The 58,496-nt window shown below is 41.9% G+C and overlaps 3 protein-coding genes across 3 annotated transcripts; 1 reads left to right on the top strand and 2 right to left on the bottom strand.

The window, feature by feature from the left end:
• The first annotated feature begins 3,237 nt into the window (after positions 1 to 3,237).
• Positions 3,238 to 4,824, top strand: LOC308315688 (uncharacterized protein). The gene is made up of 4 exons (XM_080763800.1): positions 3,238 to 3,323; positions 3,931 to 3,977; positions 4,199 to 4,336; positions 4,570 to 4,824. Exons 1-4 carry the CDS (start codon positions 3,260 to 3,262, stop codon positions 4,696 to 4,698), a joined length of 378 nt encoding a protein of 125 aa, XP_080619926.1. The 5' UTR covers positions 3,238 to 3,259; the 3' UTR covers positions 4,699 to 4,824.
• A 16,226-nt stretch (positions 4,825 to 21,050) lies between these two features.
• On the bottom strand, positions 21,051 to 45,053 carry cables2b (Cdk5 and Abl enzyme substrate 2b). The gene is made up of 10 exons (XM_080763746.1): positions 44,101 to 45,053; positions 34,637 to 34,729; positions 33,027 to 33,104; positions 31,970 to 32,081; positions 30,804 to 30,957; positions 29,921 to 30,018; positions 28,843 to 28,949; positions 27,098 to 27,217; positions 26,567 to 26,651; positions 21,051 to 25,533 (listed from the first exon to the last, which is right to left on the bottom strand). Exons 1-10 carry the CDS (start codon positions 44,787 to 44,789, stop codon positions 25,387 to 25,389), a joined length of 1,683 nt encoding a protein of 560 aa, XP_080619872.1. The 5' UTR covers positions 44,790 to 45,053; the 3' UTR covers positions 21,051 to 25,386.
• Positions 45,054 to 46,847: 1,794 nt separating this feature from the next.
• On the bottom strand, positions 46,848 to 55,276 carry ccm2l (CCM2 like scaffold protein). Its single transcript, XM_080763305.1, has 11 exons — positions 55,006 to 55,276; positions 54,324 to 54,494; positions 53,501 to 53,584; positions 52,555 to 52,738; positions 51,604 to 52,346; positions 50,877 to 51,006; positions 50,652 to 50,715; positions 49,791 to 49,941; positions 49,488 to 49,629; positions 48,179 to 48,326; positions 46,848 to 47,861 (listed from the first exon to the last, which is right to left on the bottom strand). Exons 1-11 carry the CDS (start codon positions 55,033 to 55,035, stop codon positions 47,729 to 47,731), a joined length of 1,980 nt encoding a protein of 659 aa, XP_080619431.1. The 5' UTR covers positions 55,036 to 55,276; the 3' UTR covers positions 46,848 to 47,728.
• Between the last annotated feature and the right edge of the window lie 3,220 nt (positions 55,277 to 58,496).

Below are 58,496 nucleotides of genomic sequence, written 5' to 3'. Positions count from 1 at the left end.
GAACTTTAGACAAATTAATTCATACGGGTGAAAATTGTATTATATAGACCTTATTTGTGTGTGTGCCGGCACTGAGTAACACTGGTATTTTACAGCACAGCTTAAGGACAAGCCATCTAGAACCGGGTTCTTATGTACAGTACTGTATACTGTATGTATGTAGTCTGTACACAAAACAGAACCACACAAAACAGAACCACTTCTGCATGGCAGTAAACAAATGCAGCATGCCATGAACTAGTACATAGCCATCTATGTATGAAAGTGGTTACGTTTACGCTTTGCACAGGCATTGAGGAGACATGACATTAATAATGTCCCATTTCAAGAATGATAAAATAGGCTGATGTTTTCATAATAATCCTTCAGTAGTAGACAACCGTCTAGAAATATGATTTTTTTTTTATCTAAGTTTGATTACAATTATTCTAAGAGAACAAGATAGGGACTTTAGTGAAAATCGTGTGAGAGAGAGAGAGAGAGAGAGAGAGAGAGAGAGAGAGAGAGAGAGAGAGAGAGGAAGAGGAAGTTTGTGTGTGAGAGAGAGGAAGAGGAAGTTTGTGCGATAGAGAGTGACGGGTAGATACATTTATCTCACAGGAAGAAATGACAGTTTAAGGAACTTCAAATACTTTCTATATACGGTAGACACATTTACGTCACAAAAATATTGTAGGTGATTTAAAATGAATATCAGACATGTTCTGCCCTGCTGCTTCATCCTTGGTAAGTGTATTATAATCTGTCCATATGTGTAAACATATTTATGCCTCTGACTCATTTGTTAGTCTCTGTCTACAGTATCTGTCTTTCTGTCTGTCTCTGTTTGTCTGCCGTGGCTCTGTGCGACAAGACTAGCCATCTATAAGAGGGTCTGTGCGTGTCCCAGTGTGTGTGTGTGTGTGTGTGTGTGTGTGTGTGTGTCCAGAGTTAATGAAAATGGCTTTCTTACTGTAGTATGTTTTATAATTAAAAATAGTCTATTTAAACTAATATTTAACTTAATTCTGTCTAGAGTCTAGACACTAGGGTCGGTCTATAGACACTAGGGTCTAGACTGAATAGGACCTACTTTCTACCACTTGATCATCAACTGTTCATGTTTGTTCCACAGCTCTGTGTGGAGTCACTCTACAACTACGTGTCTTTGAAGAAACTGAAGGAGAAGACATTACAATTACATGCAGGTTCTCATTAGCTGGTAATAATTTCAAGTCCTTCTGCAGAGGAACATGCACTACAAATCTAATTGGAACAGCTGACTCTCATGCTGAGATTGGTAGATACAGTATTAGAAATGAACAAGGTGGAAGATTTAGTGAGGGCGTGTTCCATGTAACCATCAGACAGCTGAGAATGTCTGACACAGGGACATACTGGTGTGGTGTGGACAGAATATTCATAAAGGATTCAGCGGAGGAGATTCGGATCAAAGTCCTAGATGGTGAGTATAAACGTAGATTATAGCAATCTGAAAACAAATAATTCAGCTGCTCTGTTTTCCCAGAGCGCAGCAAACCCGGTGGCTAGGCTAACTATAGTTTCTTGGGACATTTGTGGTCGTAGTGACTACATCTGTCATTAAAGAAATATGTTTTCAGCGATTTTCATAGTTTTAAGGGTAACTGTCAATTTCAGTGATGCTTGCGGAACTCGACTACGTCTCGTTCCTGACCGCATCACTGTCGTGGCAATAATCACGTTAAACCACACCCTCTCGTGTAATATTGCTTAAATATAATTGAATGCTCAGATAAAGGTTGTCAGGTGCACAACCATCATGTTGTAGGAGAGAAAGCAAAAGGACTGTTAAAAAATATCAGAAATATTAGAAATGAACAAGGTGGCCCAGGCAGCTGGTGTGTGCCGCAGGTTCGACTCCCGATCCCGACGGCCTTCACTGCGTGTCACCCCCCCCCCCCACCACTAACTATGTATGTTCATCTAGAAAAGGATGTGCATGACTAACACATTTGAGTTTCAAAGTTATAGGGAGCTTAAAATATAACTTAAAAAGTCCAGTTATGTTGAAAGAATTATAAAAAAGCCTGAAAAAGCCTTTTGTTTTTTGGGGATTCTTTCAAAACAGTCAACAAGTTGGAACATTTTAAAATTCCGAGTTCATAAGCCTTTTTCAGAATGGCAAAAATGATTGTATTTTTGAATGAGATCATATCGACATCGGTTATCGGCCATAACAGCAATTAATTATATCGGATAACGATATCGGCCAAAATGTCTCATCGGCACATCCCTACCGATTATATTAGAGTGGAAAACCATCCAACAAGGAGTATTTGATCCAAAATACCTGAAGCAGCAGGCAATTTAATATTTGAACCTATTCCAGATCGACTTGACACCTGTTACCAGAAAGACAATCAGGAGGTCATCATGTTGGACTCGGAAAGAGCAAACAAAATAACTTGTCTTTTACTAAATTAATTGGTCAAAGGGACAAGAAATTGAGTCTCAGAAGGAAGAGGGATTTTTTTCCCATTGGTGTAAGTTTTATTTTAAATGTTTGTTTATGGGTTTCATCTTTATTTATTATATTTTATTGAGGGAGGGATAGTAATTTGACAAGAGTCAGAGATAGCTGAACGCTCTGCTCGCGCCAACTTGTGTTCGAAGTGCAAGTTTCTACTTATAGTTGCATTTACTTAATATTATGATGATATTCACAGCTCCAATCCCCATCCCTCGTCCTCCATCGGTTCCGACTCCAGATGGAACAGTCTCTACTACTACAGTCACAGCAAGACCAGATGGTTCTGTAACTGTAACGGTCTCATCAGCTGCCTCTGAACCCTCTTCACCTTCTGTACAAGAAAAACAAAACTCCTCTACAGACACAGGTAAGAACATGTCCGTCCGTCTGTTGGGCTTTTTGTTTGGCTGTCTTTGTGTCTGGTTGGCTGCTATAGTCTGCCTGCCTGTTTCTCTGCCTACATAGTGAGCTATATTAACTAGGCTAGTTAGTCTTTCTACCTGGCTAGTTGGCTGATAGCTTGTCTACCTATACCTATTAGTTAGTTGTGTATATAGCTAGACATATATATTCTGTACACACCTGTCTGTCTATCTAGATTGGGTTGTTTATCTGCTAATGTACAGTACGGTACCTGTCTAGTAGTCTGTCTGTGTCTCATTTAGTAGATACATGATAACTTCCTCTAAACTATCATAACTGTTGCAATGTGATGATGTAATCCCAGCCCAAGGAACCATCGTCTATGTTACTGTGGGACTGGTTGTCATGGTCACCATTCTGACATTGGCTATCGTAATCTACTTCAGGACACAAACCACCAAACCACCTGGTAACGCACAAACACACACAAAAAACCAAACCACCTGGTAACGCACAAACACACACAAAACACCAAACCACCTGGTAACGCACAAACACACACAAAACACCAAACCACCTGGTAACGCACAAACACACACAAAACACCAAACCACCTGGTAACGCACAAACACACGAAACCACCTGGTAACGCACAAATACACACGTACTTGTGCATGCGTGCACAGACTCACTCACTCATGCACATAAAAGGCAGGTTGCAGAGATATAGAGGCAGAAATAACTATAACTAGGGCTGCGATATTAGTAATTTCATATGCCATTGTTGTTATTATAATAAAATGTATATACTCTAGGCCATGGCAATATTATTGCCAAGAACAATACCTACAGATGCATACAGATAACCAACATCCACTTTGCTTGAAATCACTCTATTTGGCAAGATAGGAGATAGCTCTGAAAAAGAACCTTTATTATGCCAGGGATGATCTAAGTAAGCAAAACAAGTGATCAGCTAATTAAAGGTTCTACTGTGAATCAATGAAAGTAAAGAAGTCATACACTGTACAGGATGTACTTTGGCTGAATTAAAACGCTAAATCTGTGTTTTGCAGAACCTTCCAACTCTTCCATAGAGGCAGTTTATGCCAATGTCAGAAAGGTGAGTTTGAGGTGTCTGAACAATTGTGTACAAAGCAAAATCCCTACTATAAATGAACCCATATACAGTGTGTGTGTGTGTGTGTGTGTGTGTGTGTGTGTGTGTGTGTGTGTGTGTGTGTGTGTGTGTGTGTGTGCGTGCCTGTGTGTTGGAAATTAACTTACAAAATATCCAATGGCAACTAGTTGAGACTGAAACACATCACTGTTCTTTGCTCCTAGCCAGAAGATGGCCCGGCCAACATGACTTACTCTGAAGTTCAGTTCCACAAAAAGACAAATGCCCATCCAAACCCTCCACCTGCCCAATCCACTGACTCTACTGTGTACTCTGCTTCAGTTTATGCCATTGTCAGAAAGGTGAGTTTGAGGTGTCTGAACAATTGTGTACAAAGCTAAATCCTGAGTGTAAATGTATCCTACTATAAATTAACCCTTATACAGTGTGTGTGTGTGTGTGTGTGTGTGTGTGTGTGTGTGTGTGTGTGTGCGTGTGTGTGCACGCCTGTGTGTTGGAAATTAACTTACAAAATATCCTATGGCAACTACTACTGTAGTTGAGACTGAAACACATCACTGTTCTTTGCTCCTAGCCAGAAGATGGCCCGGCCAACATGACTTACTCTGAAGTTCAGTTCCACAAAAAGACAAAGGCCCATCCAAACTCTCCACCTGCCGAATCCACTGACTCTACTGTGTACTCTACTGTCAAGTTAGATTAAGATGAGCTAAAACAACAGCATGGATATCTCAGACCTAAAACTAGAAAGGGGCGCGCAGCAGAGTGCAGATCTCTGCCGGGAAGCCTTTTTACATTTCCATTAGATCAAAGTACCTGGAAAAAGTCATGGTAGGACTGCACTGATTAGAATATGTACTATGAATGAATGAATGAATTATTATTTCCGTGTCTCGTCGTAAAGACCCATCCTTTGCGGAATTTATAAGACACCAAAAACAAACATCACATTCACTTCCCCCACAGAAACCGCACAAAAGAAAATATTTGGTCAAAACAAAAATAAATGTACATCACATATGTTATCTTTGTCAGTTTGTCCCATGCTTTTTCTAAATATTCTGCAAGTGTGAATATCTTATGTTCAAACATCCATCCAAGTCGCTCTGTGTCGTTTAACCACATCAGATCTGTTTTAACACCTGTTAAATAACCTTTGATGTAGCTCATGGTACAATGGTACTACGTATGTGTATATGTTTTGATAATGTGTAATTAGATGAGGAATAAACAGACAAACCGACATGAGTGTCTGTGTCTCTACTCTGTTTCCTAAAGCAAATATAAACAAAGATAACATTTTTGTGACACCCTGCTTTGATTTATAGAGGAATATTAAGTATTGTATTAAGTTTTCTTTTACTTGGCTGCTACTCTACAGTATGTGTGTTTAAAGTGCTCTAAACAAACATTAAAAGAGTCCATAGACTTGGCTGCCATGATATGACGTAATTCAGAAAGGCAGACTCCAACGTCTGGTGGTTCCCCGACGCCGCCCAGGGGAAGGAGAATGAAACATGTTAACTTCTGGGTCTCATCTGAACATGTCTGGGATCCAATGAGCCAGGCCTGCTGCGTGTGGCTCCACCTGGACGGACACCACGTGGGGTCCAGGGACTATGACCAGGCCCAGGACCCTGGACTCTGTCTGGGAGGAAGAGAGGGACTCTGTGGATGAGGAGGACCCCTCTGTGGATGAGGAGGACCCCTCTGTTGAGGAGAGGAATCGGGCCGAGCCCAGGATGACGTTGCGGTCGCGGTCTGTGCAGAGGAACACGCCCTCCAACGTCCGACCGTCACTCATCCTGATCCTCATGGCTTTGTTCAGTAGACCCTGCAGCTTCAGTCTGCCCTGGGAGGACCAGGAGAATGAAGAGGACGATGGTGATGAAGAGGACAGTGACACTTCAGGCTCCTCCTCCTGGACCGATGCAGTGTTTCCCTCGGTCGTCGGCGATGCCGTTTCCATCTCCCGTCTATTCGGCTGTAACTTTCCGGCTGACCACTTCGTCTGACGGACTAGCTTCCGTGTGACGGACTAGCTTCCGTGTAAGTTTGTTTGGCAGCTTGTATGGATGTGGAGAAGGCTTTGACGGGCATCAGGTTATTGGACGTGTCTTCGGATCCTGCCGTATAAAGAGTCACGGCTGGTTCTTGGTGTTGTTAAACTTGCCACGGAGGGGGTTAGATTTATAGAAGCATCTGTCAGTATGTGCTCTATATTATATATAAAGAATGTATTATGTGTGTCCAAATAGATAATATGGCCAAATATGGAGTTGCCGCCCAAATATGGATGAACATTTCTGACAATATATGGGAGATTTTGGACATACAGTATCTAGTTTCTGCCAGGCACTTTTTGTTCAAAGTGGGAAATTTGGTTTTGTCGTTTTTTTATTGGCGTAGAATATTCTCAACACACGCACGCACGCATCCACCTTCTGACCGGCTGTCAACATAGAGCTTTTTTATTTATTGGGTTAATATATGACCATAACCTCTCTCAGCATTAGAAAAATAAATTTCTTATTGAAATGGTAAATGGTGCATTTATATAGTGCCTTTATCCAAGGTGCTTTACATAGATTGTGCATTACATTCACCCATCCACACACACATTCATACACCGATAGCGACGGAAACCATGCAAGGCACCAACCAGCACATCAGGAGCAAAATAATTCTAAAAAGAATTTATGATATTTAATGGTTTGGTGATGTATGCCCCTTCTGGAGATTCATGAATGACATTCATGAATCTCCAGAAGGAGATACATTCATTGAATGTATATACAATATTTTAGGGCATTAAAAAAAAACGATATACCAAATGTTCCACCCCACTTGACTTCCGGACTACGTCTCCTGTAGCTGTGATGACAGACCAGGCACTTCCAGTTCTATCAACACAACTTCTGCATTCTAAATAGAGAACCTTTTACAGTATGTCCTTCTGTCAAGGACATGAAAGTAAATGATATCTTAACGTTAAATGTTGATGTCACCGGAGTGACCGGAGTGAAGCTTGTGGAAGTTGTGTGAGGGACATGTGAAGGTCACTGGACACCGCGGATGTCCAGTGTATGTACAGGGCCAGTGGGACAGGGGTAGAGTGTCCAGTAAAAAAGCCGGATGTGAACCACAAGGTTCCCAGTTCGATCACAGGCTCCCCCAGAGTTCGTTTCGACTTTCGAAGTGTTCTTGAGCAAGACACTGAACCCCTAATTGCTCCCGTTGTGCAGGTTGGTGCCTTGCACAGCACAGGAAATGCACAGGAAGATGTGACCAGTTAACTACTAGTAAATTTGCTAGTTAAGAGTGAGGAGTGGAGAAAGGAGGAAAAGGAGAGATGAGACAACCTCAAGAATGCACCACTCTAAAGAAGGAGCAACGCTGAACCAAATCTAACAAGTTCCTTTTTACCATTCATGACCACTGAATCCAGTCTGGAAGGAGGCAATCTGAACGGGGCAGGCTCAGACTTTGAACTCAATAGTTGACGGCAGGCCGTTGTGATTAGACTGAATGTCCTGTAACCAAAAGTTCACAGGTTTGATTTCTTCGGCCATAGCTAACATGCCCTCCTTACCGGTCCTTGAGCAAGGCACTAACCTGCCCTACCTTTCCTAACAGACAGTGCTTCATACAGAATGATGTGAAGGAACTACTTTCTAATGACTCTGTGTGGAGGTTCTTCTGAAGAGTGTCCAGAGAATAGAAAAAGGTTGAAAGATCTCAGTGAAATATTGTAACACTGAATCTCCTCCTTGGTGCTTCTTTGTTTTCATCTACACACCTGAAAGATAATACAATGAAATGGGAAATATAGTTGTTTGTGTTCTCTCAGAGTTCAGTTAACACTGATATTTTACAGCACAGCTTAAGGCCAAGCCATCTAGAACAGGGTTCTTATGCATGTACAGTACTGTATACTGTATGTATCTAGTCTGTAGAGTAGACCAATGACAGACCACATAAAACAGAACCACTTCTGCAGGGCAGGAAACAAATGCAGCATGCCATGAACTAGTTAGAGCCATCTACTGTATGTATGAAAGTAGTTACGTTTACGCTTTGCACAGGCTTGACCATAGAGATAGAAAAAACATTGAGGCGACATGACATTTATAATGTCCTATTTCAAGAATGATAAAATAGGCTAATGTTTTCATAATAATCCTTCAGTAGTAGACAACCGTCTAGAAATATGAACAAAAATGGAAGAGGAAGAGGAAGTTTGTGTGTGATAGAGAGGCTAATATGGTTTCCTCTGCGGGTTTGCTGTGACTGGACAGTCCTACACCTAAACCTAACGCTAACCTTAAAGGAGAATTCCATGCTAGAATGCTTTCTTATCTTTCTTACCTTTCTTTGACGTCCCCACCAAAGAGGTCCAGGTGTTTTTTTGTGCAAAAACTCCTTATTGGCTATTTCCCCTACCATAAGCCCTCAATGAATTGCATTGCATTGAATGGGGCTATGGGGTGTTATGCTAATTTGCTTATTTCCATCGAAAGAAGTAGTAAAGTGTGCCTCTTGGGATATTATTTACATTATGAAGAGAGGATATATACAAAGAAATTATAATTTTGAGCGATGGAAATAAGCAAATTAGCGCAACACCCCATAGCCCCATTCAATTCAATGCAATTAATTTAGGGCTTATAGGGGAAATAGCCAATAAGGAGCTTTTGCACAAAATAACACCTGGACCTTTTTGGTGGGGACGTAACAACTACAAAGAAAGGTAAGAAAGCCTTTTAGTATGGAATTCTCCTTTAAACCCCGGGAAAACTACCTAACCCTAACCTTAACCTCAGTAAAAACTATACCTAAACCTAACCCTAACCTTAACCTCAGTAAAACTATACCTAAACCTAACCTCAGTAAACTATACTTAAACCTAACCTCAGTAAAACTAACGCAGTGGCTGGGGGGCGTTTCCAAGAACCCGAATCTGCAGAGGAAACCCTTTTAGCGATAGAGAGAGACGAGTAGATACATTTACGTATCTCCTAGGAAGAAAAGACAGTTTAAGGAACTTCAAATACTTTCTATATACGGTAGACACATTTACCGTACTTCACATAACAAATATTTTAGGCACAGTGATTTAAAATGTTTATCAGACATGTTCTGCCCTTCTGCTTCATCCTTGGTAAGTGTATTATAATATTTCCATTATGTGTAAACATTTTTATGCCTCCGACTCATTTGTTAGTATATTTGTGTCTTTTATTTTTCTGTCTGTCTCCGTTTTTCTGCCGTGGCTCTGTGCGACAAGACTAGCCATCTACAGTATAAGAGGGGTCTGTGCGTGTCCCAGTGTGTGTGTGTGTGTGTGTGTGCGTGTGTGCGCGTGTGCGGCTGCACGTGTATCCAGAGTTAATGTTGAAAATGGCTTTTATACTGTAGTATGTTTTATAATTAAAAATAGTCTATTTAAACAAATATTTAACTTAATTCTGTCTAGAGTCTAGACACTAGGGTCGGTCTATAGACACTAGGGTCTAGACTGAATAGGACCTACTTTCTACCACTTGATCATCAACTGTTCATGTTTGTTCCACAGCTCTGTGTGGAGTCACTCTACAACTACGTGTCTTTGAAGAAACTGAAGGAGAAGACATTACAATTACATGCAGGTTCTCAATAGCTGGTGATCTGTTAAAGTTCTTCTGCAGAGGAACATGCACTACAGATCTCATTAGAACAGCTGTCTCCTATTCTGAGAATGATAGATACATTATTAGAAATGAACAAGGTGGATTCTTTAGTGAGGGCGTGTTCCATGTAACCATCAGACAGCTGAGAATGTCTGACACAGGGACATACTGGTGTGGTGTGGACAGAATATTCATAAAGGATTCAGCGGAGGAGATTCGGATCAAAGTCCTAGATGGTGAGTATAAACGTAGATTATACAACAGGTCGTTTCGAGGAAGCAATCTGATTGGTTCAAACAGCCTTCTAGCCGTGGTTCAAATGACTTTCTAAGTTTTAAGTTGGAGGAGAGAAAGCAAAAGGAGAGTTAAAAAATAAAAATAAAAATAAATCCTGTCAGCCTACTGTAACTCTAACCCTCTATAAAAATAAAAATAAAGGCGAAAGCCACAAAAATCCAATGCAATCAGGGATTGTGCGTTTTTGGTGGCGTTGATCGGCCAATCAGAGTGTAAGTTGGCAGCTTGCTGCGTATGTCGGTGGCCCCTCAACCGATTGGATTGGTGGCGTCGCTCGGCCAATCAGGGATTGGGTGATGACGTAACCAACTATGTATGTTTATCTAGAAACCGATGTGCATGACGTAACAAATTTCAGTTTCAAATATAAATATAACTTAAAAAGTCCATGCAGGATGCCGATAGTGTCCGTTTCTATTTACCCATTTGCCAAAGAAGCTTCTATACAGTATGTACACATTTGCCAAAAAAGCTTGCATTGGGAAAGAGATAGTGATGACCGAATATTCGGCAGAAAATGGCTAAAAATGCATTTTCGGCCTATTCGGCTTCGGCCCGAATAGGCAGAAAATATATCACCGAATAGTGTATGCAATTAATGCATTCAAAAGAGCTAAATAAATGTTTTATGGACCCATAATAGTGAATATTTTTTAAGTTAAGTTTTGCCATAACCATTTATTTTGCCATAAATCAGGTAGCTTTAAGGTACGGCCATGACAGCAATGGTAGTAAAAAAGATATATAATATTAATCATATTCGGTATTACGTTTCGGCCAAGAATTTCCACTTATAATTGCATTTACTTAATATTATGATGATATTCACAGCTCCAACCATCAACCCTCGTTCTCCACCGGTTCCGACTCCAGATGGAACAGTCTCTACTACTACAGTCACAGCAACGGTCTCATCAGCTGCCTCTACAGACACAGGTAAGAACAACATGTCCGTCCGTCTGTTGGGCTTTTTGTTTGGCTGTCTTTGTGTCTGGTTGGCTGCTAGAGTCTGCCTGCCTGTTTGTCTGCCTACATAGTGAGCTATATTAACTAGGCTAGTTAGTCTTTCTACCTGCCTAGTTGGCTGTTAGCTTGTCTGTCTACCTATACCTATTAGTTGTGTATATAGCTAGACATATATATTCTGTATACACCCGTCTGTCTGTCTGTCTATCTAGAGTAGTGGGTTTATTATCTACCTGTCTAGTAGTCCGTCCGTCTCTCATTCAGTAAATACATGATAACTTCCTCTAAACTATCATAACTGTTGCAATGTGATGATGTAATCTCAGCCCAAGGAACCATCGTCTATTTTACTGTGGGACTCGTCGTCAAACTTGTCATGGTCACCATGCTGACATTGGCTATCGTGATCTACTTCAGGACACAATGCACCAAACCACCTGGCAACGCACAAACACACACAAACAACCAAAACACCTGGTAACGTACAAATACATGAATGCGTGCACAGACTCACTCAGTTGCACAACATGTACACAAAAGGCAGGTTGCAGAGATATAGAGGGAGAAATAACTATAAATAGCGCTGCGATATTAGTAATTTAATATGCCATTGTTGTTATTATAATAAAATGTATGTATAAAGGCCTTGGCAATATTATTGCCAAGAACAATACCTACAGATGCCAACAGATAACAAACATCCACTTTGCTTGATATCACTCTAATTGGCAAGATAGGAGTCCTGAAAAATTACCTTTATTATGCCAGGGATGATCTAAGTAAGCAAAACAAGTGATCAGCTAATTATTTCTAAAGGTTCTACTGTGAATCAATGAAAGTAAAGAAGTCATACACTGTACAGGATGTACTTTGGCTGAATTATAAAGCTAAATCTGTGTTTTGCAGAACCTTCCAACTCTTCCATAGTGGCAGTTTATGCCAATGTCAGAAAGGTGAGTTTGAGGTGTCTGAACTATTGTGTACAAAGCAAAATGTAAATGTATCCCTACTATAAAATAACCCATATACAGTGTGTGTGTGTGTGTGTGTGTGTGTGTGTGTGTGTGTGTGTGCGTGTGTGTGCGTTGGAAATTAACTTACAAAATATCCTATGGCAACTACTAGTTGAGACTGAAACACATCACTGTTCTTTGCTCCTAGCCAGAAGATGGCCCGGCCAACATGACTTACTCTGAAGTTCAGTTCCACAAAAAGACAAATGCCCATCCAAACCCTCCACCTGCCGAATCCACTGACTCTACTGTGTACTCTGCTGTCAAGTTAGATGATTAAGATGAGTTATAAACTTATAACAGAATGGATATATCAGACCTAAAACTAGAAAGGGGAGTGCAGATCTCTGCCGGGAAGACTATTACAGGGTGTAATTTTGTTTTCCACTGCATAGTATCTACAGTAGCTCTACCATCCTATTTTACATTTCCATTAGATCAAAGTACCTGGAAAAAGTCATGGTAGGACTGAGTAATGCTACACACCTGAAATGGGAAATTGTTTAAAAAATAGGCTGTTCTAGATGGCTTGGCCTTAAGCTGTGCTGTAAAATATCAGTGTTAACTGAACTCTGCGTAAGCGTTCCTTTTTGGTGTGTGCCAATAAAGAAATGGAAATGTGAGTACTTTGTCCGCCGTTAGTTTAATTTTTGGATGTGCTACCTTTTTGGATTTTTTTTAATTCCGGGTTCTTATGTATGCACAGTACTGTATACTGTATGTATCTAGTCTGTAGAGTAGACCAATGACAGACCACATAAAACAGAACCACTTCTGCAGGGCAGGAAACAAATGCAGCATGCCATGAACTAGTATTAAAAAGAGTCATCTACTGTATGTATGAAAGTGGTTACGTTTACGCTTTGCACAGGCTTGACCATAGAGATAGAAAAAACATTGAGGCGACATGACATTAATAATGTCCCATTTCAAGAATGATAACATAGGCTGATGTTTTCATAATAATCCTTCAGTAGTAGACAACAGTCTACAAATATGAAGAAAAAATGATCTAAGTTTGATTACAATTATTCCAAGAGAACAAGATAGGGACTTTAGTGAAAATCGTGAAAAGACACAGTAACTAATTACATTACTCAACTAAAAGGTTGAGCAGGATTCAAGATTGCTAATTTGGGGTTACGGTGTGAGAGAGAGAGAGAGAGAGAGAGAGAGAGAGAGAGAGAGAGAGAGAGAGAGAGAGAGAGAGAGGAAGAGGAAGAGGAAGTTTGTGTGTGATAGAGAGAGACGGGTATAGATACATTCATCTCCCAGGAAGAAAAGAATAGAATAGAATAGAATAGAATAGAATAGAATAGAAGAGAAATATACTTTATATATACGGTAGACACATTTACGTCACAAAAAGATTTTAGGAACAGTGATTTAAAATGAATATCAGACATGTTCTGCCCTGCTGCTTCATCCTTGGTAAGTGGATTATAATCTGTTATCTGTCCATATGTGTAAACATAATTATGCCTCTGACTCATTTGTTAGTCTCCGTCTACAATATATTATGTCTTTCTCTCTATATTTGTGTCTTTTATTTTTCTGTCTGTCTTTCTGTGTGTCTGTTTTTCTGCCGTGGCTCTGTGCGACAAGACTAGCCATCTATAAGAGGGGTCTGTGCATGTCCCAGTGTGTGTGTGTGTGTGTGTGTGTGTGTGTGTGTGTGTGTGTGTGTGTGTGTGTGTCCAGAGTTAATGTTGAAAAATGGCTTTCATACTGTAGTATGTTTTATAATTAAAAATAGTCTATTTAAACAAATATTTAACTTAATTCTGTCTAGAGTCTAGACACTAGGGTCGGTCTATAGACACTAGGGTCTAGACTGAATAGGACCTACTTTCTACCACTTGATCATCAACTGTTCATGTTTGTTCCACAGCTCTGTGTGGAGTCACTCTACAACTACGTGACTTTGAAGAAACTGAAGGAGAAGACATTACAATTAGATGCAGGTTCCCAATAGCTGGTAATAATTTCAAGTCCTTCTGCAGAAGAACATGCACTACAAATCTAATTGGAACAGCTGACTCCTATGCTGAGATTGGTAGATACAGTATTAGAAATGAACAAGGTGGAAGATTTAGTGAGGGAGTGTTCCATGTAACCATCAGACAGCTGAAAATGTCTGACACAGGGACATACTGGTGTGGTGTGGACAGAATATTCATATTTCAGGATTCAGCGGAGGAGATTCGGATCAAAGTCCTAGATGGTGAGTATAAACGTAGATTATAGCAATCTGAAAACAAATAATTCAGCTGCTCTGTTTTCCCAGAGCGCAGCAAACTTGGTGGCTAGGCTAACTATAGTTTCTTGGGACATTTGTGGTCGTAGTGACTACATCTGTGATTAAAGAAATAATATGTTTTCAGCGATTTTCTTAGTTTTAAGGGTAACTGTCAATTTCAGTGATGCTTGCGGAACTTGACTACGTCTCGTTCCTGACCGCATCACTGTCGTGGCAATAATCACGTTAAACCACACCCTCTTGTGTAATATTGCTTAAATATAATTGAATGCTCAGATAAAGGTTGTCAGGTGCACAACCATCATGTTGGAGGAGAGAAAGCAAAAGGACAGTTAAAAAATAAATAAAGTAAATATCAGTATTAGAAATGAACAAGGTGGCCCAGGCAGCTGGTGTGTGCCGCAGGTTCGACTCCCGATCCCGACGGCCTTCACTGCGTGTCACCCCCCCCCCCCACCACTAACTATGTATGTTCATCTAGAAAAGGATGTGCATGACCTAACAAATTTGAGTTTCAAAGTTATAGGGAGCTTAAAATATAACTTAAAAAGACCAGTTATGTTGAAAAAATTATAAAAAAGCCCGAAAAAGCCTTTTGTTTTTTGGGGATTCTTTTAAAACAGTCAACAAGTTGGAACATTTTAAAATTCCGAGTTCATAAGCCTTTTTCAGAATGGCAAAAATGATTGTATTTTTGAATGAGATCATATCGACATCGGTTATCGGCCATAACAGCAATTCATTATATCGGATAACGATATCGGCCAAAATGTCTCATCGGCACATCCCTACCGATTATATTAGAGTGGAAAACCATCCAACAAAGAGTATTTGATCCAAAATACCTGAAGCAGCAGGCAATTTAATATTTGAACCTATTCCAGATCGACTTGACACCTGTTACCAGAAAGACAATCAGGAGGTCATCATGTTGGACTCGGAAAGAGCAAACAAGAGATAGATGAACGCTCTGCTCGCGCCAACTTGTGTTCGAAGTGCAAGTTTATACTTATAGTTGCATTTACTTAATATTATGATGATATTCACAGCTCCAATCACCATCCCTCATCCTCCATCGGTTCCGACTCCAGATAAAACAGTCTCTACTACTACAGTCACAGCAAGACCAGATGGTTCTGTAACTGTAACGGTCTCATCAGCTGCCTCTGAACCCTCTTCACCTTCTGTACAAGAGGAAAACTCCTCTACAGACACAGGTAAGAACAACATGTCCGTCCGTCTGTTGGGCTTTTTGTTTGGCTGTCTTTGTGTCTGGTTGGCTGCTAGAGTCTGCCTGCCTGTTTGTCTGCCTACATACTGAGCTATATTAACTAGGCTAGTTAGTCTTTCTACCTGCCTAGTTGGCTGATAGCTTGTCTGTCTAACTATACCTATTAGTTAGTTGTGTATATAGCTAGACATATATATTCTGTATACACCTGTCTGTCTGTCTGTCTGTCTGTCTGTCTGTCTATCTAGAGTAGTGGGTTTATTATCTACCTGTCTAGTAGTCCGTCCGTCTCTCATTCAGTAAATACATGATAACTTCCTCTAAACTATCATAACTGTTGCAATGTGATGATGTAATCCCAGCCCAAGGAACCATCGTCTATTTTACTGTGGGACTGGTCGTCAAACTTTTCATGGTCACCATGCTGACATTGGCTATCGTGATCTACTTCAGGACACAATGCACCAAACCACCTGGTAACGCACAAACACACACAAACCACCAAAACACCTGGTAACGCACAAATACACACGTACTTGTGAATGCGTGCGCAGACTCACTCACTCTGCACACGTACACAAAAGGCAGGTTGCAGAGATATAGAGGGAGAAATAACTATAAATAGCGCTGCGATATTAGTAATTTAATATGCCATTGTTGTTATTATAACCAGTAAGACGCGCAAACGCGGGAAGCGAACGCAGCTCGTACATATTTGGGGTTTTTTAAGATTTATTTTTAAGTTAATATTTTTTTAAGTTAAGTTATTTTTAAGTTAAGTTTTTAACTTAGCCATAACCATATAAGGAGTCCCCAAAGCAGCTATACGTCCAAATATGGAGTGTGTTGCATCAATCACAAACAAATCACTCAGCTCCATATATGGGCACAAAGGTGGGACACACACACAGACACACACACACACACACACACACACACACACACACACACACACACACACACACACACACACACAGACAGACATGATCTGCTATGTCTCATAGTAAATGCTCACTGCGTTCGCAATAAAATGTACGTATAAAGGCCATGGCAATATTATTGCCAAGAACAATACCTACAGATGCCAACAGATAACCAACATCCACTTTGCTTGATATCACTCTAATTGGCAAGATAGGAGTCCTAGCTCTGAAAAAGAACCTTTATTATGCCAGGGATGATCTAAGTAAGCAAAACAAGTGATCAGCTAATTATTTCTAAAGGTTCTACTGTGAATCAATGAAAGTAAAGATCTCATACACTGTACAGGATGTACTTTGGCTGAATTATAAAGCTAAATCTGTGTTTTGCAGAACCATCCAACTCATCCATAGAGGCAGTTTATGCCAATGTCAGAAAGGTGAGTTTGAGGTGTCTGAACTATTGTGTACAAAGCAAAATGTAAATGTATCCCTACTATAAAATAACCCATATACAGAGTGTGTGTGTGTGTGTGTGTGTGTGTGTGTGTGTGTGTGTGTGTGTGTGTGTGTGTGTGTGTGTGAGTGTGTGTGCGTGCGTTGGAAATTAAAATATCCTATGGCAACTAGTTGAGACTGAAACACATCACTGTTCTTTGCTCCTAGCCAGAAGATGGCCCGGCCAATGACTTACTCTGAAGTTCAGTTCCACAAAAAGACAAAGGCCCATCCAAACCCTCCACCTGCCCAATCCACTGACTCTACTGTGTACTCTACTGTCAAGTTAGATGATTAAGATGAGTTATAAACTTATAACAGCATGGATATATCAGACCTAAAACTAGAAAGGGGAGTGCAGATCTCTGCCGGGAAGACTATTACAGGGTGTAATTTTGTTTTCCACTGCATAGTATCTACAGTAGCTCTACCATCCTATTTTACATTTCCATTAGATCAAAGTACCTGGAAAAAGTCATGGTAGTGACAATGAATGATTATTTCCGTGTCTCGTCGTAAAGACCCATCCCTTGCGGGATTATAAGACACCAAAAACAAACAACATCACATTCACTTCCCCCACAGAAACCGCACAAAAGAAAATATTTGGTTAAAACAAAAATCTAAACAAAAATAAATGTACATCACATATGTTTTCTTTGTCAGTTTGTCCCATGCTTTTTCTAAATATTCTGCAAGTGCGTTCAAAAATCCATCCAAGATGCTCTGTGTCGTTTAACCACATCAGATCTGTTTTAACACCTGTTAAATAACCTTTGATGTAGCTCATGGTACAATGGTACTACGTATGTGTATATGTTTTGATAATGTGTAATTAGATGAGGACTAAACAGACAAACCGACATGAGTGTTTGTGTCTCTACTCTGTTTCCTAAAGCAATTTTTGTGCATTTTTGTGACACCCTGATTTGATTTATAGAGGAATATTAAGTATTACGTTTTTTACTTGGCTGCTACTCTACAGTATGTGTGTTTAAAGTGCTCTAAACAAACATTAAAAGAGTCCATAGACTTGGCTGCCATGATATGACGTAATTCAGAAAGGCAGACTCCAACGTCTGGTGGTTCCCCGTATAAAGAGTCACGGCTGGTTCTTAGTGTTGTTAAAACTTGCCACGTAGGGGGTTAGATTTATAGCAGCATCTGTCAGTATGTGCTCCATATTATATATACAGAATGTATATGTGTGTCCAAATAGATAATATGGCCAAATATGGAGTTGCCGCCCAAATATGGATGAACATTTCTGACAACATATGTTCAAAGTGGGAAATTTGCTTATGTCGTTTTTTTATTGGCCTAAAATATTGTCTACACACGCACGCACGCATCCACCTTCTGACCGGCTGTCAACATCGAGCTTTTTTATTTATTGGGTTATTATATGACCATAACCTCTCTCAGCATTACAAAAATACATTTCTTATTGAAATGGTAAATGGTAAATGGTGCATTTATATAGTGCCTTTATCCAAGGTGCTTAGATACATAGATTGTGCATTACATTCACCCATTCACACACACATTCATACACCGATAGCGACGGAAACCATGCAAGGCACCAACCAGCACATCAGGAGCAAAATAATTCTTAAAAGAATTTGTGATATTTAATGGTTTGGTGATGTATGCCCCTTCTGGAGATTCATGAATGTATATATACAATATTTTAGGACAAAAAAAACAAAAACGATATACCAAATGTTCCACCCCACTTGACTTCCGGACTACGTCTCCTGTAGCTGTGATGACAGAACAGGCACTTCCAGTTATATCACCACAACTTCTGCATTCTAAAAAGAGAACCTTTTACAGTATGTCCTTCTGTCAAGGACATGAAAGTAAATTATATCTTAACGTTAAATGTTGATGTCACCGGAGTGACCGGAGTGAGGCTTGTGGAAGTTGTGTGAGGGACATGTGAAGGTCACTGGACACCGCGGATGTCCAGTGTATGTACAGGGCCAGTGGGACAGGGGTAGAGTGTCCGGTAAAAAAGCCGGATGTGAACCATATGGTTCCCAGTTCGATCACAGGCTCCCCTAATTGCTCCCGTTGTACAGGTTGGTGCCTTGCATGGTTTCTTCTGCCATCGGTGTATGAAAGTGCTTGTGAATGGATAGATGTAATGCACAATCTATGTAAAGCTCCTTGGATAAAGGCACTTTATAAATGCACCATTTACCATTTAACAGCCAAACAGTACATCAAGTGATGTGAAGTACTGTACCATGTTTACAAGTTCTGACTGAAGCCTAATTATCTCCATGCAAGCTGGGAGGCGAGATTATGCTTTCACCTCTGTCTATGTGTGTAGTCTCGTGTATAGCCAGATACTATTATTCCACAATCTTCGAATGCTACAGAGTCTGGAATTACACCATTTCTGTTCACAAAAACATAGTTCAGATTATCTGGTAGCACCGTCCTAGACCAAGAACAATGGGAAGGAACAATACACTTGATGCAAACAACCTGTACTAATCCCCAGAGGTATGTTTCATGTGCTGTACATGATTTTGGTTTAGTTTTAGTTGTACTACTTTTATTGCTTGTTTATTTCTTATCGTTATTTAGCATATAGATAGTGATTGTAAAGTTGATTAAATTAATGCTTTTGTTAAAATATTTCTCTTTGTTGGACCCCACAAAGATTAGCCTTTGACATGGAAAAACCTAATGGGGATCTTAATAAGCAATAAATAAAGCAATAATAAAGAGGGTCTATTGAAATATCGAAATACCAAATAACGATTGCACATAAAATGATTGGCGAAATGGTAATAATAGCACAAGCATCTACTTCCTGCAGCTTGTCTTTGATTACAAAACATCACTGTTGTAATAAAGGCGACAAGTGATGGTTTAAGGAAGTTAAAATCGCTTGTAGATGATAGAGATGCATTTACATCAGTGACAGTTTAAGAACAGTGTTTTTAAATGATTTTGAGACATTATTTGTCCTGATGCCTGATCCTTGGTGAGAACGATCTATCTCTCTGCCTGTCTCATTTCCCTTTCTACAGTATTGTCACCTCTCTGTCTTACCGTATTAATACTGTCTCTTTGAATAGGACCTACTTTCTACCATCAACTGTGCATGTTTGTTCCACAGCTCTGTGTGGACTCTGTGGAGTCACTTATACAACCTGTCTTTACATTATCTGAAGGAGAATTACAATTACATGCAGGTTCTCAACAGCACCTCATATCTCATTAGAACAGCTGACTCCTACGTATGCTGCGAATGCTACATACAGTATTAGAAATGAACAAGGTGGATTCTTTAGTGAGGGAGTGTTCCATGTAACCATCAGACAGCTGAGAAAGTCTGACACAGGGACATACTGGTGTGGTGTGGACGGAATATTCAGAAAATATTCAGCGGAGGCGATTCGGATGAGAGTCCTAGATGGTGTAGATGTAGAATATAATCGAATGCTCAGAGAAAGGTTGCCAGGCACACACGCATCATGTTTTGCATGAGAAAGGAGAGATTGTGAGCTCATTCTTAAAAAATAAAATAAATTAGATATCAGCGTAACTTAACAAAACATGATTTAATTAAGCGTATTGTATGTTTTCTACATGTTGCCCTAATATTGAATTACTCTTAACCATTTATTTGTATTCATGTCCATATTACTTTACTTGTGTATACCACTGGTTCCGAAACACTGCAGGGTCCCTTTATTTTTTGTTTCCTACATTTTGTTTTTCATTACTTTTTCAAAACTGCCCAAAAAAGGCCAACTCTTTCATGAATAAAACAAAAATCAATGATTTAGTTTTTTCAGTCATTTCATGAAGAAATCAACATTTTTTAAAAGAAATTCCCTAAATTAGAAAACAAATGTTTCAGAAGTCTTTTGAGTCACAGGCTAAAAGGTTTAGGAACCACTGGTGGATACTGATAACAGACGTATTAGCAGACAGGGACAAAGTGCTATAGTGTTAGACTCTCACTGTGTGCTCTCCGTCTTCAACATGGTGCTATGTCCATAACCATGCACATGCAACCACTCTCTCTCCTCTCCACACATTCCATGGCAATCCTCTTTTAAGCCTAATCATAATGTAATGAATCAACAGTAATTATCAACGCATGTCGGTAAATAGCCAGAGAGAAACCTGACAAGAAAACAGTATCATTATATCAAAAGTGGACACGTGAGTTTTTATTTTCATGTTTCCCAAACTGGGTTGTAGTTTCCTGGCCGTATCCTGATTACTGATTGGTTAGGATGAAAATAGTTTGAATATTATTTCTTTCAATGCTGATTTTCACATACCAGCTGTGTGCAGCGGTCAACATACAACCTGATCAACGATTAATGTGTTAACACATTAATAGTTTCAACACAATAAAACAAACATCAAATGGAATAATTTCTTGACTATAATTCTATCAGAGCTGGAATGCTAGCAGCTGCATAGCAGAGTAAACAACAAACAATAAACTACAGTACCAAATGGTATGGAATTACTGGAATAGTCATTTCTTCATGTTTGGCTAAAATAAATGTTTAAATGTTACTTGAGTTTTGCTGTGTTAAAACTGTGTATAAACAGCTGCACAGAGTGATGATTCACATGTGAAATTCAATGCATTTCTTTTTATTATCATCATAGTACAACAATAATAATAATAAAGAAATAACTGGTACTAAGACATGTATTTTGTGTTAGCCATGAATCCATGAATCCATGAATCAAAGACCCAGAGTTTCCAAAGTTAAGTAGCTTGCCAAAAGGAATATTTGAACTGTCAACATCATCTGTATTGTGCATTCTGCATTGGTATACAGTTACACTGCTGTGGAACTTGCCTATGTTGTCACTCGAGAACAGTAACACAAAACAGAAAATGAATAAAACCTACGTTACACATGAAAACAAATAATATAAATGACTTACAGTGCTCACGATTATGCCGATGTGACAAAATACGACATCAAAAAAATTCTATACAAAACACGATTAAATGTAAAATGTTCTAAATTATGGTTAAGGTGAAGACACTGTGGCACAACATTAAACATGCAACAAGTATACACAAAGTACAGAGGACAGAGAGTAAGGAAGGTAATCTCTGACGCAGAATAAAGCTGCATAGGATCCATTTCACCAATCTCTAATATAGAGAACATTACAGGAGAAGGTGCATTGTTTTGACTGTGAAGCAGACCCTCTTCTGTCACTGAGGGAGTCAGAAAAGGGAAAGAACAGCTGCCACTAAAGCTACGGCCGCCCCAGAGGTACCATACCTCTACAGTGATTAAATGTTTACGTTTATAAAGCCTCAGTTACAGTATATGTTGGCACACAAAGTGTGCTTGTCAAAACTAGGGATCTTTAAGCTACTGTAGCAATGCAATGCAACTCACCAGGAGGATATTTTTCAACTCTGACACAGGTGACTCACTCTGAAATCATGCTGATCTTGTTCCTTTTTAAACCTCGCTGATAGGGTGTCAACCTACAGTAGTACATACAAACTTCCAAACTACATTTCTCATGCAAATTGCCCAACAACATTATACAAATGATGAATGCCAATGCCAAAGCTTTGATTTTGGAACAGCACTTCACATCAATTCTGTCCAGACTGTCATTATTGCCATAAAGTGTTTTACACCTAATATTCTCAAATAGATTGATTCAGCCACAAGTACAAAGACAATGAGGATCAGACAATTTATCGCTTAGTATTTCCTGCAACAAACCAGTTTAAAATATAGGATATGCTCTCAGGTAACTCCTGGAGTGTGGGTTGTCAGTCACAGAATCTTAGAGCAACAACAAATTACTAATAGATCACGACTGATTTGTAGAATATGGCCTACCCTCTAGACACAATGCTCAGTGTTAACTTTAAAAAATATATAAACAATGGACCTACTGGTAAAGGAAACCCTGGGAATTTTTCTGATTGAGAAATAAGATTCTAATTAATCATTTGCTATAATGTCAGCAATCTAAGTGCATTATTTATTTATTTACGTTTTAATTACTTTCATTACTAGAAACTGGTATTCTCTTAGCTGAATACTTGTGTAAAACCCTGTTTTAGCTTCCGTATATCTCCGTGAATTCGAACCATACAGACATGTGAAAGCAGGGTTTCTTTGACTTGGAGAGAGAGAACATAAACCAGTGTTGTTCTTAGTCCCTTTGATATGGTCTCTCAACTGGCTTGTAACATCACCACAAACAGGCCTGTGTGTCATTTGGAATCAAATAGGCTACTTTAATTACAGAGGAACAACTAACAGTGGGCCATCCTCTCCTGATCTAACATTCAGGTGATTAATCCAGGTTGGAAGCTACAATATATCCCTTTAATCAATGAGATTTAGTTGATGAATAAAGCCAGTGGAAGAACATGGATGTAATCCCTTCAGAGCAAGAGCCAGATACTGGAAGTCAGCTTCAAAATGAACAAAACAACCACCAACATACAGACACAATTCTTTGGAGACAGAAACATATGTGCTGTACTGTAAAAAGGGACATTCACACACAGGCCTAAAACACATAACATCGCAAATTGCATTTGGCTCCATCAGCATTGAAGCCTCCAAGATGGTAATTCATTCCAGTCTGCAGTTTATTAGATATCTGGTGCTTAGTTTTAAATCACTGTGCCGCTTGAACTTATAAATTATGTTCTGAAGAAGTCGCTCTGGATTACGAGCGTCTGCTAAATGTCTAAATTGTAAATTGAAGAGGGTTCTCTCAGTGATGTTAAAATGCTCTATTTAACTTTATTTGTTACCTTGCCCCAGGCCTCGTTCCAAGCATTTATTTATTTAGGAATTTCACTAGAGAATAAGCCCCTTGAGATGCAGCATCTGGTTTTCGAGGGGGTCCTCAACTTGACCTTTACTCATGCATCTCAGAGGAGAAAAGCCTGGTCTCAACCTAATGCAGAAGAGTGTCTATAGGGGCAAGACTTCCTTTGTAATTATTTATCCTGTAAACTATCTTTTTCGACAAATCACAACACTCGTTTCATTCAAGGAGAATGTAAAACACATTCATTTCCTTGGGCAGTGCTTCCGCCAAATGACGAAATGTTCCTTTAAGTATGAGAGCACATCCCTGATATACCTTACAATGTTTAAAATAAAGGGAGTGCACTCCGTGCAGGTGTTCATCCACCCCTGGTGGACAGATTTGCAGACGGAATGAAATACACATACATGACACAAACTAATTGTATCGCCTTGTGGCTCAACTAATAATGGAGTTTGCAAAACAAAAGAAAGTTTGCAAACTTTAAATGATTCTTCCTCTGAAGGATTAACTTACATTAGTCACTTATCTCAATCTGCAGCACATGTACAGTATAAACACTGTAAAAAATATAATATTCTCCTCAAAAGGAGTGCTAGAATAAGATATAGGATTGTGAAGCATAAAAGCAAAAGTGCAAAAATAAAATGTCATGATTATCCATCTGCAGTGGAATATAAGAGAATAAATAACATTTGAATGAAAAGGACAGTATACTATATGGATATATGGACGTTTATGTTAATAGAAAAGTATTTGTGGTAAGTCTATTTCACAGTGGTACAAGGTTAAATAAAAAAAGGAGGTCAACACAGTGTATTCCCACCATTAAACGTTCAGGAAGCGATTCGTCAGTTTGTTACAGGCAAGTGCTGTCGTAAGTTCATCATGACATATGCAAGCTGATGTCAGTGTGATTTCACAGTTCTCTTCCCTGTCTCTAGTAAACGTGCGATTTAAATGATCGACAATGCAAAAACAAACACAAAAATAGTCAGTTATGAAATGGAAGTTTTGGTTTGACTTTCCCCGACAGATCATTTCCTAGGGAAACAGTGGCACGAAGAGGCCACTAGAGGGAGGCAAACTGTAGAATATCAGTATGCTAGAATTATATTCTGTCATACTGTAGGAGGAATGAAGGATGGCACCAGGATAAGATACAAAAAAACAATAAACTACTGGTGAAGGAGGCCGCCAGGGGAACAGAGATCTTTGTGAAATGACGAGGAGAGGGTGAGTCCAAAGGAAACAACAGAAAAGCAACAGCAGGTGTTGCCATGAAGAGGGAGATGAGTCCCGTATCGCCACTGGGCCCATTGAGCCACGGTGCCAATACAGGTTTGTGCAAGTCGATCAATCACAGTGTTGCTGAACTTTGTTGTCTGGGGGAGGAAAGAGGATGGAAGGATTCCTGCAATGCCATTGTGCTATACAGAGCCAGACGCCACCATGGACTGATGATGTTGTAGAAGATATTCCTGTGATGCATGCCGCTGTGTCTTTGAGCTGCATATCTATGCTGAAATGAGTCGTGATCAGAGAGTCGTAAGGTGCTAGAGGTGCCCACCGAGGAAGCAGAAGGATCAGTGTGCGGTTGTGTCAGTGAGCCAGACAGACGCTGCTATAATGGTCAGTGTGCGGTTGTGTCAGTGAGCCAGACAGACGCTGCTATAATGGTCAGTGTGCGGTTGTGTCAGTGAGCCAGACAGACGCTGCTATAATGGCTTCTGTTGTACCAGGCGTCGGTAGTGTGGCAAGACTTTGCTGTCGGGGAGGTAGAGCGCCATCTCCAGGGCGACCAAGATGGTGAACTCAAACGGTATCAAGTCTCTTCTACTGATTCTAAAACGCTCCTCTAGTTTCTACATAGATACAGACAGACAGATGCAGAGACAGACAGAGACAGAATAGGACAGACAGACGGAGAGCGGAAAAAAAAAAGAGTTAAAAACTGTAAAAAGGCATATGTAGGAAAGAAAATAAGAAAGAAAGAAAGATGGGTATGTGGAGACCTGCTTTATGTTATTCATAATCTTTATCAATATAATTACTAATTCTAGAGATTGCGTCAAAATGTGTCATCAAAATGCGTCATCAGACATTGCACAATACTGTACTGTATTACCAGATTGGTATTACCAGATTGGCCGCTTCTCCTCAGTGGCTGGAGCAATTTATCTGAATTTGCACACGGGCATATTGTGGCGTCACCCTACCTACAGTATATTGTCCAATCATATGAAGGAAATTATAGGCAGGGGCGTGTAATCGTCGTCCAATCAGAGGAGAGGACAAAAACAACACATTGGGTATGTCATAACCCTGCACGGGTATGGCACGAGTATAGATAAATTAAGATAAATCAGTGGTACTCTGAAATATTTAAAACAATCCGTGTATTGTATCTGAAATGATGAGAAACAACATCATCATCATCATCGTTCATGGCCTCCGCTTCAGTTCAGGGAGTGAGATAAGAATACACACTACACTACACAGCTTGGCACTTCTCCACCTGTGAATCGTTCAGTCTTAATTTAGTTCCTTCCATCACACTCGGCGTGTATAATTTGATCTGTACTGCACTATCGAGCCTGGTGGATCTGTGTGTTAAATGCTTCCTGCTGGCATGTCTGCTTCGTGTCAGCTCTCTCTCTGTCTGTGTGTGTGTGTGTGTGTGTGTGTGTGTGTGTGTGTGTGTGTGTGTGTGTGTGTGTGTGTGTGTGTGTGACTGTGGAGGAATTGAACAGTACTCTTCAGTGCCATCCCTGATACTTTTACTTTATGGGCTCATCGTGATCTGGGAATTGTGCCTAGGGCTATGGGTGACTTGAAGTTTTAACTACAGCAACATGCAGAATATGTGTGATGTATGCATGAGTGAGTGTGACTTACATCAATGAGGTGTTTGACCTCCTGTTTCCTGAGGTCACTGCTGATCTTGGCAGCCAATAGGACACATGCAGCTGACACCAGCTTCCTGTCAAGGACAACACCATCACAACACCACTGATGACATTTAGGAGGATCAGGTGCGCAGACATCATGGCTAGGCCTGTCACATTATTACATAATCGCAATTTTTTAGATAATCACGGTTATATTTGCATAATCGTCAATCGTTTCCATGTTGAAAAATGTTCATACATTTTCAAACACAAAAAATAAATTGCAGTCACTCTGTGACGTGTTGTTATTTCCACTATTTTGTAATTTCTTTAGAAGAAATTATAAAAAAATGATTAAATGTGTCAGTGATTTCTTTGTATATTTAAGTTATGTGTCATATCTGCCCTGTGCAATTTGTGATTATGAAGCCTAAAAGGCAAACAGAATACAGGCAAAACACAATTAAATTGTTAATCGCAATTATGCCCGGGACAGCCAAACGGTACATTGAGGTTTCTGCAATGTATAGATAGTTACCTGTTGTGTTTGTTGAGCCTTCCCTGCAGCACAAGTTTCTCAAAGTACACAAACGCCATCGCTATGGTAACAGGCTGGAGGCCACAGTCCTCCCTGACCTGACACATCTCTCTCTTCAGACTGTAGACAGAAAAAGAGAGAGACACAATGACTGAATGAGTGTGAGAGAGGTAAACTAATACTTTTGTCTTTGCCTTTCTCTCAAGACAACGTAAGAAAGACCGAGAGGATAAGAGTTATAAGAAATTAATTACACACACATCTATATAGATAGATATACCGGTATAGATATATATTATAAACTTCACTTTGTCTGTGGTGGTGTGTTATTCTGTGTGCCCGGATTCCAAAAATTGACATTAGTGCAGATTGGTATTTTTTGGCAATGGATTTGTCGTTGCAACAGTTTTTTCTTTTCAATGTGTGTGAGATCAGACCAGAGCTCAATCAATGAGAGAGAGAGAGAGAGACAGACAGAGAGGTGGAGGGGAAATGGAAACAGGGATAGGGAGATGGCAAGGAGGGAGCGGGGGAGACAGAGTAACGGGAGAGGGAGGGAACGTATTTCACCCACCCAATAACCAAACTGAAACCTGAACACTTTGTGTTGCAAAGTGCCATAACCCTGGCAATGCCGGACTAATTTATATTACACAATACAATTTCTTTACATCTACACACACAGGACTTTTTCAATAACTGAACCCGTGAAGTCTTGAATTCATGGGGAGCTTTAGTTTTTCTCAAATCCCTTCACAGTGAATCAAATGAAAGATCCAAAAACTAAGAATTTATGAAATGAAGAAAATAGTGGTCCAAGAAATTAACGGTAGCAAAACAACACTCGCAGTACAATCCACGTGTCTTATATCCTCAGTACTTCAACAACACTGCTTTCTCATTCAAATGCTTTCTCATTCAAATACTGTAAGACCAGAGCAGCAGTTGGAAGGTCCGTGCTGCCTTTAATTCGTTATTAAAGGCATTATTCGCTACAACCATAGCATGTTTGTGTTTCTCCTTTGCACCTGGATAAGCTCCACTGTCTCCACAGTAGTGTTGATTTTATCGACTAAAACTATGACAAGAAATGTTCGTCGACTACCGTTTTTCACTGACAAAAACTAAGTAAAAACTAAATGAAAACTAAGCTATGATGACAAAAACTGTATGACTAAATAATATACTGTAAATTTGGTCAACAAATAAAAACTTGACTAAAATGGTAGGGAGGGACTATTGGAGAAGAGACCCAGTAGAACTAAAAGACAACTCATTTTATGCTTGGTTTCATGCTGAAAATAGCAGATATGTACACATTGTGAGCTTGTAGTTCAGCTATTTTCAGTATGCAACCAAGTGTAAAGTCTGCCATCAAGGCCCGCCAAAATAAAAAATTGAAGACTAAATCAACTGTGCTCCACAGTCCACAGCCATGAATTCCACCAAACCATCTGCAACAGGATGATTTCAGTGCAGTGGGGAATGGGGATGATGTAACCACATTTGCTCACGGTGAAAATTCAGCACACAGTGGCACTTTTTCTTGCTTGTATTGCCTGAGGGTTTATCTGCCGTCTCCCTCTCTGTGGAGTCTGTCCTTTTATCACACCCAGGGCTAATAAAGGCTGCATGCACTGTGCGTTTTAACGATTGAACACAAGATGATAACTGCACACCGTTTCCAGATGCCATGTACACTTTGTGGACTAATATTTCAGTCTAAAAAAAAGGTGTGAGGTTACCTGCGTATCTTGCTGAGCGTCAGTTTGATGTGAGGATACTTTTCTTTGAACGTCTCATTCATGTCCCTCTTTAAGTCAGATGGCTTTACATACTCTATTACTGTGGTCTAGAGAGAGAGAGAGAGAGAGAGAGAGAGAGAGAGAGATGTGAGAGGATGTAAATGTTATAATTAATATACAATTAACATATCTACTGCTTTACTCTATCAAGAAAAGCGCCCCAACGACCAGTGTATTTACATGTACAGCTAAAGCATTTGGCCCAGTGGTTCTCCACTCAGACTACTAGTACTGTATCTTTCTGTTCTACCAGTTCTTTGCCTCCAGGACGAGTACAGAACCAGTTAACTAAATGTAGAATATTAAACTGCAGTATAGTGTGTCTCCAGTACCAAGTAGAGATTCACAGACTAGTCAATGGCACTTAGAGAATTTACGGTACTCTATGTGTATGGTTTTAGAGGGTGTGCGTGTTAATTCAGGGATAAGCTTAAACCTTCAGCCTATAGAATAATATTCCTCTGATGTCAAAAAGGCACATTTGTGTGTGTGTGTGTGTGTGTGTCTACCCTTTTCATTTCTACTTCCTATATACCTCTAATCCCCCCCCCTCCCCCTCTCTATGCTTTATTTTGCTCCCCTGTTCTGTGTCGTTCCATCCGTCTCTCACTCTCCTGACATTTATGTGAATTGTGAGTTATGGCATAAGAAAGGCTGAATGGTTGCGTCATTGGAAGGTCACCTGGATCACCTGGGCTTAAAGAATGGAATGAAGAAATGATCATAATATATGTTGGGCAGGGTAGATGCAGAAAGCAAAATGAAAGAGACATGGGATGAGTTCTGGATGTACTGTACATTCATTCATTTCCTTGCCGTTATTATTTTTCTTCTTTTTTTTTTTTTTTTAACCGTGTTTCTTGGACTGGCTATTTGTAAGGTTTGTAATGTTGATGCTGCTTTGCACTGAACTTGGATCTTGTACGATTTTGAAAAACAAAATTTGAATTATAAAAAAGAAAGGCTGAATGGTACAACTCTCTGTTCTGACAGAAAACATGCAGTGAGACACACACACCATGTAAGAGGCGAAGATGAGAACTCTCTTGTGTTTTCCGCACGGCCACTGAGGGTCACTGAGGATGTTGGGGTCGTAGTCCGACACATCGTCTACACCTGTGCGACACACACACACACACACACAATTCACATTACATGTAGTCATGCACATACATTGTTCTAATCTATTCAACCCCCCACCCCCGATTGCAGCTGGTGTGTGTATGCATGTGTATGCGCGCGCGCGCGTGCGTGTGTGTGTGTGGTCCAGTGTATTTTTAGTGCATGACCATCTGTGCATGTATGTAAGTGGTTAGTGAATTGCATTGCACTGTACTACAGTGAGTCAACACAGGATCAGTGACATCACTGGAATGTTTGTGCACAAACACACAGACAGAACCAGATGCGGAAAGTTCTTATAACGGCAGGGGGTTCAAGCAGCCACGCCCCCCCCCCCCCAGCGGTGGAAAAAAAACGAGTTTTGTTTTTTCGAACAAAAGCCACCTTATTAGCATTTGAATGCGGCATGCGCGGCGGCCCAACACCTATCTTGTAACCCCTCGTAAAGGTATGTGCACTACGTGCATGACAACATGACCACTGGGGAGGGGAAATTTCAGTGGACAGTCAGTGGGTGCATAATTTACTGCAGTGCATATATATATAGCTATTTTGCCAAAATGCAGTGGGTTCAGTCGCGCCTTTGCCAAAATGCCAGGGGGTTCAATCGCGCCTCTGAACCCACGGAGTTTCCGCCACTGGACAGAACTCTCACCAAAGCAGCTCTCTGCGTGTGTGTGTGTGTGTGTGTGTGTGTGTGTGTGTGTGTGTGTGTGTGTGTGTGTGTGTGTGTGTGTGTGTGTGAACAAAACTGTCGTGCGTGTGTGTCCATGCGTTACCTAGGTCCAGTCCTACAGTGTGTGTGTGCGAGCGTCCAGGGCCAGGCATGCTGTGTGTGCTTCTGGACACAGCCAGAGTGAGGTCTCCTGCTGAGGACTGCTTCTGTCTCACCAGAGCATTGGTGGGGTACAGAAACCGGGCGTACGACACCGTCTTGATAGATAGAGACAGAGAGAGAGACAGAGGGAGAAGAAAGGAGAATGAGATGCACAGATTTATTACACGGCTTGGTTGAATGCTTGATTCTGATTGGTCAGTCGCTGAACTCAGTGGTGTGTTATTTCTGAATAATGAGCGATCAGCTCTATAACAGACTGTCTAATCAAAGCCCCACTGCGCTGTGTGAATTTGATGCCATATCCAACACGACAGCCATGTAAACACTCAATTACAACTAAACGTTGTTCTCAAGAATGTTTATTTTAAAACATTTGAAGCGAGAAATTGACAATGCAATAACCGAAAATGTAATCTATTCACTTCCTTGTTTTCCGGGGCGACCGTGTTGCGCTGGAGGGACGGCCAGTGCAACACTTTCATTACCGTAAGCAAGGAAATACTTTGTTTTGTTGTTACTTTTGTGTCAATTCATTAATGTATTAACTGTTTAGATGCCAGGTGCCTCTAGTCTAGGTGCTGGGTGCCAGACAAATTAAAGAAAAAGTCAAGACGGACGAGCTCTTGTTGTTTTTGTTTGAACCGGAAGTAGAAGTCGGCCCTTTCACAACACTGATCTGGAGTCAGATTGATCGTGCGATCGCATTTTTTGTCATAACTAGGTCAAATTAAGCCCCGAATGTCGCATTATTTTGAGCAGATCATGAGCCATAATGCCGATGAAGACGGCTTGCATGCGTGACAAATGTTTAGTTTTTTTTGATTAATCGATTAACGTGGATTAAACAAAACTCAGCCCTACGTCTGAGGCACCCTGGACAAAGGGACAACTCTGCTATACACCCGCGTCACTCAAACTGTTAATAAGTAGCCGTGTATTAGACTTCATTTCGGTGTTTAATCATCCAGTCTGGTGTAATTTCTCAACAACTACCGCATACAGTATATTATTCCTTGCACAGAAAAAGGAAATGAGATAAACTGTTTGAACTGTTTTAATCTATCGCGTGCGTGCGTGCGTGCGTGCGTGCGTGCGTGCGTGTGTTACCTTGCCATATGCATCCAGCTGGAATCCCTCCAGTCCAGGTAACATCTCCAGAGTGGTGGAGATGTTACCTGAGGAATGTCTCCTTCTAGGATGATGATTCAACATTGGATCACTGACAGACACAAAGACAGATTATATTATTAATAATATTTGACAATTTGTTTTAAAAAAAGAAACTTGAACTTGAGAAATATGCAGATACCTCGTTTGTATACATCTGCTGTTATGCTAACGCATCTTTACATCTTATCTCAGGTACTACGGTATGTGTAAATATGTAGATAATTAGTTCTTGTTTGATCTCCTTGCCCCCTCGGGCAAGATAATCATCTGGGGAACCGGAAGTTGTCGGAAGCTCCAAGTAATTTGGGAACCATTGTATTAGCTCATGTGTATCTCTTTGAATACAAATGTGTGTATGTTACAGTAAGTGTGTGTTATAGTACATGAGTGTTGTGTATAAAATGCGAGTTACAGTATGCCTGTGTAAACAAACAGGAGAAGGGCGCACACCAGTATTGGTGAGGTGCTGCTGGCATTGGAAAATAAATATAGAAGATAAGGCTGCACACTCATAGCCATAATTTAAAAAAAAACAGGATGTTTGGGTGTGTGTGTGTGTGTGTGTGTGCCATGCAGTAGGAAAACAGCCCGGGGTCAAGACAGATCTCTGAGACATGTGGGAAAATCACAGCTACCCCCTTCCTGTCTGTCTCTCTCTTCCTCCTTCTCCTCCTGTGAGAACAGTCATCCCTCTCTCCATGAATCTCCCTCTCTATGAACAAACAGTCATCTCTTTGCTCTCCTCCGTGTGAGAAACCATCGCATCCCTCTCTCTCTCTCTTCCGCCTCTCATACATACCTCCTGTGAGAATTACTCACCCTCCCCTCTTTCTGTCGCCTTCCTCTTCTGATGAGGCACGTCATCCCCTTTCCCTTCTCTGTGTGTGTGTGTGTGTGTGTGTGTGTGTGTGTGTGTGTGACTGTGTGTGTGTGTGTGTGTGTGTGTGTGTGTGACTGTGTGTGTGTGTGTGTGTGTGTGTGTGTGTGTACCTACCTGATATGAAAGCTCTCTCCATAGGGTAGCACTGAGAAGGCAGCACACAGAGACCGCTTGGCACAGATGAGCACGATTCTGGAGAACAAACACACACACACACACACACACACACACACACACACACACACTAACATTAAAGTAATAACAACCAAACCATTAAAATGGCAAACATTTTAGTGCCAGAATGGTGTGTTGTGGTGGCTTTAAATAACGTTCTAATCACTTCACTTCCGTAATGTATCTGTAAAACAATGACCTAACCTTTCACACTGGATCAAATCAGTTTTATAATGGGATATAATCAGTTTAATAATGAGATATGACCCGCTAACCTCAGGGACAGCGCTGTATGACAACAAAGTCTGCTTTGGAAACATGCCACACACAATTAGGTGTGTGTGTGTGTGTGTGTGTGTGTGTGTGTGTACAAAAGTAACAACTAGTGTATTACAGAATGTGGACACAATACTGTCTGTACTGTAGGTGTGTGCGTGCATGCATGCATACGTGCGTGCGTATAGACATTCCTTCTCTCTCTCCCACACACCCCTATTGCCTACTCAGCCTGGGAAGTTCCAGTGGAAAATGCCATCGGGCACTTACCATAATGTCAATATATTGTCTGTCTGTGTATATACTGTATACAGTGTAATGTACTGTACTGTATAAGGCTGAAGGCTTTAGATTATCACATAGGCATTCATCATTGTCCATGGTATATGGCTCAGGCTGGGTGAACCATTTATAATAATAATTATATATATATATATATATAGCACCTTTTTTTTAGACAGTCACAAAGTGCTTAACAACATTAAAAACAACCGTGAAAACAACAAAGGCAGCATACAATTACAGTGTCAGTGAAAATAAAATGAATACATTGTTAGGGGGTTAAAAAAGCTTTCCTATACTGATGGGTCTTTAATTTAGATTTAAAAATAGTTATGGAGCTAGCAAGCCTAAGGTCCAATGGGAGGCTCTTCCAGAGTCTATCACATTATCAGTATCACATTATCCAAAGATTTATATTAATGCCAATGATAAAATAGCATAAAACAAGACTTAAAACAAATGTATTAACATTACTATCAACAAGGAACTGTTCCAGTGAATTAAGTTGTAGTCCCACTGGTGGGGAGGGAGTTAAACTGATATTAACACACGTGCATTTCATTTTGATTATTTATTAGGGATTAATCATCACATCATTAAATTGAAGAAATACTATACATGTTTACTTTCCTAATTAGATAATATTCTGCTTGTATTGTCCAGAAATGGACAGATTTGAGTGCGTTTCCTTGGTGGTTGTCTGCGCTCCACTCCGAGTACACTCTAGTTATAGTTGTTTGGCTCCAACACCACAACCCAACATTAACTTTTAACTACAGCAGAGTCTATTTCAACAATAAAAAATGTTTTGAAATACACTCTCAGAACTATTATTCTTGTTATCGTCATAAGAGTGACCAGAATTCTATGACCCTCAGGCCAAAGAACAGGCCGCTGAACTGTAGTGTACACCCAGCTTCACCCAGGCTCAGCATTCACTGCGTGTGTGCATGCTTGCATGTGTGTGTGTGTGTGTGTGTGTGTGTGTGTACCTGCTTCCACGTGTGTCATACTGTCTCATGTTCTTGATGAAGTGAACCTTCTTGGCCACACGAGGTCGAGGAGAACCAGAGAGGTTACGACTCCTACAGGAGAGTAAAAGACGGGAGTTGGACATAAGAGACAATATGGGGAGTGTGGGCAGGGAGGGAGCAGAAGTAGGGAGGGGAACAAGAAGGAAGAAATGGGGAGGGGAGAGAATAGAAGCATGGAGTCAGTAATGATTTAAGAACAAAATACTGATGGTGATGTTGGTAGTAGCCGCTGTCACGATTACAAATTTAAGTTGATGATTCATTGTCACACAAATAATTGTGATTAACGATTGAATTGTGTTCAACATATAGAGTGACCAGAACTCTGTGACCCTCAGGCCAGTGAACAGGCTGGATTGAACATTGGAATTTATGTTACCATTAGGCTTTTACGCTTCGTAATCACAAATTGCACAGGGCAGATATGGCAAATAATCTACAAGCTTTACAACACACGCTTGTAGATCTATTATTTTTGAAAAATGTATGGACATTTTTTCAACATGGAAACGATTGACGATTGTGCAAAAATAATTGCAATTAGGCGATTATAAAATAATTGTGACAGGCCTAGTTGCTAGTGATTGATACGTATCGGCATCTGCAGACAATTCTTCACGTTTCACTTCCATGGGTTCACTCCCAGCCTCATTCCACAGCACTCCATGTTCTGTGGAATGTTTTCATTCTGGAGAGGAAACATTCCATGGTGACATTCTATGGAACGGCGTGTTGCATTCCGTTTTATCTGACTAATGATATTGATGTTTACACAGCTCTATAGTTAATCCCAAAAACAGCAAAAGGCCCGAATTTGTGTTTAAAGTGGTACTGCTGCATTTGATCTGTTGTTAATTGGAAACACATGATCATCATCAGACAAATACAGTTGATATTAGTCTATTTAAACATATAGACAGTGGGCAGTGCTGTCTGCCATCTGGCACTGGACAAGGAAATGGAACGCTTCGGGGACAAGGAGATGGAACGTCGAAGAGTTCCATTAAGACTAGCTGTCCACCACTACAACTAGCTGCTCAACGGAGATGGAACGTCAAAGAGTTCTATTAAGACTAGCTGTCCAGCACTACAACTAGCTCCTCAACGGAGATGGAACGTCAAAGAGTTCTATTAAGACTAGCTGTCCACCACTACAACTAGCTCCTCAACGGAGATGGAACGTCAAAGAGTTCCATTTCCATGGGAACACACAGCATTCCGGAACGCTGTGGGAACAGGAACATTCCAGTGCTGATGGAGCATGCTGATTGGCTGATCAGATTAGAGATGATGACGTCATTATTTACAGAGTTTTAGGAACCTATTTGCTCGCTCGCCACAATCAGTGTTAGTGGGGTAAAAAAGAGTGACTGTTGGAGGGAGAGAAGAGATTGTATAGATTGCTTAAGAGCGCCATTCCATTCCAACTAAAAATGTAGATTCTACTGTACATGTATGTGACCATACAGTAAGTGACTCACCCACTACTCACTAGCCAGCCACACTTGATATATAACCCATTCTGGACGGTATCACCTTTTGGTTTTTTAACTAAGCATTATGTTAGCAGATCTACAAGCTCATAGCGCGCCACCGAGTGGCGTGCTACGAGCTTGTAGGTCTGCTATTTTTGTAAAATCGTAAAAATGCGGCACAAATCTTTGAATATATATTATTTCAGAGCGAACGTTTTTCTTATTTCTACGTCAGGCCTAAATGGGATAACATGAGATATGGAGATAATTGATATATAACATAGTACAGCATGTGTGCATGGGATGAGATATGGAGATCATTGTCATATTGCAACTTAGTTGTAACTTACTTTAGGTTCAGATCAACACAAAACGCGACAAACCAACCAACCAACCATCAATGCTTCTGTGAAACATCCTGACCCTAAAGCTAGGGAAGAATAAACTAAACAAGACGGAGAAGAACTCACAAGATGCTCCTTGACCTTATTGCTTAGAGGCAACCACACACACTCCTAACGCTAACGGCCACCACCACACCCTGAACTACAACAATGCACTAGTCTGTTGAATTTCCCAAAACGATACTCAAGATTGACGTTTCTGAATTCAGACAGTTCGAATGTCAATTTATCTAAGGTCAATTTTGTCAATTATCCAATGGCATTATTGCACTAGTGTTCACTGTTAACTGTCAAACCATTAAGACTAGCTGTCCACTACTACAACTAGCTGCTCAACGCCGACAGACTAGTTTCTTTTTTCTTTTTCTTTTTTTCCCACGATTTTGTAACCCATTTTTCACCCCTGTGTCAACTCAAGTATCTAATGAGATCCTGGGCTCTACACACCCTCTTCCAGCCTAGTCCCCATATATGGGGGACATGGGGAGAGCAACGGACTTTAACTCATGCTTCCTTCATGCCTGAGTGTCCAAGTTGCTCCTTTACACCTGACAGAGGGGAGTTTCCCTGGTTGGACGTAGTGCGTGGAAGGAACACGTTATTCCAACCAGTTCCTTTCCCCTCCATCGGACGCCACGGCTGGCCAGGGGGAGGCAGTTTAGAGACCAGGATTACTGCATTTTTTTTGTGAGGGTACCTACCTACCCTATAGGGACACGGGGAGAACATGCAAACTCCAAACATAAAGGCCCTTTCGTCAACCCCACCTCGGGTATAGGCACTGATGACGCTGAGGAGGAGACACGCCGCCAGCACCCACAGCGGGAATCGAAACCCAGGACCTTCTAGCTGTGAGGCGACAGCACTACCAACTGTGCCACCCCCCCGTCCCCCCACGGACTAGTTTCCAACTGTCCAACCATCAGCCTAGCTGTCTAACCATCAGACTAGCTGTACCAACACAAGGACAGTTTCTTGTTCTCCTTAGATCTGTAGATATGAGACAATAGAGGAGTCAGATATTTCCAACAAGGGAAAGGCTAAATGTATTCAGCTGGGCAGAGGGCTGGTGGAAACGTCAAACGAGTGAGGGATAAAGGAGGCTAATAATAGATTAGAATAACCACCAATACAAACAGCGCTCCTCCAGTTTCACAATAGCAGTAAATACTGTCTGGTGACTAGAAGGCGACTTTAATCATGACTGCACTGCACGTTCATAAGCACTATTCCTTATGTCGTATTAAGCTACGATTCTGCAATCTCACTCTCTCCATATTTGAAGATTTCACCTAGTTACCTTACAGTTCTATTTATTGCCCTTTATTCATCCACATCATTTTTCTGTATTCACTGTCTGCTGAAAACAGGCTTAACTTGGACAGGTGTACAGTATCTGTTGGTCTATACATGTCCCAAAATAGATCTTGTAAATAGATTACATAAATAAAGTTGAGTCTCTCTCGCTCATATTATTTATGTGGGACCCCGTCTGTCTTTCGGTTCATCAGTCTAGTTGTTTATCGTTTCCCGTTCCCACAGTAGTTCAACTATAAATAGAGGAGTGTGTTTTAGCTCGGAATAGAAAGTACAAACATACATCATCTCTGTCTCTGTCTTCCTTCAACCGGCTCTCTAACTGTCCTTCAAACCCCTTCCTTAATCTCCCTCCCTCTCTCTCTCTCTCGCTCTTCAAACTCTCTCCCTCACTTCATTTATTTGTCCCTTTTATCTGTCGTTATCGTTATCAACACAACCCTATTTCTGCCTCAGTCTCTACCTCCACGCCATTCTCTCTCTCTCTCTGATCTAAGAGGCTTTATAGGGCCAGCCGTCACTCTACAGAGAGAGACTGACGTCAGGCACACACAGCTCGTCTTAAATACCCTGTGCATTAAATCCCCCCCCCCCACAAACACAGTAATAGATTAAATGTCACGGACGAAATCCTTAAAACACACAAATATCGAGTACACATGGAGGCGCGAATAGACACAGACAGACAGTACTGTGATGGGTATGTTGTGGAAGGACAAGCTGTCCAGGGATTGCCCGTCCATGACATTGACGGACACGTCGGACACTGAACTGGCCAAATCGTGTGTGTGTGTGTGTGTGTGTGTGTGTGTGAGTGTGTGTATCACACACACAAACACACACAGTTGCATAATTAAACATATGGGCAGTTGGGTAGATATTAAATAAAAGGATCACACAGTGGGGTTAGACAGTCCAGTGAGCATAATCTGGGCTAATCCATCTGCTAGATGTTACATCACTCAGATTAACAGATTAACAGTTACAATTCAGATTAACAGTTACACCGAGGTTCACATTGAGAAATTAGCCGCCTGGTTTGTCTGTCCACACTGATGAATCCACACAACTATGAGTTAAATTAACGACTTTAACCGTGTTATTAGAGTGTGTGTGTGTGTGTGTGTGTGTGTGTGTGTGTGTGTGTGTGTGTGTCAAGTGATCTTAATTTATTAGCACACTTAAAAACAACAGCAGTTGACGCAAAGTGCTTTCCAATCAAGGATGACCAGCAACAACATGTTAGCCATGACGCACGCGTGTGCTATTGAGAAACTAAGGGTGCAACAGCGAGAGAGGGTGTGTGTGTGTGTGTGTGTGTGTGTGTGTGTGTGTGTGTGTGTCTATTTGAGTGTTATCTAGATGTGCTTCAGGCGGTGACACTAGAACAAAGCGTACCATTATTTTACAACACATTTGTACATTTCATGCAAAACTCTGAAGGTTACCGTGCTCCCACAGGTCTTAACACAGTCGGTTTCCTCCTGCAATGAGTGCCATCTGATGCACTGTGTGTTACTGGTACCAGTGGTGGGAAAAGGTACTCACAACTGTCAATACTGCAATATAGAAATACTCTGGTACAAGTAAAAGTCTGGAATTCAATATGCACTTGAGTAAAAGTACAAAAGCATTGACCTCAAAATGTACTCAAGTACAGTAATTAACTAAATGTACTTTACTTTCCACCACTGTGTGTTACTTGTAACTGTGTGCGCACGTGCATGATGGATTTGAAGTACAGTACAGCTGTCAATAGAGGCTACAGGGTCCACTGGAGCCCTGTAAAGCTCTTTTTGTGACATCATGTTCTCAAATAGAAAGTAGAAACATTAGCATCAGCCTCAAGCATTAAGTTTCTTCATGTTTGCTAGACAAACAGAGCGTTCATACTTCATACTCCTCTCTGGTCGCACCCGTGTTTCACCCCTATTGGCTGGAGCCTAGGGAAGCTCTGATGTACAGTACATAGTACAGTATATACGAATAGTGAGAAGCGTGACAGGAAGTTGTGAAGAAATACCCTCCTGTACAGCACTGGTTCTTCTCAATGTGGTTTCTGGGCACCCCCAGGTGTCTTTGAGTGGGTTCCCAGGCAGAAGGACTCATAATTCTATGAACCAAATTGACCTTAAGGGTCTGTAACTCTGAGAGTGTACAATTTGGAAAAGAAAATGGACACGGAAATGAACACTGTGGATATTACACTAATTATAGTGTAGATTGGGGTCACAGATAAAAAAGAAAAGAAAATCGGGTATCAAATGGGGGTCTGTCGCCTATGCATATCAAATGTTTGAGAAACACTGCTGTTGTACAGTGTGTAGTTTACTGAGAATCTATAGGCCTAAACCAACCTTCTTAAGGTCATTTCAGATGAGGAGCGATTAACACAAGTAATTAATTGGGTTTTTTTCTGTACGTGTGGAGAAGGCAACAACGCAAGCTAATTTACATGGCCGCGGTCCCATGAAATTGTCGCACGCATTTTGTGCACAGACCCGCAACTGACTAGCCCTGGATTCTGTTTTTTTTTTTACGCTTGCGTTGTCGCGCCCCTCTTGAGCAGACCTGTCGTTGATACAGGCGACAACGTCTGCGTTAATCGATGCCCGTCTCCAGTACCTTTAAGGCGAAAGGTAAGAGGACAATGGTCAGTCTCATGAAAGCTAAAAGTGAGAGTACAGTGAGTACACAGTACAGTAGTGCACAAATAACTGTAAAACAGTGGCAGAAATAGCAGATCTACAAGCTAACGTATCATAAGATGAGCTTCCAGCATCGCTGAATTGCCAACTCATTGCCAATGAAAACGATGTATACAAAATACAAATCGGTGTTGTACCTGCCTGGTAGTAGGTGTGTAAACTTAATAAAATTACCACTGAGTGTATAGCAGAATATAAAAAAATTGAAAATGAAGGTTCAAAATAACCCGGGCCGCTGTAGCCGTAAGCAGTTGACCTTGTGAGATCACAGAGCCATCTGTGTGTTTGCAGACTGACTTACTTGCAAGCTAAACTGGACTTTATTTATGCCCCATAATTTGCTGTCCACAGACGAGACAACCCCAACTGGTTATACTTATAATGAATTGCATTTTTATAGCGCTTTTCCAAGTGCTCAAAGCGCTTTACAATGGTTCATTCATTCATACATTGGGAGGTGAAGCGGCGAACAGTCGACGCCAGCGTCCTCACTTCCCACCCCCAATCCAACCCTTGATGCCGAGTGTCAAGCAGGGAGGCACTGGGTCCCATTATTTAGAGTCTTTGGTATGACCCGGCCGGGGATCGAACCCCGACGTCCCAGTCTCAGGGCGGACACTCTAACCACAAGGCCACTGAGCTTATAACTGCTGCATTAATTTGAATGCGTACGTGTCAGAGTATCAGTTGTACCTGCACGCCTGTGCGTGTCCATTTTATGACCATATATGGAGATCTCTGTATCAGTCTGTCTGTGTGCCTTGTCCCTTTTATCCCCATACACTGTATATGGAGATCCCAGAGGTATCTAGTATTATGTGCCCCACATATTTGCATATTCGCCAGATCGGCGGTTCTGGATAACCGCTGATCTGATCGACTTCACGGCCTAGGCCTGTCACAATCATTACTGTTGTTTTGATTGTTCAAGCACTTTGTAACTTTGTTTAAAAAAGTGCTATATAAATAAAGTTGTATTATTATTATTATTACATAATTGTCTAATGGCAATTACTTGAGAGAACCCTGTGCACCATGAAGCCTAAAGTAATCTTGTCTCTGACACTGCTATGAAGAACAGAGCACAGAGTTGGCCATTTGTTGACACTCCGATGAGACACTAAGAACACAAGTGAGACTAAATGTTTCCGTAGGTCATATGCCAATACAATCATATAACTATTCCAAATAAAACTAAAGCAAAAAAACACAACAGGTTGAAGGTTGGACAGCCACCATAACATTACACCATCCCACTACACAGCCAAGAAGCAGCAAAATGTCACCAGAGTTGCTGACTCACTGTCACTGGTGGACACAGTATATACGGTTCAGTAGTGTTTAAGGCGGAATTATCTTTACTGACATTAAAGCAAACCGTGACCTTAAAACCAACGGCCTGGGGGAGTATTGCTCCCCAGTCCCCAGACTGGATTAGTTATGAATCAGTGAATATGTACTAAATGTGGCAAGAAGGGACTCTGTAGCCTGTGCACCAAAACATTGTCACATAAGTGAAGCCTGCTTTTGCAAATTACATTTCAGCTTTCATCGAGCTTTCAACAGACCTCCCCTTGTGACATCCCCTTTAAAAACAAAACAAAGCCATTTGCTTGTTAGTGATGGTTTGTTCACTCACCATGATGGAAATGAGCCGTGTTCAACAAGTCAGTACTAACAAGTTCGAACATTCGAAAAGAGGATCAGTACAGGGATGACACAGTCAGCTTTTTACTAATTTTATTTTGTAATTTGTATCACTACGGAACTATAAATCCTGGTCATATTTTCCATGACAACACACATAAATATATGTGTGCTGCTGCTCACTCATTTTAATGGTCTCTGGAAAAGAGTGTGAACAAGACAGACAGACTTTCTCTGGAAAAGAGTGTGAAGACAGACAGACTTTTCTTACAGTCGGCTACAAAGTAAAACGATCGTCTTAACGTAACTGACAGTGAAGAAAATGTAAACAAATTAGGGTCAAATAAGGATAAGAAAAAAAACGCAAAAGAAAGTTAAAATGTTGCGATTATGATATTATATTCGGATACATGTAGACACAGGTTCATCTTTGTATTTCAGATGATGTTTTACTTTGATTTATTAAACCCATTCAGTTTAATGGGAAGCCCTTTTGGTGTTCTAACCCTTCTGGACGGGAACCCCTGTTGGGGTTAAAAAACTTTGATGCTGCTAGATAAATATTTGAAGTTTTTCAGAAAGCTTAGGTCAGGATTTAGAGGGCTTTCTAGAATCGGCTTCAGTCCAAAATGGGTGTTAAACAAACAGTTACAAAAATATATTGGGTTTTTTTGCAGGCTATCTGATATGTATCTCCTGAGGACACGTTCTTTCTCTAAATTAGTACTTGGTAGTACCGCCAAGACAATGGCATGCCATTCTGTCAGCAACACACACAGAGCGCGCGAGCGCGCGCACACACACACACACACACACACACACACACACACACACACGGTTGACCTCAGTCTGAAACATTGCCAATTAGTGTACATCTTATACTGTGCGCACACAAACACCATACTAGAGACAGCAAAGACCTGAAATCTTGCCAGCTCAGTTATATCACATTCACACATGCACACACACCCCATGGAATGATAGTGAAGTCTGAAACACTGCCAATTCAGTCTCACACACAGTCACACACACACACACACACAGTGTCCTCACTTCCCCGTTAACAGAAGCACATTCACATAGCCTACAGCAGCATAAGTCTCCACCCACAAAACAAATACTGTACATGAATATGCAGTAATTCCCTCAACAACACATCATGAGTCTCTGTTCATTTCTCAGTCTGGTAAACAATAAACACCAGCTAGACACAGTTGCAATATTCTTTCTAGGTCAGACAAATAAACTCTAGTCTCTCTATCCCATGAACCGTCAATCACAAAAAACAATCTAAGGTTAAACACTGTTATGTCAAAATATACAGGGCCTTGGTTGATCACAATGGATGTGGGACTAAAATGGATTAGAGGGATTACGTTTTAGCCAGTCATGTTCCGGATGAGAGATGATACATACAATTCACTCCATCCAGAATCTCAGACTTAGACAAACAATATTATACTACTACATTATCTTTTTGAATATTACAATGTATTTTGTTTATTTTTTTGCATATGTGGATTTATCCACGGTTATTTATTACATCTTCTGCTAGTACTTAGTTTGAACTACTTACTACTTTAGTACCAGTTCATCTCAATAATGATACACATCACTTACTTACTTAAATTCCTCCAAAGTGACTGTCAAATACCCCTGCGTGTCAGAGGAAGAAGGCATGCCGTTTATTTACTAGGCCTACTGAAAATGTTTTAGATTTAGCTACTTAATTACTTAAAATCAATAATTCATGTATCCATTTCTCCCTCTGCCTGAGGGAGTACAAATTAGACAATCACATGTGTATGCTCACAGCGTTAAATACACTGGAAATACAAATAAATAAATATTTAGTTCAGTCTCACTCTCACCTCTGCCGGGGCTCCGAGGAGACGGAGGTACAGCTCTGGACCGACAGCAGCGTGGAGGACTTCCGCGGGGGGACAGCTCCCGCGGAGGGCGACAGGAGGCTGGTGTTGGACGGCGAGGCGGAGATCAGCAGGTTTCCCTGCGAGGAGAAGGAGCCTCGACACGGCTCCGGCAGCAGGACCTCCGCGGAGCCGATGTCATTGAACCCGGAGTCCGAGGGAAGCACGAGGATGGGGGGCACGACGTTGTGGAGCCCCATCCGCGGCGACACGGACACATGGCCGGCGTTCACGTTCCCGCAGCTGACGGAGGTCGACAGGACGCCGCCGGGGAACGTCTCGTAGCCGAGAGCCGTCTCCGGGGAGAGCCCACCGGCGACCGCCGAGGAGGAGCAGGAGGCACCGAAGTCTTCTCCCTCGATGTCGACCTCTCTGTGGCGGTGGCGCTGGTGGTGGTGGCTGCCGCTTCCTCCATTCTCCAGCAGTAGTGGCACGTTACTTCGCAGCACGGGCCGCCCGTCCAGAGAAATGTTACTGAGGAACAGGAGCGCTGCTTGTCTCCGCCGTGAATTCTCACGGTTTCTGCGGACGTTGTCTCTGTTAGTATTTGTTTTCTTGCCGTTGACAGAGGTGGCTAATGCCGCTGCGGTGCTGCCGTGCTGCGGACCGCAGGCAGCAGCGGCCGCCATCATCTCCCACCCTGTGACACACTGAGGACTGAGGAGGAAGTAAATACAACTCTATAGAGACCCTCATCATTACTGTCAAACAAAACCTACCCGGGCGCGAGGATGGTTCACGCCCCTCCTCTGCTCTCATTGGCTCCAGAGCCAGAGTGGTACAGTGGGTAGAGGTCTAGGGGAAGTTTGGCCTCGTAGTTGTAAAAATGTACATAATCATCATCATCATCATCCGTTATGTCTGGAGTCTCCCGTCCATGAGTCAGGACATGCGTCAGACGCGCCTCCTCAGGAATAATTTTACATTAAAAAAGTAGTACTAGTATATTTAGTGAGTGACTTAATTTAAATAATAGGTATATCAGTAGTGTTTCCATGGGGGAGGAAAAAGCTCCATAACAATTGACAAGGTACAGTACCAGTATGTATATTTTAATTTCACATAAAATCCACATGCATTGTGTGTATATTTGTATGTCTTTAAATGTTCTGATTAATTGAAAATGGAGGGCCCTGATGTAAACAAGTCAAATTGACTTTGAAATGAGCCCATTCTACGTACATTCTGTGAAATAAAATAAATCAATCAATCAAGAGTCAAAAGTATTATAGACCCAAATTAAATGAAAATGCATTGAAAATATATTTTGGGCACAGCCCATGGCAGGAACCGCATGGCCTTGAAAACTAAGTGGCTGGCCCCCAAGTTGAGGGAGAGAGAGTGCATTCTCTCTCCCACCATGGCACTCACTCAACTTGCCTCCTTCTGCCCAAGTTTGGCCTTAATTGACCCAGTGCCTCCGTGCTTGGCACTCAGGAATCAAGGGTTGGATTGGGGCCTTGGGGGTAAGACGTAAGTCCCTGTAAGTCCCTGTAAGACATGTGAATAAACCGCTCTCAAAGGGCACCTAAGGACGGCTGCAATTCGAAACTGGCCCCCGTCAAATCGGAATCCCCCCCCCTTTCCCCCTCACTGTATTATGTTTCTTTTCCCTTTTTCCCTCCTTTATGATGAATTCCTGTTCTGTTCTGTTCTCTGTCTATTTTTCTCTAAATGTTTTGATGAATTGAACAAGGTGGACCCTCTTGTAAACAAGTGTAATGCTGTATTGGGTCGTCAACTCACAGTTAACAGTCTTTGTATTGAGTTGTGCTTGAAATGTACTGTAAATAAATATTTAAATCAATCAATCAATCAAAAAACCTGCGACAGCGAGCTGCCTCATGCTACAGAAACAGGAGATATAGGCTCCTGCCCTATGGGCCTCATGGCTTGTATAAAATGCATTTAAATGAAAGTTAACTTACACATTTTGTTTTATTTGATGGCCTTCCTGACCTGGGATTTGGGCATTACTTCAATAATAAAAACACCAAAGCCAAATGACACTAATGACCCTAAACTTTAGGGTCATTAGTGTCATTTGGCCTTGGTGTTTTTTGGTGTCCAATCCAGACCAGAAATTTCTGGCCTGGATTGGACCCTTATTTGAATGTGTCCACTTAAAATACATAATTTCCAAATATCTTGAAAATATAATGTTTATAGCTCTAGCCATTATTGCTAATGGTTTCTCTTACCTAATTAGCTAATGGTGCTAATACCATAGGGCTAATACAACCATGTGCATATTACCTGTACTGTAGACCAGTGGTTCCCAAAGTGGGGTCCGGGGACCCCCAGGGGTACCTGAGGGAGTTCCAGGGGGGACCCATCTATTTTGTTCATGTTCATAAAGTGCTAAAGTGTTTAAAGCAGTGGTTCCCAAACTTTTTCATGTCAAGGACCCCCAAATTGACACTACTTAGCCCGTGGACCCCCATTTGAAAAGATATGCCAGGGACCCCCATAAGAGAAGACGTACACATTTAGCGTCTACATTTAGACGTACACATTTAGACGTCTACATTTAGACGTCTGTATACATTTAGACGTCTACATTTAGACGTCTACATTTAAACGTCTACATTTATTTGTTATCCGTGTTGCGAGGATGAGGGGGTACCTGGAAAAATATCTACCCCAAAAGGGGTACCTGGTCCAAAAAAGTTTGGGAACCCCTGCTGTAGACTGTCTGTCAGACATTTAGAATGGATTGAGTCGCCCTCTTGTGTTGATTACTGGGTATGACAGTCATTTGTGTCACATTTTATCACATTCTTTCAACACTTCTGTAATGGTTTTACTGTACACCAGGTCCTGAATGATAGCTCAACTAGGTCCATGCTTTCAATTTTGCTTTGCATAACTCTTCCAGGAAGTGTGACCTGCAGTCTATTAAGTATGAAATAATAACTAGAAAAGTGTGCGGAAAATGGGGTGCACATTTCTGCCAGGCCTGCCGTCTACACTGGGTTGTTATTCTGCCCTGATGCCCCTAAACATGCGATTCCAATCTGTGTATCACAGCGTGCCGTGGATGCTAATTTCAGCACACAACACTGTCGTGTGACACAGTATGAATTAGGTTTTATTCCTGCTCTTTGTCAACAACTCTCTCAGAACATCTGACAAGCTATTGGCCCAGACGAGCCACAAATGGAAAATAATTGCTTTTTAGGAGACACTGGCATGTGCTCATAATGTCATTTAGAGGCAAAGTAGATTTGATCTCAAAACCCCAAAACTACACAGACGTTTACAGACTCTCTGAGAAATATTTATTTTTACATTGGTTGTTAGACGAAATGAAAGCCTGGGTATCGAGGCTACTTGTATATCAACATAGTGTTCTGGATGGCTGTTGGTACAGGATATACAGTCAGAGTTTGATTTCACTGCCAAAATCCACTTTGGCTCATAGATAGTAGATTTACTCAAATGTATCTTGTCAGTGTATACATATATCTCCTATTCTCCTCCTCTTTTTCCCCTCTCTTTCTCTCTCTCCTTCCTCTCTCTGTCTCTCTACTCCCTTGCCCCTCTCTCCCTCTTTCCACCCGTCCCTCTATCATAGATAGTAATCTTCCTCCTCGATGTCGTCATGCGTGTCCTGGAATCCCAGGGCCTCGATGTCATGTGTGATGTCACTCATGCGTTGATTAAATTCCTGGGAGCCCGAGGGCAATGACCAGCTGTCATATCTGTTCAACAACAATCAATGTCAAATTATATTCAATATCATATCAATGCAAACTACTATATTAAGGTAATTTCCTTAGCGATTATTCTATCGATTACTTTTTGCATTTGTCAAATCATGATGAAGCATAATATTTTTATAGATATTTTTTTAATTTAAAAAAGCCAATCTACAAGGTCACACAGTATTTCATCACGACGGAATGTGGTCTGCTACTTTCACTATATATATTTTTAATCAACCAGCTACAATTTCTACCATCAATAGTTATAGTGTCAATATAACCATAATATATCATCATGAAATCAAACAACGCACCCTCGCATGGCGGTGGCTGACGTGCTGCTCATGCTACGTTTGATGCGTCCAAAGCTATCAGTTAGAATCCCTCCCTCTCTGATCCCAATGCCTTCCAGGAACGTCTCGAACGCTCCGACATCCTTATCAGGAATGAACGGACGCATGCCTGGAATAGACCACATTAACCACTGTTACAAGTCTGGCTCAGGACATAATAACCTTAACCCATTTAGGCCTGACGTCGAAATTAAAAAAATGTCTTCAAAATCAGTTCAGACAGTTTTCTGAAATACCTCATGTTTCTGTATCAGTGGTGCTCAATATTTCATGTCAAGGACCCCAACATTTTTATGTAATATGCCTCCGTCCCCCATCTGAAAATATGTTGTTCCATGGACCCCAACCCAGAAGCAAAGAATTGAGTTAAAATGTTCACTCTGTAACAATATATATATTCAAAGATTTGAGGCACATTTTCACGATTAAAAAAACATAGCAGACCTACAAGCTCGTAGCGCGGCACGAGCTTGTACTCTCCACTGTGATTTAGGAAACACGAGAGTGAAATGACTGACATGGCCAGTTAAGACAGATATGAGGTTTAGGGACTTATGTGGCCAGTTAAGACTGAGGTTAGGTTTAGAGATAGGGTTAGGGTTAGTAATAGTCGGACAACGCATCAGACACCTCTGCGTTTCCTTATCAAAGCCAGTCAGCTACAGGCGAGCTTGCAGCACTGAGGATGTTGCTGTGTATAGGTGCTGTTAGCATGGTATGGGATTAAGCATGGGTAGTGGTGTACTAAGTACTACACTTTAGTACACTTTTGAGGATATTTTTAACTTTACTGGAGTATTTCCAATTTTCAATACTTTCACTTATACTTAAGGGACATTCTGCTAAATGAGTACTTTCAGATGTCATCACAGAAAATAGCTGATCTACAAACTCACAACGCAATGAGTGAGCTTGTACGTCTGCTATTTTCGATGTTCAGCTATTATGAACAGAGAATATGAACATAAGTATTGAAGGATCTTCATAGGGAGTTCACTGAGAGAATGCATGACATCAGCCCAATGTGGGCCCCTTTGGGGCCACACAACACACACACACACACACACACACACACACACGCACACACACACACGCACACACACACACACACACACACACACACACACACACACACACACACAGTAAGAGGAAGAGGTGGTTTCACCTTTACCACTCATTAGAGTTTGTGGCTTTCAGTTTCAAGATGTCTTTGTGTGAGCTGCGTGCGTGTGTGCGTGCGTGCGCGCGTGCGTGCGTGCGTATGTCTCACCCAGCAGTAGGAACTTGCGGTTGTCTCCATACAACTGCAGCAGGTCGGAGCAGAAGTGGCTGATATGAGATGATCCCAGTCTGTACTCCCTCAGTAAGACAGCAAACTGCTGCAGCTCTGCAGGGCTCAGTTTACTACGCAGCTACACGCACGCACACACATGCATGTGGTTAGAGAGAAACACAGAAGAAAGGATAAAGTCAAGACAGGAAATGACAATTAGACAAATGTAAACACACAGTAAGAAACACCCAGAAAGACACACTCACACGCGCACGCACGCACACGCACGCACACACACACCGTGATCATGTACTCCTGCATCAGCAGCAGAGCAGGGTTACTGTCTCCTGGGTCACTGTTTAGACTACGGTGAGAGTCCTGCAGAGAGACAGACGAACTCTCACTGTACGTCTCACTGTAGTACAACTCAAACGCATCCTGAGAGCCATCACTACAGAGAGAGAGAGAGAGAGAGAGAGAGAGAGCATATACAGAAGATGGGTTTATATTAGGCTTTGTATGCATATGCAGCATACTATCCATGTTGTAATGAAACATGCCCACCAGGATGGTATCAAGACCTGTCAACATGGACCTGTGGAGACACTGTTCAGGTCCCCATGAAGGAAAGGGTCATTGTCACGGCTAAGTAACATTAGAGCTAATACCTAAAACATTCTTTTGTTTTGACTCTTATATCTTAATCGTTATGCCAACTCGTTATGCCAGGCATTTCTGTGTTCCCCACTGCTGTTGTACCTCACTGGCTCACCACCTGCTAATGAGGAGCCTCCAACGGGAGGATGTAGCACCTCCGTCCTATTCCCTCCCATTCCGTATCCCTACTGACATGCAGGCGCGGCCCCACCCCCAGCCTATAGGAGTCGCTATAGCGCAGTAATCCAAAGATCCCACCCACCCTGCATGCCTGGCTTCCCTCATTCGAACACAGCCAGCTGTGTTTGTTTAGATACCAAGTCGGACGCACCACAGTGCTTTCAAACCCCCAGACTCCCATTTTAATGGCAAGGTGCCTTTGACGTCCCCAAGCAAGGACATAGAGCTCGCTCGCTCGTGCGTGTGTGTGTGTGTGTGTGTGTGTGTGTGTGTGACTGTGTGTGTGTGTGTGTGTGTGTGTGTGTGTGTGTAATCCTTCCTTACTAAGAACTACAGCAGCTGAAGTCATTGTCATAACTGTAAGACATGTCAGTCAAACAGCTGTCACCTGGAGGTAGAGAGAGACAGTGAATGAGGAAAAGCTCATGTTTAATTTTAACCCTGTAAGACAGTAAAATGATGTGTCATGAGTGTCAATCAATTCAAGAAATCTATTGAGGATATTAAGACACATGATTGGTTAAAAGGTTGAATGCAGTTGTCTCTCACTCCTCTGCAGCCAATAGCGATCAGGCACGGAGTGATGGAAACCTGCTCTGTCCACACATTCTATAGTCTGATGTCCATAAATGATCTGAAACATCTGACAGATCAAAGAGCAGTACTCCTCTGCCGCGTCCTACACGCACGCACACACGCACACACACACACACACACACACACACACACACACACACACACACACACACACACACACACACACACACACACACACACACACACACACACACACACAAGCAGTTACATAATATGAGGCATTACATCATATAGGTCAATTCAACATACTATTTAATAACATCATTATGTGTGTCAGAATGAGTTAGCATCACTCCTTTCAACTGTTTCTCACACGCGCACGCACACGTACACAGGTATATAACTAACTTGGCAGTACAAAAGTAAATTACATCATGATATTTTGCAGCTATGCCTGTGGGCATGTGGGTCCCCTCCCCCAATGTTTGACTGACAGACAGACAGACAGACAGACAGGCAGGCAGGCAGGCAGGCAGGCAGGCAGGCAGGCAGGCAGGCAGGCAGGCAGGCAGGCAGACAGGCAGGCAGGCAGACAGACAGACAGACAGACAGACAGACAGACAGACAGACAGACAGACAGGCAGGCAGGCAGGCAGGCAGGCAGGCAGGCAGGCAGGCAGGCAGGCAGGCAGGCAGGCAGGCAGGCAGGCAGGCAGGCAGACAGACAGACATAGCTCACTCTGCTCTCCACAGCCAGTAGGACCAGGTTACAGTAAGCATCTGGACTGGGCTGAGGTTCCAGTGGGTTGTGGTTCCTCCTCTCCCAGCTCCCGTAGCTCTTCCCTCGCTCCCAGCTCCCCGTGCAGGCATGCCTCCTCTCCCAGCTCCCCCCTCCAGAGCCACCACCTCCTCCTCCTCCTCCCCTCCTCTCCCAACTGCCTCCCCCCGAGCCACCCGCCTTTCCCGCTCCTCCCGCCCCTCCCTTCTTCTTGTCCCAGCTCCCGGCGCCTCCCCTCGCCGCCCGGTAGCGTTTCTCCCAGCTGCCCGCACCTCCCCCGGCTCCTCCCCCCACCCCCCAGCTGCCGCTCATCGGCCTCCGACCTCGGTTCTCCCAGCTGCCTGGTTTGCGACCGGTCGCCTGCTGGGGTCTCCTCTCCCAGCTGCCAGTGACCCTCTTCCTCTCCAAACTCCCTTCTCCTCCTCCTCCACTCTCTCCTCCTCCTCCTCCTCCTCCTCCCCTCTCTCCTCCTCCTCCACCTCCTCTCTCTCCTCCTCTGTCAAGGTTCTGGGTTTTGTCCTGGGCATTGTTGTTCCTGCTCAGGGATGGCCTCCAGTCTAGACCACAGATGGTATGCCTCCTCTCCATGGTTCCCCCTGCTGGCCTGGGGTCAGCGTTGCAGCTGACCGTCTGATGGCGGTGGGCGTCTCCGGCGTTTCTCTCCAGACTGTCACCCCCGGCGACCACTGTGTCCACGTTCAGACCTTGGCAGGGGGTCAGGGTGAGTGAGTGAGTGAGTGAGTGAGTGTGTGTGTGTGTGTGTGTGTGTGTGTGTGTGTGTGTGTGTGTGTGTGTGTGTGAGAGAGAGACATGGCATAGCTCACAGTACCACTGTGAGCCTATCCGCCTATTTAGCCGTCAATCCATACCAGTGTAAATAGAAAAAAATATAGTTTCTAATACTGTGATTACCTGTCTTTAGCACCAGCAGGTGCAGTGCATCATCCCGCAGGTAGGAGGCAGCAGCAATCTCGTGCGTTGGGATTCTCAGCAGGAGTTTCTCATTGTCTCTCCAGGTGAGAAGCACACAGCGAGCTGACATACTCAGAATACAGTCCTGTTCTACGCTCAACTTCAGAGGAAGAACCTTCAACTGCTGCTAGACAGACAGACAGACAGACAGACAGACAGACAGACAGACAGACAGACAGACAGACAGACAGACAGACAGACAGACAGACAGACAGACAGACAGACAGACAGACAGACAGACAGACAGACGATTGATTGATTGATCATCATTTATGTAAGGACATAGTACACATATCTAGGTATTGATAAGGTTATTATCTACTATTAGCAATATCCAGTAGTTGTTCAGGTAATCTTCTACTCACCCTGGCAGTGTCCAGTAGTGTTCATAGATAGGTAATGGTCTACTCACCCTGACAGTGTCCAGTAGTGTTCATAGATATAGGTAATGGTCTACTCACCCTGGCAGTGTCCAGTAGTGTTCATAGATAGGTAATCTTCTACTCACCCTGGCAGTGTCCAGTAGTGTTCATAGATAGGTAATGGTCTACTCACCCTGGCAGTGTCCAGTAGTGTTCATAGATAGGTAATGGTCTACTCACCCTGACAGTGTCCAGTAGTGTTCATAGATATAGGTAATGGTCTACTCACCCTGGCAGTGTCCAGTAGTGTTCATAGATAGGTAATCGTCTACTCACCCTGGCAGTGTCCAGTAGTGTTCATAGATAGGTAATCTTCTACTCACCCTGGCAGTGTCCAGTAGTGTTCATAGATAGGTAATGGTCTACTCACCCTGACAGTGTCCAGTAGTGTTCATAGATAGGTAATCTTCTACTCACCCTGACAGTGTCCAGTAGTGTTCATAGATAGGTAATCGTCTACTCACCCTGGCAGTGTCCATTAGTTGCAGTAGTTCATCTCGGCTGGACGGGTTCAGAGAACACGACACCCAGGTCAGGTGACCCAGGAACTAGGAAGACAGAGAGAAATTAAAGTTCAAGGGCAAGCTTCCATGTTGGCACCAAGGAAAGTAATGAAAGGATTGACTGATTGATGTATTAACAGTTTTCAGAATTACAGTACCTTTCAAGTACAACTCAATACAAAAACATAACTGTGAGTGGGCGACACCATAAAGCATTACACTTGTTTACAATAGGCCTCACCATTTTCAATTAATCAAAACAATTAGAGACGTACGAATATACACTACTATTATAGTCAAAACAGGAAATCATCATAGAGGTACAGTGAGGGGGAAAATGGGTGGGTGGGGATTCAGATTTTACGGGGGCCAGTTTCGAATTGCAGCCGTTCGTATAGGTGCCCTTTGAGAGCAGTTTTGAAGGAGTCAAGGGATTTGCATGTCTTAATGACTGTTAGTAGGGCGTTCCACATTTTGGTGGCATAGGAGCGAAATTAAATTCCCTTTTCCCTTGTTTGTAGCGAATCTGGGTTGCACATGGTTTGTTGAACTCCCTCTGGTGTTGTGGGTGTGGGATTTGTTGACAGTAAGGAAGTATTTAGACATGTACATGGGTGAGGCCAAGTAGTAGCCTGGAGAGGAAAGGACGTGGAAAGGACGTGAGTCACATGACTGGACGCCGGGGATGAATGTCCTGTCCTGTCCTGTCCTGTCCTGTCCTGTCCTGTCCTGTCCTGTCCTGTCCTGTCCTGTCCTGTCCTGTCCTGTCCTGTCCTGTCCTCACCTTCACCTCCTTCTCAACGTAGTCAAAGATCAGTCTGTCGGGGTGGATGAGGTAGTCGGGAGCGTAGAGGGGAACAGTGTGCAGTGGTCTACGTGGAAACGGACCACCCCTCTCCGCCTGTCTGCGAGCCGATTTAGAAAACACCAACCGCTTAATGGGAGATGTGAAACCCTGGGAGGAGAAAAGAGAGAGATAGAAATAGACAGAGAGGATAGAGAGAAAGAAAAAAGAGGGGACAGAGAGAGAGAGGTAACTGATAACAGGAGAAATGCTTGTTTCTACTTGCTTAGTGTGTGTTGGTATGCACATGCCTTGCGTGTCTGCATGCACCTGCGTGTGCGTGCGTGCATGTCCATTCACCCAGTAGTTTGACAGCTCTGACTGGCAGGAGAGTAGGGATCAGTGACAGCTCCCCACTGAGACTCATAATAGGTCTCTCTCTCTCTCTCACTCACACACACACGCACACACGCACACACACACACACTTGTGCGCCACTCATGTCAAGTCTCACATCTCGTACATAACAACACACAACACAACACAACACAACACAACACACAACACAACACACAACACAACACAACACAACACACAACACAACACAACACAACACAACACAACACAACACACAACACAACACAACACAAAACAACACAACACAACTACAAATGAAACTCACCTTTTTGGGTTTCTTAGGCTCATATTCCATTGTTGTAGTGACTGACAGGCCTATTGACTCTGTGCTGAGGATGATGATCTGCTGGTTAGGAACAACACACACACGCGCGCACACACACACACACACACACACACACACACACGCTCGCGCGTGCGCACACGTTGGCTGACACTCTCCCTGGATGCGTTTCAGTCTCAGCTGAAATAGTGTCTTTCAGACAGTTTTTTCCATCTGTCTGTCTGTCTGTCTGTCTGTCTGTCTGTCTGTCTCTCTCTCTGTTTTTTGTCTCCTAATATTATTTTTTTTGCGTTTCAGGTTTCTCACTCTTGTCCTCTCTTTCGCGCTCTCTCTGTCCAGACTGTGATTGTTCTGTTTCTCTCCTGTGGCCATGGACGGACACACACACACACACACACACACACACACACACACACACACACACACACACACACACACACACACACACACACACACACACACACACACACACACACACACACACACACACACACACACACACACACACACACACACACACACACACACACACACACACACACACACACACACACACACACACAAAGGAGAGAACAGGAAGTACAGGAAGTCCACTTCCTGATTGAGAGGAAACTCCACCAGAGGCTGATAAGGTCCATTCTCTCATCTGACCTGATAACACACACACACACACACACACACACACACACACACACACACACACACACACACACACACACACACACACACACACACACACACACACACACACACACACACACACACACACACACACACACACACACACACACACACACACACACACACACACACACACACACACAAACAGGAGGAGGCTAGGAGCTCTATAATCGGGAATCTGTCGAATCTTCAGATGGTTTGTTAAATTTAATATTAAACGATTGCAGCTTGTTCCGGCCTCCGGGCCTCCTATTATGAAAGAAGCAGAACAGTCATCATGAAGGGGAGTTGGCAGAACTTTATTGGCACGTAATCCAATGGATGGACCAATGGTGCCAATGCCAACAATGCATTTTAAAGGTCATATAATAATATCATAATGATAACTTTTTGTTATGTATACAAATAATAAAGATACAAGAAAAAGTAAAATGTATTAGTGAAATAATATTTTTTGTAATTTTGTTGGATCCAGAATGACCGTTTTCACCTGACCACGTGGGGGCAGTGTTGTGGCAAAGATTGGAGAGGAGAGGAGAGAGAAGGATAACGTTTGAGTCTCATTCAATAAACAAGATCTGATTTGATTGGTAAGCCAATTTATTAATGTTTCCATGGACCATGAACAAATAAGTGTCGCATTTATTTGCACACAATCAGTTTGTATAATGCAATTTTGCCACTAAACAAATTGTGTGTTTCGCCCAGCTTAAATAGCTTAGAAATCACTCTTAGTAACTTAATATTGAAAGTTGAAGGTTTGACAGGGAGGCCACGTCATTATTAGACTTGTCTTGTTCCAGATATGCACAACAACAAACTGTTAATTGCATATGGGAATGGGGGCATTATGTATTGAGGCCATTAAGGACTTTCTCTCCTCATTTCATAAATTGTTAACCTGACCTAAAATATATAAACCCGGTAGCAATGGTCACTATTTGAATATAGTGCTTTAACCTTTTATTCAAAAACAAAACCACGCCAAAATATCACTTACACCACCCGTCTGCTTGCCTTTTATAGTGTTGCCAGGGCATCGATTTGCAAATGAATATGAGCAGACTTGCATAAAATTTGAAATTTAGGAACATTCATCATCTGTATGGTAGGCTTAATGACAATTAATGGCATTCTTCTCCGGGGGCATGCACAAAATCAAGGGACTATGACAGTTTCAGGAAACCATTATGTTAGTTATGTGTATGCTGCTTTCTCGTGAATTAAACACATGAACAATGAGCCCTTTAGTGTCTGACCCTATTCGGTGAATTAAACATGCCTAAATGCCTAAATATGTAATTATTTCCCCCAAAGTTACAGTATGTCACGAGGAAAACTGGAGATAATATCAGTTTCCATTAGGACAGACTGTAAATAACTTTTCTACTTGACATTTAACCACCTAAACCCCAGCATCCCATGCTGCGGGCTTCACAAAAATAGCCAATTTGCATTGTGACGCGTTGTGAGCTTACTGTTTATTGTAGATCTGCTATTTCTGGTGAAGATACTTGGTGTGGCAGGCTGAAAAAGAACGCACCAAGTACAGTTTAACTTTGGGTCCATTTGACTAAGAGTCTAAAGTTGGTCAAACTGAAGTGATACATGTTGATAAATTCCAAAATATTATCAAAGTATTCTGACTGGCACCCCTGGACTGTGTCAAGGCACCCACTTTGAGAACAACTGTTCCAGATCAGCTATTTTCGGCAAAGAGTGTAGAGGGGTATGGGGGGGAGGAGGGTTGGTTGGGCGGCTATCCCCCTGGGGACTCACTGGGTTTAAGTAGCTAAGTAAATCATTTAAGTTTATGAATGAGGCCCATTGGCTTTCCAGATGTGGCTAGAGGTTATTGGTTCTCAACCTTTTCTGGATCAGGGCCCAAATCCCAAAAGACCACCCTCCTGACCACTTAATACGGCAGCCAGTTAGGTGGTCAGATGGGTGGCCCACATGCATTTTCAGAGCTTGTGATCAATCAATCAATCAATCAATCAATCAATCAATCAATCAATCAATCAATCAATCAATCAATCAATCATGTTCTGGCTTGGATCAACAGAACTAATACTTTCAACTCAAGTTGCTATTTAGCAGTATCACAATGAATACTTTTCAAGGTTTTAAAGAAACACTATTTAATAGATAGGACATACTGTATATGTGAAATTATGTGTACATTTGCGTGTGTTTACAGGTGCTGTGCTGTACTGTATATGTGAGAATATGATATGTGGGCGTGTGTCAGAGAGAGAGAGGGGGGGGGGGGGGGAGAGAGAGAGAGAGGGAGCAGGGATGGTGATCTTGTATGAAACTTACAATGTGTTTTTTAACCAATTAAACTCCATGCAGCATCCACATTATGGGGAAAGCTAATTTTGCTGAAAGTATCAGATTGACAAGCTCATGCAAGGTGACACATTTGCATGCTTTGGGCTTGTTGATCGCCCAAAGCTTTCTCCACAATAATGGAAAACACAGAGCCCTGAGGGACTCCGGTATGGGGTTTAAAGGGATATTTGCAGTTTCAAAAACACTTTTGGTCATTTTATCCTCTACTCAGGTTCATGTGAACACAGAACACCCCAGACAGTTTTAAGTTGCTCGATTAGTTATTTGATATTCAATGTGCCCAGCCCCTATACAAACCCGCATTGTAACTTCTAACTCCATTTTATCCATGATAGATTCATCGAAAACACCCATGCTTTTGTCTGGTGGTGACTGATATTGTCCTTCTAATACGTGATTTTTTAAATGACTTTTTTCATTTATTTTTCATAATTCCT

Source organism: Protomyctophum bolini, assembly GCF_963924005.1.
Source record: "Protomyctophum bolini genome assembly, chromosome: 5".
Lineage (NCBI taxonomy): Eukaryota > Metazoa > Chordata > Actinopteri > Myctophiformes > Myctophidae > Protomyctophum > Protomyctophum bolini.
This window is presented reverse-complemented; position numbering and strand designations above follow the sequence as displayed.

Bases quoted from the DNA above. Each gene is read 5' to 3' on its own strand.
- LOC308315688 (XM_080763800.1), top strand. From the start codon at position 3,260: ATGGTCACCATTCTGACATTGGCTATCGTAATCTACTTCAGGACACAA. The intron at 3,324-3,930 runs GTAACGCACAAA...TGTGTTTTGCAG, and splicing joins ACAAACCACCAAACCACCTG to AACCTTCCAACTCTTCCATA. The intron at 3,978-4,198 runs GTGAGTTTGAGG...CTTTGCTCCTAG, and splicing joins TTTATGCCAATGTCAGAAAG to CCAGAAGATGGCCCGGCCAA.
- cables2b (XM_080763746.1), bottom strand. From the start codon at position 44,789: ATGATGGCGGCCGCTGCTGCCTGCGGTCCGCAGCACGGCAGCACCGCA. The intron at 34,730-44,100 runs GTGAGAGTGAGA...ACTCTCCTGTAG, and splicing joins TCCTCGGAGCCCCGGCAGAG to GAGTCGTAACCTCTCTGGTT. The intron at 33,105-34,636 runs GTACACACACAC...TTTGTTCTCCAG, and splicing joins TATGACACACGTGGAAGCAG to AATCGTGCTCATCTGTGCCA.
- ccm2l (XM_080763305.1), bottom strand. From the start codon at position 55,035: ATGGAATATGAGCCTAAGAAACCCAAAAAG. The intron at 52,347-52,554 runs GTAATCACAGTA...CCCCCTGCCAAG, and splicing joins CCTGCTGGTGCTAAAGACAG to GTCTGAACGTGGACACAGTG. The intron at 47,862-48,178 runs GTGCGTTGTTTG...GTTGTTGAACAG, and splicing joins TCAGCCACCGCCATGCGAGG to ATATGACAGCTGGTCATTGC.